This window comes from Nicotiana sylvestris, chromosome 6 (assembly GCF_000393655.2).
Source record: "Nicotiana sylvestris chromosome 6, ASM39365v2, whole genome shotgun sequence".
Taxonomy (NCBI): domain Eukaryota; kingdom Viridiplantae; phylum Streptophyta; class Magnoliopsida; order Solanales; family Solanaceae; genus Nicotiana; species Nicotiana sylvestris.
The window spans coordinates 191481413-191553501 of record NC_091062.1 but is presented as its reverse complement, the minus strand read 5'-3'; the positions used below and the strand labels follow the sequence as shown (position 1 = coordinate 191553501).

The 72089-nt window shown below is 35.9% G+C and overlaps 4 protein-coding genes across 4 annotated transcripts in view; 1 reads left to right on the top strand and 3 right to left on the bottom strand.

Annotated features, from left to right (window-relative positions):
• The window catches only part of LOC104241228 (MLO-like protein 1), an 11603-nt gene extending 11595 nt beyond the window's left edge, over nt 1-8 (top strand). Inside the window, exon 14 of the mRNA XM_009796148.2 lies at nt 1-8. This exon is cut by the window's left edge and continues 451 nt beyond it. The gene's annotated coding sequence lies outside the window, so the exon portion shown is untranslated.
• A 203-nt stretch (nt 9-211) lies between these two features.
• On the bottom strand, nt 212-4687 carry LOC104241230 (uncharacterized). The gene is made up of 6 exons (XM_009796150.2): nt 4476-4687; nt 4320-4354; nt 3116-3298; nt 1607-1657; nt 585-643; nt 212-498 (listed from the first exon to the last, which is right to left on the bottom strand). Exons 1-6 carry the CDS (start codon nt 4553-4555, stop codon nt 394-396), a joined length of 513 nt encoding a protein of 170 aa, XP_009794452.1. The 5' UTR covers nt 4556-4687; the 3' UTR covers nt 212-393.
• A 26402-nt stretch (nt 4688-31089) lies between these two features.
• On the bottom strand, nt 31090-40559 carry LOC104246575 (auxilin-related protein 2-like). Its single transcript, XM_009802388.2, has 8 exons — nt 39512-40559; nt 35011-36676; nt 34757-34904; nt 34250-34347; nt 34053-34118; nt 32947-33036; nt 32216-32392; nt 31090-31607 (listed from the first exon to the last, which is right to left on the bottom strand). The coding sequence occupies exons 1-8, from the start codon at nt 40102-40104 to the stop codon at nt 31569-31571; spliced, it is 2877 nt and encodes a 958-aa protein (XP_009800690.1). The 5' UTR covers nt 40105-40559; the 3' UTR covers nt 31090-31568.
• An 8313-nt stretch (nt 40560-48872) lies between these two features.
• On the bottom strand, nt 48873-55842 carry LOC104246576 (cytochrome b561 and DOMON domain-containing protein At3g07570-like). The gene is made up of 5 exons (XM_009802389.2): nt 55558-55842; nt 55076-55261; nt 54215-54431; nt 51872-52155; nt 48873-49309 (listed from the first exon to the last, which is right to left on the bottom strand). Exons 1-5 carry the CDS (start codon nt 55762-55764, stop codon nt 49079-49081), a joined length of 1125 nt encoding a protein of 374 aa, XP_009800691.1. The 5' UTR covers nt 55765-55842; the 3' UTR covers nt 48873-49078.
• Nucleotides 55843-72089: the final 16247 nt, after the last annotated feature.

The following is a 72089-nucleotide window of genomic DNA, read 5'->3' as shown; positions in this document are numbered from 1 at the left end:
AATGTCTACTATTTCTTGCACTTGTCATCAGTATGAAGTACCATTATTCCACAAACTGCATTTACCAACGAGTTGTATTTTTAAATGCTGTTGACGCAGTTGTAGGGTTCTTCTCATCTATTTAAACACATCTATACTAACATCAGAGGCATATTAGAAGTCGCATTCATCGGAGAATCACTAGTGCAGCATATAACGTGAAAGCCAGAAATGTGGAAGGGTGCAGAATTGCCAATGTAATGAATACACATTGTCTTTCTCAAACAGATTAAATATCAAGTAGTTATTCAGCATTGATGATAGCTTACTAGAGGTATCTAACACATTGCAGTGCAAAAATTCCTGAAAGACTGAAACTGCATAACTTAGTTTTGTACACTTGATGGGTAATAATTAGGCATCAGAAATGGCATTTGCACTGAGCATTGCCAGCCGAAGTTCGTTCAAAAAATCCTTGTGTGGCCCAGTAGAAGATCCAGCTCCTGCTTGTGACATTAACTGAAGGCAAAAGATGAATGTCAGTATTTATGGAGAGATGACACCGAGGAGGGGAAGGGGGAGAGAATCAGTAGACTGCTTCTTACTTGATGTGGAAGCATTGCGTGCCCCCAGGGTGATCTTTTCATGTACATGACTGGCCTTTCTGGGTAAACAGAAAGATAGCCAAATTAGTTGCGACTAGAGGAGAAGATGGAGAAATGATCTTTTTTGTTTTTCTTAATGATAATTGGAGAAATCATATAATTTCACAGCAACTAGAAGTGAGAGATTCACTTATGCTCGACGTCTCCTGGGAGTTCTTTCTGATCTACGCCCATTGACACAGTCATTAAATCTTAGTTAGCAATATACCATTGATCCAAAGTCAATCAACTCATAAACAGATTATTTTATTGATATTTAAACCCAAAAACAGATTATAGAAATTAAATAATTTCTGCACTCCTTCAACAATGAGAACTACCACAACAAAAGCATCACTTCCTGCAATTTCACAAGAATGTGCTGACAGTACAGAGAAGTAACTCAAATCAAAGTGGTAGAATGATATCCTTTGGGAAATGCAAATCCATCTAATTGCTCTCAAGATAGTTTAGACTCAAGGACATCAAAACTTGGCATTACTACTTACTATATTAGATGACAAAGGATAAAATCCAGGCCATTGAAACTGCGCGTTACTACCGGCATGAACTTTGTACACAAAAGGATTCAACTATCCTAGAGAAGACATTCATAGCCTTAGAAGTGTTTAACACTTTTATTTTTGTGGATGAATAAGGGTCAACTTTATTACTTTTAAACCACCCAGGAGGTGCATGGTATTTACAAAACAAAACTCAGACTCATTCCAGGCTTAAAAGTGTTCAACATACCATCCAGACTTGATTCAGAGTAAATAAAGTTTACTTTGAAAGAAGCACGAATGGATACATTATGTAGTGAATATAGATTTTACACAAAATATTCAGTTCTAACAACAATTCAAATTGCGAAAGGTGGCAAAAGGTATTCCTGAGTAAATTCCCATGTATATTAAAGAAAACCACTGAAAATCAAGGAAGAAATCAGATTGATTAGCATAAGGGAATTCTTTAACTCTTACCAAGAGAATCATCTGGTAAATTGTTGTGAGCATTCAGAGCAGCTGCCCAGCCTATCAAAAAAGAGGAAACTTCATTATCATTCTCACTTGTGACTTCTTGATCATAGTGACTAGAGGCATCATACCGATTTTAATGCACAAGCCTGAAAGCTGGTTAACAAATTACCAAAATTTCATTACAAAGAATATCACCAAAATATATAAACAGTTTCAGCTCTCCCCGTCATACCCCACGCTTAGTAGAGTTTTGAGCTGTCTTCTCCCCAGGGACTGCTGAAGTCAGCATGTTAGTATGACAGGTCGACCTCTTTCTTGGTGCACCTCCTCTGGCCCATCCAAAGCCTTTAAACAGTTACAGGTCTCCCCATCTACCTAGTTAATTTGAAGCTTTTCTGAACTAGGGAAGCCAAAGAATATATGGTTCAGAGCTCAATTTCATGCAGATCTGTAGGTCCAAGGGGAAAATGGAACATTTAGAATTTTCTTTTTTTGCGGTAAACACATCTAGAATTGTCTAATGCGCATGATGTTACTTTGGTGTTACACCGCCCGCGCTTGAAGTTTTGAAGCTTTTTGCAATTTCTTTTATCTTTCTTTTTTTGTGGCTATTGCTGACAGTTTCTTCAGACCAAGTCTCAGTGGAGCAAAATGACTAGTGAAGATTCATATAACTTACACAAACTAACATGGGATTGAGGTTTTGTTGTTGTTGTTTTATTTGTTGACAGTTTCTTATAGCCAGAAGCAGCAGTTAAACCTGATTAATTGGCCATTTCCTCAATATATACAAAGTAAATGAAAAAAATGGTTGTTTTCTTGATATACACAAAGTCAGGCTTCGTATTGTGAAACGAGGATGACAGGGACTGTGCATCAAAATGTTATATTACAAAACAACACATATGATAGTACTCTGCGCAATGACAACTTTCACTTCAAATCACCTCAAGTAAGTTGAAATGGTAAGCTTTTCATCAAAAGGATCATGCAAGATGAGATAATTCAATGGAAGAAGTGACACGCCAAAGACTGAACCGAGGGGATTCCACTATTTCAAATGTTATAAAGTCTACTACTCTTTGAGATGTACATTGTCTTTTTCAACTATTAGGTCCACAAGGATTGGTACGAAAAACAGGCTAAAGTAAAGAAAATAATTGGAAAAGCACCAGTACACACTCACAAATGATGGAAGAATCACATCAAAAGCCAAATCACCATTGATCTCCAATACTTCACTGAACGAATTCAGCATCCATAGGGAGCTCAACATTGGTGTTGATGACAGAGAGAATGAAAGAATATACAAAGCAAAATATTATACACACAAACAAGACTGAACAGTAAAAAAGAATTGAATCTGAATAACCAAATGGCACGAAAAGGCATCAGAGAAAGGGAACACTGAAAGAGATATTTAAGGTATGACAATGTAATTGAGATCAAAGTGATTAAATAGATAATAGAATTGATAAAAGTAGGAGTCATGGTTTGATCTAAGAAACATACGATCATTTAGTAGCTGAAAAGCTTCGCTTGTACCACATCCTTGTAGCGGTATTAACCTTGTTGGAGGATACTCATTCGCTCGATTGACACCACTTGCATCAGCTACAGTAGATACAGAACTAGAGGCACTGATTTGGTTCTTCTCTCCATCACTAGCATAGCTGTTAGCTCGTTCGAGTCGATCTATAAAATAAACAATCAGAAAAAGGTCGATCTAGATTTCTAGTTTAGAAAGACTAAATCCAGCCAACTATCCATCCGCAAAGAACACTAACCATCCTACTTTGTTAGTCCATTCATCACAAATAAAGCTAGTTAACCAGCTGAGAGTACCACACTCGTTTTAAGTTTTATTCTATGTCAATAGCTCAACTCAGATTTTAGGAGGTTATTCACCCTTCCATGTTCCCCCAGCGAACGGACATTGGCTCATCTTTTTGGTGTCCACTAATCTACCATGTATAACCTTAAAGAAGGTTCAGCTCTACTAGTTGATAATAGCTAAAGACATGCGATAACAGACAGTCCTTAGGAAAGCTTATAAAATCCAGTACGCTGGCTCCTGTAGCCAAAAGAAAAATGAAAACGGCTTCCTATTCTAAAGATCAATAGAACTATTGAGCTTCATGTTTTGCTGATGCTACAATAATAAGAAGAGAGCAACATTTGGAGTTAAGTTCAAGCAATCAACTTTAAAGTGCTAGAATAAAAGATTAGTTTCCACCAATTAGCAGCTGGTATCCAAACAACCTTATAATGCATCCTCACGTCACTAGTATTAGCCGATTTTATCGGAAACGAGCTGTTTTCCAGGACCCTGTATTCCTCCAGAGTAAATTCATCTAACACAATTGTTTCCAAACTTTCCAGTGTCAAACTTGTTGCTATCCACAGACAGTTTTTTATGTACCATCACCATTTAATCACACCATCAGATATTTCAAAAACACTGTTAAATGTTAATACATACTACATTGGAGAAAAAAGAAAGGATTAGCCATATAAGATGAACACGGTACTCATCATGAGAGCTACAACTAGCTTTCTAGTAGTTTATTTATAAATTTGTACATGATATTAGTCTTGATCATAACAGTATATTACATGTAAATTAACGCATTAAGCTTAACATAATCTCAATTAACAGAAAATAATACCTAAGTAGCTAAAAAATTCTACTTGTAGCTATATCAAAACTAGTTACCTCCTCCAGATTTTCGCCTACCGAGTGAACGATTCCTGGTAAAAAGGAAAAGATCAGACGATATCAATTCAATAAAAACACGTCCAAATTTAGCAAGTCAGTAAAGCAAGTCCGGAATTAGAAACAGGGAACATATATAGAAATCATTATGAATACCGCTGATTGGGAGGGGCATAACGTTTGACGGTTCCAATATTGTCGGTGGCTGATAAGTCAGTAGCAGGATGTTCCGGCATCTCCGCTTTGGTATTCAAACAATAGCCACGCGCCACCTCCGCCGCCACCTGTTTTTTGTGAGCTTCGGTGATATTCTCAGCTGAGCATGTCTTTTGTGCGTCTATAAACTCTGCAACTAGGAGAGATCCAACGAAGGGTTTTGATTGATTGATTGAATTGTGATACTTTGCTTGGTATCGTCACGCGCTCAAGGGAGAGTGAATATACTCTCCAGCTTCAACTTTCATCCCCAAACTTTTCAAGAATCCTCAAGGAAAGCCCGTCAAGTTTTATTATTTCTGTTTTGCGTCATCACTTTTTTTTGCCCTCTAATAAAGTGCATGTCAATATATCTTATTTGTTATAAAATAAAAGCAATGCAGTAAAATGTAAACAAGAAGAGATAGAGAGAATGGAGAAGTGTTTTCTTCTTTCACTTTGGTGTAATTTTTCAGTGCAATTACATGGCCTTTTATAGGCATAAAAAGTAAAGATGATGGACATAAAATAGGAAATTTAATCTTTAAGTTATTCACAACATGGGCATCCAATGTAGCATCCAACGTAGTATCCAATGTAGTATCCAAAGTAGTATCCAATGTACAAACTATTCATAACACTCCCCTTGGATGTTCATGTAAGATAATGTGTCTCATTAAAAACTTACAAAAAAAATATTGGGATGTACATAGTTATTTATAATATGCATTGCTTGCTGCCTCATTAAAAACCTTACCAGGAAAATTCAGTGGGACAAAATCTTGGTTAAGGAAAAGAGTGCAGCGTGTAGTTACTCCCCCTGATGAAAAATCACTTAATGTCTCGAAGACGACGCATTCCAATCTTATATATCAGCTTTTCAAATATTGAGGTTGGTAATGCCTTAGTGAACAGATCAGCCAAATTATCACTTGAACGAACTTGTTGTACATCTATTTCACCATTCTTCTGAAGATCATGAGTGAAAAAGAATTTCGGTGAAATGTGTTTTGTTCTATCTCCTTTGATATATCCTCCTTTCAATTGAGCTATGCATGCAGCATTGTCTTCATACAATATTGTTGGAATATTCTCTTTCGAAGAAAGACCACATGTTTGCTGAATGTGTTGAGTTATAGATCTTAACCAAACGCATTCTCGACTTGCTTCGTGAATGGCTATTATCTCTGCATGATTTGAAGAAGTAGCTGTCGCACCTCCTTTTTCCGCCCCCGCGAGGGTGCGTAGGGAGTTTTCTCCAATTAAAGGACAGTCGAAACGGGATTTGTTTGTTTGTTTCAGAGTCGCCACCTGGGAATTTTAAGGCGTCCCAAGTCACCAATTTTAATCCCTGAATCGAGGAGAATATGACTCTGTTTATTATTCTGCGAACCAGAAATCCGGATAAGGAATTCTGTTAACCCGGGAGAAGGTGTTAGGCATTCCCGAGTTCCGTGGTTCTAGCACGGTCGCTCAACTGTTATATTTGGCTTGATTATTTTGATTTGTTAAATACATTTTTATTGCATGATTTTATTATTACCGCTTCTATTTAGATAGTTTATAATTAAAGACCCTTCTTCGAATCGAATCATGCGTACGTGTATTCATTTTATAAATTATATTTTTTAAAACATGCGGAGTTGTGTCACGCGCACGTGTACACAATAATATAGATAATATTTTTATTAAAATAATTATTTTCGAAATTATGCTTTAAATAAAATCAAGAACATTCGCCCTTTTGGTATAATTAAGTAGTGAACCTCACATCTCGGGTTTTTATGAAATTAATAATGATATTCTCCGAGAAATCCCTTTTATTAAATATTCGATCGAAGTTGCGCGAACGCATAATCCGAATTGCCTTTAGAAATATAATTAGGTTACGCGAACGTATCCCTAATCACAAAAATATTCTTGATGGTAGTATAAATTTGTTTACAAATTGTTTATTATATCCACGTATTTTTATGTGAACATCATGAGAAATAAATATTCTTTTAGTCTCTAAATTCCTTAAAAAGAATTTACAATTTATTGGACGTTGATCGCAATTTATGTTTTTCGCGCATGAATTATATTCCTCAAACCGTTCGAATTTGTGGAGTAAAAATAAACGTGATTAATACTACCATTTAGTGAATACAATATTTGCCTACCCAAATAGACAACATGCAAATTACGTATAAAAATTGGGAAAGAATGGATGTAAGGAAGTGATATTTTTGAAGAATTTTCATTGTTCTATTTGAAGCGAATGCTAAAAAAATGTTATAATCTATAAACCTAATCACCTTCTACATTAATTGTTTTTAATCCAAAGTTATAATGGTTTGGTTAATGTTTGCAATAGAAGATAAGAGTCAAGTTGATAAGAAAGAGAACTATTATACAAATTGATTCAATAAAATTACATCACATGCAATATAGTTGTACGTTTGAACCATTCCTAATATTGTATCAACTCACCTTCCACATATGATTATATATATACTCATCATCATGCCATATATGAACATACAACTTATATTAATCTAAACAAAAATCAGATTTTTGTTAAAATATACTAATAATGTAATTTATTGATACTTCCATTCTACTTTACATTTAGCTAACAATATTACGGGATGTAATTAATGGCCCATTTTATGCCATGTTCCCTACCTTGATATTTTAATCATGACTTCACTTAATGAAAATTCGGAAATAGATGATATTATTACAACACTTAAACGAATTTTAAGAGGTAACAATTATCTTATATTCATTACGCCAAACGTACTACTATATTAATCAACTGAAACAAAAACCAAATTTTTAACTAATGAACTTGAACGAATGGAAAACAGAATTATAATTCCCGAACTTCATTAATTTGTCATGTTGAAGCTTTTCGTGACATGAATTTACAGATATGTACCTGATATTGGAAGCAAAAGAAAATGAAGATGAGAATCAGCAGCAGTAATAACAGTACAACAGCAACAACTACCCAGCAACAGTAACAACCCAGTACAGACTGGTGGAGTAGTAATCCCAAAAACAAAAGCTTTAAGCTTTAAATGAAACAACAACCATTAATACTAATTTCAAACAAAGAAAGAAAGCAGTAGATTTTTAGTTTTTATTTTTATTTTGAAAGCTTAAATATTTTTTCGGAATTTTTCTCTCTTTTATTCTCTGTCCGTTTTTTCTCTCTATCTGTGTTTCTGTTCTTCTCGTATCTCTCTCTGTTGTCTTGTGTTCAAGACTTCACATATATATAATCACATCCCATAAATCTTTTAATCAATTAAATCAATACTTTTTCTCTACCCAACTCATTATCTTTCCACTCATCCCCATTACATTAAATAAATATATCACACCACCCCATTATATTTTATCCCTCATGCTTTATTTAAAATAATGCAAGATTCCCCTTTAATTTAAATTTTGTCCCCCCTTTATATTAAATAATCATATCACAACCCACCCCATTTCATTTTGTCCCCCATGTTTCAAATAAACAATTTCAAAATGTACAATTCCTAAACTACCCCTTCCGACCTTACTGAAATTACCAAACTACCCCTGAACGTATTACAAATTTACCAAACTACCCATCAGCTATAACACATCAATTAATCAAACTTAACCAAAATATAGACAATATGATCAATTTCTAACAATGTTCAAACAACAATATGAACATGGATGAACATCATAACAACAATATCACATGAACACGATTTTAACAACATTTCAACAACAAATCACATGAACACGAATTGAACAACAAAGAACAACTAAAATTTGATTGAACAATATTTTAGCAACAAACAATCCTATTTTAAATTCAATCATATTGAACTTAACATCAACTCTAACAATATTACAACAAACAATTCTTATATTAAACTTTAAACAAGATTATGAGAACAATTCAAACAATAATCATAAATGGTAAACAAGAAATCAAACTATACAAAATTCGGATTCAAGATCATCCAAACAAAGTATGAACATGAATGAATCTATTTTAACACAAGCATGATGGATTTAAACGATTAAACCAACATATTTCTCTAACACAACTAAATTCTTTAAACAAATAACAAGATCGACGAAGAAACAATTATGAACTTAAACTTGAACTTAACAATATTAACAATTTCTAACAATACATAAACACATGAAACAAATTGAAGAAATAGTTAATTAAATTTCAATTTGAATCTAACAAACATCAAACTAACAAATTCTTACCTAAAATATAAAACAAACATGAAATAAACATGAAAAACCACTTAATTAATTTATCATTTGAAATCTGAAAATTAATTCAACAAAACATATGAACATGAGCAAAACTGAAAATCAAATATCTACTAACCGGATTGAACAAAATATGTACGGATTGTTTTGACGAACCTCGGCAAAAACTCGAGCGTAAACAAACCTTCCCGGAAACAATTATCGCATCAAAATCACTTGAATGTGCCCGGACGAACGACTGCTCCCATTAGTTTGATGTTCGAAGAATAATACAAATGAGCCCGGAAACAAACTCTCAAAACCCCGAACATTCAAACGAACAACCGCTGATTCGTCACCTTCCCCTCATTTGAGTTTTATCACTTCGAAACTTAAATAGAAATCAAAGAAAATCAAAAGAGATTGTGCGACAATTCTGTCCAGAACTCCCCCTTGACGTTAAGGTGCAATGATGCTGGAGCTGGGCATAGCAGAAACAACAGAAATGACGGGCTGGCCATGAGGCGTGCATGTGTGTTGCCGGCAATGGTGAGGGACGTTATTGCATCGTTCATGGCTTCGACTATGTTGACAAAGAAGAAGACGAAGCAGCTGATGCAGCTGAATGATGAGACAGAACATCTGGGTGCGTTTGGAAAGGTTTTCGCGAAGAAGATGAAGTGAAGAAGATGAAGGCGAGGTTGGGTCCGTTTGGACGATGAAGCAGTAGCAAAACTGGAAGTAACGTCGACGGGGTGGTAAGGTTGACGGGGATAGTGACAGCAGGAGGGTGTCGAGCTCATGGCGAGGAGGTCGACGGGCAATGGCGGACTGCTTGGTGGAGCTGGGCAGCCATGGATGTCGAGCTCAAACTCGAGCTTGACGAAGGACGAAGAAGATGAAGAGCTCAGGAAGCAGCTGTTTGGACGACGAGGGTATGTCGACTGTTATAGCATGGATGGTGGTTGACGACGACGAAGGGGACGACGGGGGCAGCCATGGTTGTGCCTTGGAGTTTTGAGGAGAAGAAGATGAAAAGAGAGAAAGAGAAGAAGGGGGGGCGGATAGCTTAGGATAGTTTTAGGGTTTTTTTTCATTTTCTTTTTTTGTTTTGTTTTTGTTTTATTGTTGGTAAGATAATAGAGGTATTGGGTTATGGACTGGGTCGACCCAGTTCGAAATGGACTGGGTCGTAGGGAAAATTGGGCCATTATTTGGGCCTGTGGCTTGAAATCGAAGAAGAGGCCCAATTCCGACTTTCTTTATATTTTCGCTCTCTTTTCTTCTTTTATTTCTTCTAAAACTAATTTATAAAAATACTTAAACTATTATTAAGAATTAAATTAAGTTATAAAAGCGCAAATTAACTCCCAATAACAATTAACGCACAATTAAGTAATAATTAAGCATAAAATTGTATATTTGGACATTAAATGCTAAAAATGCAAACAATGCCTATTTTTGTAATTTTTAATTTTTGTAAAACAAATTTAATTACTAACAATTGTAGAATTAAATCCTATATGCAAAATGCGACATATTTTTGTATTTTTTATTAATTTAGCAAATAAACATGCACAGATAAATACAAATAATTATTCAAAATATCACAAAATTGCACACCAAGAAAAATTACTTTATTTTTTGAATTTTTTGGGAGTAATTCTCATATAGGGCAAAAATCACGTGCTTACAGCTGCCCCTCTTTGCCCGAAGACACGAAGGGTTTTCGTGCAAAGATAAAGCGAGCGATTTTTGCCCATTCGAGTACTCCGTTGAAGCATTTTTTGAAAAAGATTTGACCGAACCTTTGCTTCAAAGGTTTCCTACATATCCTGGGCTAAACAGGAATCAGGCCAATGTAGTTCGGGAAATTTTGGTAGCTGGGACTACCGTTGGACTGCAATGTTACTGTTGTTGCATGTTATTACTACTGCTTACCGATCTCCTTGTTACACCGTGCTTAAAAGAAAACAAGAAGCTAAGCTATACTGCAATTTTTCTGTTGCCTTGCTTTCTTGTCTGCTTGCCTTTTTTCCGGTGTTTTTCTTCTTTTTGACACATGCACTTGAGTTTGTGCTGTGACCTCTTGTTGCAACCTTCTGTTTCCCGGTGCCGGGGAATTTTATTGTTTCCTGATGGGGATTCCTATTGTAACCCTCTGTTTTATTATCCTCTGACTTGATCTTGAAATGTATGCCTCTGTTATCTGGGCGGGCTCCCAACTTCAATACTTGAAAATTAAAGACTTGAAATGTATGCCTCTGTTATTTGGGCGGGCTCCCAACTTCAATGCTTGAAATATAAAGATTGAAATGTATGCCTCTGTTATTATGGGCGGGCTCCCAACTTCAACAACTGAAATGTAAAGACTTGAAATGTATGCCTCTATTATTTGGGCGGGCTCCCAACTTCAATGCTTGAAATATAAAGACTGAAATGTATGCCTCTGTTATTATGGGCGGGCTCCCAACTTCAACAACTGAAATGTAAAGACTTGAAATGTATGCCTCTATTATCTGGGCGGGCTCCCCACATCAACAACAACTTTTTAAAAAATAAACGTCATTCCTCTCTTCAGGCGGGCTTCTGACTTCAATCGATACATCGCCATTCCTTTCTTTAGGTTGGCAAGATTTCAACAATAAATCGCCATTCTATTCTTCAGGGGGGGGGGGCTCCTGACTTCAACAACTTCTTCTTCTTTTTTTTTTTCAAATTTAAACTTTTTTTTTTTTTTTGAAATTATCCTAGGAGAAAATTCATCAGACTAGGATTTGATATCTTATCTTAGGAGAAAGATTCATCGGACTAAGATTTGATATCTTATCTTGGGAGAAAAATTTCATCAGACCAAGATTTTGACTCTAGGAGATAAATCGTCAGACTAGGTCCATTTTGTTGTGATCTTAGGAGAAAGATTCATCCGACTAAGATTTTATCTTGGGAGAACAATTTCATCAGACCAAGATTTTGACTCTAGGAGATAAATCGTCAGACTAGGTCCATTTTGTTGTGATCTTAGGAGAAAGATTCATCCGACTAAGATTTTATCTTGGGAGAACAATTTCATCAGACCAAGATTTTGACTCTAGGAGATAAATCGTCAGACTAGGTCCATTTGTTGTGATCTTAGGAGAAAGATTCATCCGACTAAGATTTTATCTTGGGAGAACAATTTCATCAGACCAAGATTTTGACTCTAGGAGATAAATCGTCAGACTAGGTCCATTTGTTGTGATCTTAGGAGAAAGATTCATCCGACTAAGATTTTATCTTGGGAGAACAATTTCATCAGACCAAGATTTTGACTCTAGGAGATAAATCGTCAGACTAGGTCCATTTTGTTGTGATCTTAGGAGAAAGATTCATCCGACTAAGATTTGATATCTTATCTTGGGAGAAAAATTTCATCGGACCAAGATTGTATCGGGAGGTAAATTCATCAGACTAGGACTTTTTATCCTAGGAGAAAAATGTAGTAAAGATCAATGATTTGAGAAACTTACCTTCGTAATTTCTTCTTTTCTTTTCTCCTTCCTTTGCGCTGCTTTGTTCTTGCTTGCTGGGGATAATACCACTGTGGGAGTCTCCTTTCTTCCCCTCCTTCAAATTTGTTGTTTTTTTTTCTTTTTTTTTTTAACACTGCTGGGGATAAAAGTGTTATCTTCTTGGGATAACGTTGTTGAGGATAATGCTGCTGGGGAATTTTATCCCTTCAAATCGATGCTTCATTCTTGTGGAAGCTGCTGGGGATGATAATGGCTTTTTGCTTTTCTGAGCACAAGCGTCATCCCTTTATTCTGTCTGCTGGGGATAACTTCCTCCATTGAAACTTATTATGTTGGGGCAACACTGGTTCAAAGACCATTTCCTTGGTGTTATCTTTATTCTTCCCCAGATGGGTACCTAATTTCCAGAAAATTTTCTAATTGAAAAGAAAATTTTCTGCCCCAGTTTGATAATCTTCTTCTTCTTTTTTTTTTTTTTTATGGCATGCCTTTTCGTCATCAATGTCATCTCCTTTACCTGTTTCAAATCAAAAATTTGTTAGCTTAAAGCGTGGTAGTTGGCTGTGATACTCCACTCGGATGGCTTTTCCCTTTCTCCTTCCTTGCTCTGCATTCCACAACTTGCTGGGGGATGATATTATTTGCTGGGGATAATCCTTTTCTGCTGGGGATATCCCTCTTCTTTCGTGGCATGGCTCGGAGACTTGCATTTTCCCGACCTTTTAGTCTCGCATGAATTTCCCAAATCATGCTTATTGCTCTCCTTGTTTGTCCACGGGCCTTGGCCTTGAGGTTTTAATAACCTCTTATTTTGGCAAGGATATCCCTCTTGACACTCGTTGATCTTTTTGTCAATTCCCTTTTGCTGGGGATATCTTTTTTGATACTAGCCTCGCGCTTGTTCCTTGCTGACTATATCACTTGGATGTATTAGTCAGATCTTATCTTGGAAAGCTGATGGCTTATATTGAAGTCGTTTCCCACTGGTTCTGACCAAACAGACTCTACTGGGGAAATTTCTATGAAAGGAAAAGATAAAAGGGAACAGAATAAAAGACAACGGAAAAAGATGACTCTTTAACAAAATAAACTATAAATAAAAACCTATCAAACGCAAATACCGACTCTAATGGTCATGACATGCACATGTGGCCTATCCTCTGCTGTCAATCATCTTTCAAGATCTTCAATTGGCAATTCCTCATCTGATTTTCAATCCTATTCGACTTGTAGTGCCCGAAGGGTTTTCACTATCAAGTCTCTCTCATTTTTGGTTTGTCTCTCAGCTTTCATCGCCTTATGGTGCCTGTGAAGGTTTTTACCGATAAGACTCTCTCATTTATATCACTTTCCAGCTGGGGATTTGGAGTGTTGCCGGTATGACTCTCTCTGCTGGAGATTAGAGTCCTTTCTGTTGTGGAACAGAGTGTTATGTTCACCGGTAAGACTCTCATTTGTCTGACTTGGCATCTTTTGCAGACTGATCAGAAGGTCTTTCTTTGGACCGTAATGTGGGTTTTTGGATAGGCTAGAAAGAAAGGGTATTAAAGGCTCAAAAAATAAATTTGGGGTTAAAAATTACAACATTCGGAACCAATTTTGCTTACCACGAGCGCAACCCTTGCCCCAGTTTCTTGCTTGGGGATTATTTATTTATAATTTTTTTTTTTACTTTTGCACACCATGCACACTATGCATACTATGCACCCTATGACCGAGCCGTGAAGCGCCTACGTATCCTCTTTGAGGAATCAGGTCAAACGTAGTTCCCAATTCCTCTTTTTTCATTTGACTTTCTTTTGTTTTTTTTTTCATTTTTCTTTTTCTTTTTCGTTTTTTTTTTTGATTTTTTCTTTACCTTCCAGGCTCGTATTTCCTAGTCGTTGCTATTGATTCCGAACGAGGGGTATGAAAGAAAATAAATAAGGCTCAAAAGGGGTAACGAAGGATAAAGTGTTTAGGTAGCAGAATAAAATGCCTTCGTCATTCCAGTCTTCAAAACATGCCAAGTGCAAACAACACAATTGAACATAGATTTATAGTCTCTTCCGATGGTGCTGGACTTGACAATTATGTTAAACACTTGCTTTTTCATTTGTCATTTCTAAAGCACTGCTTGGGCGACACTCTCACTCTCATGCACGACCCTCATGCCAATTTGGCGAATCTTGCATTTAACGGTTTTCTTTATGTTTTACTTGCCCCAGTTCCACATGACTCGGGCTTCAAATAATCTCAAACCGTTCTTATTTCCTTTAAATGCTTTGATCACCTTCCCAGGGTTTTATGATTAACTTTATAGACTAGGCCCAAACTGTGTGCGCATGTCATGTCCCTAGAATCGGCATTGAACGAAAATGACAAAAGGACTAAATAAAAAGATAACTGGAAATAATAAAAGACCGGCCTTTTGTATTAGACTACTGGCGAAATGGTTTGAATAATAAAACAAACAAAACAAGCAGAATAAAATCCTAACACAGCCTTGACAAAACTTAAACAAACTGATATGACAAAATGGAAAGATAAGAAGGTTTGACACAAGACAATATTCGGATTACAACCCTAAGAATAATCCGGACAACAGAAATGACAACAAAATAAGCCACCACAAGCTTCTCTCTTGCTAACCAAGGAACGGAGCGTCCTCCCATTTTATCAAAGTTGGCATCTTTAGCCACTGAGCTTTGCAGTATTGTCCAGACCATTTCCAACTTCGATATCATTATCATCAGTTAGTGGCTTTCCGGGATGACTCTAAAATCCCATGTTACCAGGCATCCTCCCCATAAAGTGTGCATCATGATGTGCAGGTAAAGGATTCTGCGCGATATTCTGGGTGTCATTACCTTGGATCACAATCAGATTTTCCTGGATCATCCTTTCTATTTCTTTTTTCAAATCCCGACAACTTTCAACATTGTGCCCCTGGGCATTGGAATGGTATTCACACCTTTTAGAAGGGTCAAAGCTTCTTGCACGTGTGTCCAGATGATTTGGAGGAATAGATGCAATCATGTCGTGATGCTTTAACCTCTCAAATAAGCTTTCATAGGACTCTCCTATTGGTGTAAAATTATCTTTCAACCTTCGTTCCCCTTTATACTTCTGGCTTGGATGTGGGTTATAGGGCACCTGAAAGTTATGTGGAGGCTTCTGGAGATTTTGTGACGCTCGTGCTCGCCTTCTGGGGCGTTTTGGTGGTCGGGCAACATACTGAGGTGGAACAATAGAGTGGTGTGGGTTCTGAGGGGGATAATATTGCTCAGGGGATTCATAGATAACTTTAGGAGGTTGCTCATACCTTCGAGATGTTCTCCTAGGACCTCTTCTTGACCCTGATGTCATCATGATTTCTTCAATCTTCTCATTTATGTCGCAAAAATTATCAGACTCAACCCGGACAGCGTGAGTTGCAGCTTTAAAAACTGCTTGACTCATAATTTTTCCTGTCTTAAGACCATTCTCTATTATTTCTCCCATTTTGATTGCTTCCGAGAAGGATTTGCCAACTGCGGACATCATGTTCTGAAAGTAATCTGGCTCTTGCGCTTGAAGGAAGACAGTTATTAGCTCGTGGTCATCCATGGGTGGCTTAACTCGAGCTGCTTGCTCTCTCCATTTAATGGCATATTCCCTGAAACTTTCACTTGGTTTCTTCTTCAGGTTTGAAAGGGAAATGCGGTCTGGGGCAATGTCGATGCTGTATTGGAACTGTTTGACAAATGCTTGTGCCATGTCGTCCCAGACATACCAGCGAGACGTGTCTTGATCCATAAACCATTCGGAAGCTACTCCCGTAAGGCTTTCCACAAAATAAGCCATCAACAATTCTTCATTTCTTCCCGCACCTCTCATTTGATTGCAATACCTTTTCAGGTGGGCAATGGGATCTCCATGTCCATCGTACTTTTCAAATTTGGGAGTCTTGAAACCAGGCGGCAAGTGGACATCGGGGAACATACATAGATCTTTGAAGGCAACACTCTTTTGACCAGACAACCCTTGCTTGTTTTTCAACCATTGTTCTAAGTTTTTCACTCTTTGGGTCATTTCTTCTTGTACCATCTTTCGGGCAGGCTCTTCAATCTTTGCAGGAAGATCAAACGAGTACGGGTGGTACTTAGGAGAGTGGTACTGCTCTTGTTGTGTCGCAAATTGTGACTCATGACGAGGCTGTCCTTGCCCACTGGCCCATGCTTGACACCCTCCGGTCATTTGCTGTTTCAGTATTCTATTTTTTTCCCGGCACAGTAGACTCTTGTTGAACCCTCTGAACAAACCGACCAACTCAACTTTCTTCACAATTCAAAACAAAACATGTTAGAATGGACTCAGCCGGTTCTTATTACTAGCAACATCTTTTTCCCTTTTTTTTTTATTTTCTTTTTCATTTTTTGTTGTGGTCGAATCTTATGGAGATTGCCTACGTATCATGACCCCGCATGAATCAGACCTTGCGTAGTTCGGACCAATAAAAGATAAGCAATACTAATCATTTTTTTTTCAATTTTCATATTGGGTTTCAAAGGTTTAAAAATGACCTACAAACTTGAAAATCAAACGACCCACATATTATAATCAAAAGTTTTACAAACTCCAAAACAAACGGCCAGCTTCCTTTCTCCGTTTGACAAATGCAACCAAACGGTTATTTTTGCAAATGTGGCCCCGTCCAAATTTTGAGGCCGGAGAGGATTATTTTATGACACTTTACACACTTGTCCGTTCTTTTACGAAAATAGCCTTTCGACAACTGAAAGATACTCTGAGGCTATTTCGGCAAGAACGGTTTAAGACGCGGCCGAAGCTGGCTCGGCTTATTATGACAAAATTCAAACGGTATTCACCTGACCGCCGACTATTTTTTTTTTTTTTCAAATTACAATAAAAACTTGGTGTTGCAAACACGGCCCTTCAGCACCTCGGGGACGAAGATTTTTAAGGCTGTGTGAGTCAACTAGACCAAAATCCTAAACATGACCCAAAAGGTGGTTGTTTATGCAAAGTCGGCCTTCTGGCGTCCCATTCGGGAACATTCGGCTATGTCTTGATAAAATAACGTCACCCGACTTCTTTATGACTCTTAAAATTTGACATTTTTTTTGGCTATTTTGTTTTAGCAAAAAGTGGAGGCTGGACACTGCCCGACTTATTTATGAAAAAAAATTAAAATTTTGACATGTTTTTTATTTATTTATTGGTTTTTGGCTATTTTAGCAAAAATGGGGGTTGGACCCGATGAGGGTTGCCTACGTATCTCACATCCGGTGAGAATCAAACCCGCGTAGTTCGGGCAGGTCATGAATAAAGTAAGTAAACTAATTTTAAATTATTATTATTTTGAATTTGTAAAAGAACTGCTTTGAAAGAAGAAATGAAGTATATATATTTTTTTATTTCTTTTTGAAAGAAAAACTCGTAAAAATTCCTTTTCTTTTAATTTGAACTTTGAGAATTTCAAAAGTAAAAGGAATTTTTTTTTTCGAATTTCCATTTGTCTTTTTTTTTTATTCTAAAGAAAAAAAATATTTTTGGAATTTTACTTTTGATAAAAGAAATGCTTCTAAAAAATATTTTTTTGAATTTTGAATTTTCTTTTCAATTTTGAAAGAGGAATCAAAATATTTTCGGATTTTTTTTCTTAAAAGAAAACATTTTTATTATTTTTATTTTATCAACAATGGAAAATAAAGATATTTATATTATTTTGCAAGACATATTTTTTGGAATTTTAATTTGAATTTTCTTGGCAAGAAAAATAGTCTTTGCAACAAATAAATATATATATATCTTTTGGAAATAAAAAAACTTTTCGGATTTATATATATATATATTTGCGACAAATAATGAAAGACCCTTTTTTATTTATTTTTTTTTATTTTTTTTTATTTTTTGCATTTTCATAAGCAAATAAAATAAAATAAAACCATTTTAAAAATAAGACTCTTTTTTTTTATATTTTTATTTTCTATTTTTCCTTTGCTTTTAATAAAACAAACTAATAAAATATTTTTTTTTCATTTTCTCAAAATTTCGGCAGAGTTTTGACAGTTATTTGGGCATTGGTTTTTTTTTCAAAAATAAACAGTCAATTCCCTAACCGCTATTTTTTTTTCAATTTTAAAATATTATTCATGATATTTAAAAGTCAGTCAACACACAAATCCGGATCAAATAAATGCGCAAGTAGCAGCAAGTAAGATGCATCAGGATGGTCATTTTTTTGGTACACCTGTCCTAGACAGACCCAACCCCTGTGTTGAGTCTCCAAAGTCAAATGCACGTGATGCAAACAATCGCTCCTACTAGGGATCCGGCATGAAGCTGAGTTATTCTAAGTGAAAAAAACCTGAGGCATATTGATCTAGCCCTGGCTTACCCAAACGGACAGTTTGAGCCGAAGCGGGGGCAACGTACCGGGAGCACGAAAGTCTACCCGGCCTAGTTACTTGTCCCAACTTCGTCTTATTTGGTATGACTTTAACAGAAAGGTGGGCCACGCGCACGTGTGCACCATAAATTTAGAAGACTCAGAAAGAAGGGGGTTTCGTAGCAGTTGTATATATTCATAATTCAAATAATATTAAAGCGGTAAAAGTGTCATTTAGCACGTTGGGCATATATCATGTAAAAAAATCAGATAATAAATAAAGCCAACTATAACAATTATTTTAAGCTCGAATTCTTGAACCCTGAACCAGTGGTTCTGGGTCTATTCCCCAGCAAAGTCGCCAGAGCTGTCGCACCTCCTTTTTCCGCCCCGCGGGGGTGCGTAGGGAGTTTTCTCCAATTAAAGGACAGTCGAAACGGGATTTGTTTGTTTGTTTCAGAGTCGTCACCTGGGAATTTTAAGGCGTCCCAAGTCACCAATTTTAATCCCTGAATCGAGGAGAATATGACTCTGTTTATTATTCTGCGAACCAGAAATCCGGATAAGGAATTCTGTTAACCCGGGAGAAGGTGTTAGGCATTCCCGAGTTCCGTGGTTCTAGCACGGTCGCTCAACTGTTATATTTGGCTTGATTATTTTGATTTGTTAAATACATTTTTATTGCATGATTTTATTATTACCGCTTCTATTTAGATAGTTTATAATTAAAGACCCTTCTTCGAATCGAATCATGCGTACGTGTATTCATTTTATAAATTATATTTTTTAAAACATGCGGAGTTGTGTCACGCGCACGTGTACACAATAATATAGATAATATTTTTATTAAAATAATTATTTTCGAAATTATGCTTTAAATAAAATCAAGAACATTCGCCCTTTTGGTATAATTAAGTAGTGAACCTCACATCTCGGGTTTTTATGAAATTAATAATGATATTCTCCGAGAAATCCCTTTTATTAAATATTCGATCGAAGTTGCGCGAACGCATAATCCGAATTGCCTTTAGAAATATAATTAGGTTACGCGAACGTATCCCTAATCACAAAAATATTCTTGATGGTAGTATAAATTTGTTTACAAATTGTTTATTATATCCACGTATTTTTATGTGAACATCATGAGAAATAAATATTCTTTTAGTCTCTAAATTCCTTAAAAAGAATTTACAATTTATTGGACGTTGATCGCAATTTATGTTTTTCGCGCATGAATTATATTCCTCAAACCGTTCGAATTTGTGGAGTAAAAATAAACGTGATTAATACTACCATTTAGTGAATACAATATTTGCCTACCCAAATAGACAACATGCAAATTACGTATAAAAATTGGGAAAGAATGGATGTAAGGAAGTGATATTTTTGAAGAATTTTCATTGTTCTATTTGAAGCGAATGCTAAAAAAATGTTATAATCTATAAACCTAATCACCTTCTACATTAATTGTTTTTAATCCAAAGTTATAATGGTTTGGTTAATGTTTGCAATAGAAGATAAGAGTCAAGTTGATAAGAAAGAGAACTATTATACAAATTGATTCAATAAAATTACATCACATGCAATATAGTTGTACGTTTGAACCATTCCTAATATTGTATCAACTCACCTTCCACATATGATTATATATATACTCATCATCATGCCATATATGAACATACAACTTATATTAATCTAAACAAAAATCAGATTTTTGTTAAAATATACTAATAATGTAATTTATTGATACTTCCATTCTACTTTACATTTAGCTAACAATATTACGGGATGTAATTAATGGCCCATTTTATGCCATGTTCCCTACCTTGATATTTTAATCATGACTTCACTTAATGAAAATTCGGAAATAGATGATATTATTACAACACTTAAACGAATTTTAAGAGGTAACAATTATCTTATATTCATTACGCCAAACGTACTACTATATTAATCAACTGAAACAAAAACCAAATTTTTAACTAATGAACTTGAACGAATGGAAAACAGAATTATAATTCCCGAACTTCATTAATTTGTCATGTTGAAGCTTTTCGTGACATGAATTTACAGATATGTACCTGATATTGGAAGCAAAAGAAAATGAAGATGAGAATCAGCAGCAGTAATAACAGTACAACAGCAACAACTGCCCAGCAACAGTAACAACCCAGTACAGACCGGTGGAGTAGTAATCCCAAAAACAAAAGCTTTAAGCTTTAAATGAAACAACAACCATTAATACTAATTTCAAACAAAGAAAGAAAGCAGTAGATTTTTAGTTTTTATTTTTATTTTGAAAGCTTAAATATTTTTTCGGAATTTTTCTCTCTTCTATTCTCTGTCCGTTTTTTCTCTCTATCTGAGTTTCTGTTCTTCTCGTATCTCTCTCTGTTGTCTTGTGTTCAAGACTTCACCTATATATAATCCCATCCCATAAATCTTTTAATCAATTAAATCAATACTTTTTCTCTACCCAACTCATTATCTTTCCACTCATCCCCATTACATTAAATAAATATATCACACCACCCCATTATATTTTGTCCCCCATGCTTTATTTAAAATAATGCAAGATTCCCCTTTAATTTAAATTTTGTCCCCCCTTTATATTAAATAATCATATCACAACCCACCCCATTTCATTTTGTCCCCCATGCTTCAAATAAACAATTTCAAAATGTACAATTCCTAAACTACCCCTTCCGACCTTACTGAAATTACCAAACTACCCCTGAACGTATTACAAATTTACCAAACTACCCATCAGCTATAACACATCAATTAATCAAACTTAACCAAAATATAGACAATATGATCAATTTCTAACAATGTTCAAACAACAATATGAACATGGATGAACATCATAACAACAATATCACATGAACACGATTTTAACAACATTTCAACAACAAATCACATGAACACGAATTGAACAACAAAGAACAACTAAAATTTGATTGAACAATATTTTAGCAACAAACAATCCTATTTTAAATTCAATCATATTGAACTTAACATCAACTCTAACAACATTACAACAAACAATTCTTATATTAAACTTTAAACAAGATTATGAGAACAATTCAAACAATAATCATAAATGGTAAACAAGAAATCAAACTATACAAAATTCGGATTCAAGATCATCCAAACAAAGTATGAACATGAATGAATCTATTTTAACACAAGCATGATGGATTTAAACGATTAAACCAACATATTTCTCTAACACAACTAAATTCTTTAAACAAATAACAAGATCGACGAAGAAACAATTATGAACTTAAACTTGAACTTAACAATATTAACAATTTCTAACAATACATAAACACATGAAACAAATTGAAGAAATAGTTAATTAAATTTCAATTTGAATCTAACAAACATCAAACTAACAAATTCTTACCTAAAATATAAAACAAACATGAAATAAACATGAAAAACCACTTAATTAATTTATCATTTGAAATCTGAAAATTAATTCAACAAAACATATGAACATGAGCAAAACTGAAAATCAAATATCTACTAACCGGATTGAACGAAATATGTACGGATTGTTTTGACGAACCTCGGCAAAAACTCGAGCGTAAACAAACCTTCCCGGAAACAATTATCGCATCAAAATCACTTGAATGTGCCCGGACGAACGACTGCTCCCATTAGTTTGATGTTCGAAGAATAATACAAATGAGCCCGGAAACAAACTCTCAAAACCCCGAACATTCAAACGAACAACCGCTGATTCGTCACCTTCCCCTCATTTGAGTTTTATCACTTCGAAACTTAAATAGAAATCAAAGAAAATCAAAAGAGATTGTGCGACAATTCTGTCCAGAACTCCCCCTTGACGTTAAGGTGCAATGATGCTGGAGCTGGGCATAGCAGAAACAACAGAAATGATGGGCTGGCCATGAGGCGTGCATGTGTGTTGCCGGCGATGGTGAGGGACGTTATTGCATCGTTCATGGCTTCGACTATGTTGACAAAGAAGAAGACGAAGCAGCTGATGCAGCTGAATGATGAGACAGAACATCTGGGTGCGTTTGGAAAGGTTTTCGCGAAGAAGATGAAGGCGAGGTTGGGTCCGTTTGGACGATGAAGCAGTAGCAAAACTGGAAGTAACGTCGACGGGGTGGTAAGGTTGACGGGGATAGTGACAGAAGGAGGGTGTCGAGCTCATGGCAAGGAGGTCGACGGGCAATGGCGGACTGCTTGGTGGAGCTGGGCAGCCATGGATGTCGAGCTCAAACTCGAGCTTGACGAAGGACGAAGAAGATGAAGAGCTCGGGAAGCAGCTGTTTGGACGACGAGGGTATGTCGACTGTTATAGCATGGATGGTGGTTGACGACGACGAAGGGGACGACGGGGGCAGCCATGGTTGTGCCTTGGAGTTTTGAGGAGAAGAAGATGAAAAGAGAGAAAGAGAAGAAGGGGGGGATAGCTTAGGATAGTTTTAGGGTTTTTTTTCATTTTCTTTTTTTGTTTTGTTTTTGTTTTATTGTTGGTAAGATAATAGAGGTGTTGGGTTATGGACTGGGTCGACCCAGTTCGAAATGGACTGGGTCGTAGGGAAAATTGGGCCATTTTTTGGGCCTGTGGCTTGAAATCGAAGAAGAGGCCCAATTCCGACTTTCTTTATATTTTCGCTCTCTTTTCTTCTTTTATTTATTCTAAAACTAATTTATAAAAATACTTAAACTATTATTAAGAATTAAATTAAGTTATAAAAGCGCAAATTAACTCCCAATAACAATTAACGCACAATTAAGTAATAATTAAGCATAAAATTGTATATTTGGACATTAAATGCTAAAAATGCAAACGATGCCTATTTTTGTAATTTTTAATTTTTGTAAAACAAATTTAATTACTAACAATTGTAGAATTAAATCCTATATGCAAAATGCGACATATTTTTGTATTTTTTATTAATTTAGCAAATAAACATGCACAGATAAATACAAATAATTATTCAAAATATCACAAAACATCACAAAAAAATTACTTTATTTTTTGAATTTTTTGGGAGTAATTCTCATATAGGGCAAAAATCACGTGCTTACAGTAGCAACCATAGTTTGTTTTGTCGAACGTCATGATATGGCTGTACCTCCACTTGTAAATAAATAGCCTGTCTGAGATCGACCTTTGTGTGGATCAGACAAATATCCTGCATCTGCATAACCAATCAATGATGGCTTGGATTCATTTGAATAAAATAAACCCATATCAATGGTCCCTTGGAGGTATCTGAATATATGTTTAATACCATTCCAGTGTCTTTGTGTTGGCGAAGTACTAAATCTTGCCAATAAGCTTACTGAGAAAGCTATATCTGGTCGGGAATTATTGGCAAGATACATTAATGCCCCAATTGCACTAAGATATGGTACTTCGGCACCAAGAAGCTCTTCATCATTTTCATGAGGTCGGAATGGATCTTTCTTTATATCAAGTGATCTCACAACCATTGGGGTACTCAATGGATGTGCTTTATCCATATAGAATCGCTTTAAAATCTTTTCGGTGTATGTCGATTGATGGACAAATATTCCATCTTTCATATACTCAATTTGTAGACCAAGACAAAATTTTGTCTTTCCAAGATCTTTCATTTCAAATTCTTTCTTCAAACAGTCTACTGTTTTTGGAAGCTCCTCAGGAGTTCCAATGATATTTAAATCATCAACATACACAGCGATTATAACAAATTCAGATCCAGACCTTTTTATAAAGACACAAGGACAAATTGGATCATTCTTGTACCCTTCTTTCAACAGGTATTCACTCAGGCGATTGTACCACATACGACCTGATTGTTTCAATCCGTATAAAGATTTCTGAAGCTTTATTGAACAAGTTTCTCGAAAACTTTTATATGCTTCTGGCACTTTAAATCCCTCAGGTACTTTCATAAAAATTTCGTTGTCTAATGATCCATACAAATAGGCTGTAACAACATCCATTAGATGCATATCAAGTTTTTCTTGCACTGCCATATTTATGAGATACCTGAAGGTGATAGCATCCACTACAAGAGAATATGTCTCCATATAATCAATTCCAGGCCTTTGGGAAAACCCTTGTGCCATAAGTCGTGCTTTATATCTAACGACTTCATTTTTATCATTTCGTTTTCGCACAAAAACCCATTTATACCCTACTGGCTTTATGCCTTCAGGTGTTCGAACTATGGGTCCGAAGACTCTACGTTTTCCAAGTGAAGTTAACTCTGTCTGGATAGCGTCTTTCCATTTTGGCCAATCATTTCTCTTTCTACATTCATTGACAGATTTTGATTCAAGATCCTCATCTTGTTGCATTATTTCAACAACAACATTATAAGCAAAAATGTTATCGATAACAATATTATTTCGGTTCCATCTTTTCCCGGTTGAGATGTAACTTATTGATATCTCTTCATTTTCATTATTTTTAGGTAGTTGGACTTCCCCTAAGGTCTTATCATTTGTTACGTCTTGGGGCTCTTCTTGAGCCACTACCTCTGTGTTATGTTCACTTTGATCACTTGCTCCTTTTCTTCTTCGAGGATTTTTATCTTTAGAACTGATTGGTCTACCACGTTTCAAGCATGGCTTAGACTCATTTGCTTTAATTAATTGTTCTGTCGGTATATCAACTCGAATTGGAGCATTAGCAGCTGGAATATGTGACTTAGTCACCCTTGATAGGTTAGTGAATGCATCTGGCAATTGATTTACAATATTTTGTAATTGAATAATCTTTTGAACCTCTTGTTCACATTGATTTGTTCGAGGATCTAAATGACACAGTGATAATGCATTCCAATCTATCTTCTTTTTCAACTGCTTATTTTCTCCCCCTAATGTTGGATATACTGATTCATTAAAATGGCAATCAGAAAATCTTGCCGTAAATAAATCTCCAGTTATCGGCTCTAGATATTTTATAATAGAAGGAGATTCATATCTAACATATATCCTCAACCTTCTTTGAGGACCCATTTTTGTGCGTTGTGGTGGAGCAATTGGAACATATATCGCACAACCAAAGATCCTAAGATGGGAAATATTTGGCTCCTGACCAAAAGCCAATTGCAATGGGGAGACTTTATGATAACTTGTGGGCCTTATCCGCACAAGTGCTGCTGCGTGCAAAATAGCATGACCCCATACTGAAATGGGAAGTTTTGTTCTCATAAGCATTGGTCTAGCAATTAATTGGAGGCGTTTGATCAATGATTCTGCTAGACCATTTTGTGTATGAACATGAGCAACCGGATGCTCAATTGTTATCTCAGTTGAAATCAATAATCATTAAAGGCTTGGGATGTAAACTCACCGACATTATCAAGACGAATTGTCTTAATTGCATAATCTGGAAATTGTGCTCTTAGCTTTATTATTTGAGCCAACAATCTCGCAAATGTCATATTGCGAGTTGATAGTAAGCACACATGTGACCATCTTGTAGATGCATCTACCAAAACCATATAATATTTGAATGATCCACATGGAGGGTGAATGGGCCCACATATATCACCCTGTATACGTTCCAGAAATGCAGGGGATTCCATCCTAACTTTAATAGTTGATGGTCTAATAATTAATTTTCCTTGAGAACACGCAGCACAAGAGAATTCCTTAAATTGAAGAATCTTCTGATTCTTCATTGCATGTCCATGTGAATTCTCAATTATTTTACGCATCATATTAGAACCAGGATGGCCCAACCGGTCATGCCAAATAATAAAATTATCTTGATTAGTAAACTTCTCGTTTACTACGACATGTGTTTCAATCCTGCTAATACTTGTGTAGTATAAGCCGGAGGAAAGAGCAGGTAACATTTCAAGCACATATTTCTTACCGGACATTATTGTAGTAATATAAAGATATTCAATCTTTTCATCATTTGTAGTCTCAATATGATAGCCATTTTGGCGAATATCTTTGAAACTTAATAAGTTTCTTTGAGATTTACTACAATATAGTGCTTCATCAATAGCCAAATTTGTTCCTCCTGGTAGTAATAAATTGGCTCTTCCAGAACCTTCAATTAATCTTGTACTACCGGATATTGTATTAACATTCGCTTCTTTCATTACCAAATAAGAGAAATATCTCTTATCTTTTAAAATAGTGTGTGTTGTAGCACTATCCAGAAGACATATATCATCTTTATTAATCTTGAGTCCAACTGAAGACTGGGGAATTTTCATATTCTTCATAAAAAAGACAAATAATACATCATAAGAAATATGAAAGACAAGCAGGAAAAAAACATTAAGAAATACATTAGAAATGTAGAAACTAGCAACACATGATGCATTAGGAAAATACACTCAAGAAAAATAAACTAGTTGCAAACATAAACATAACAACTTTTATAGCTTCATTCCCCAGTAAGATGATTAGTTCTTCAGTCAATATCCTCAAAGAAGTCCCCAACTTCTAAATGAGTAATATTTGTTAGGCCTTCAAAATCATCATCTTTATATGCAAGATGTGTCTTAGAATCATATTTATTTGAGGGACCTGCTTCATCATCATTATTTTGAAAGGTCAAGTGTGCCTCCACATTATTTTCTTTTTTCTTGAGGGAGGCTTGATAAAGTTTGACAAAATGTTCTGGCGTACGACAAATGCGTGCCCAATGACCTCTCATACCACATCGGTGACACATACTAGCTTTACCTTTTGAATGATTAATTTGAGAACCCTTATTGTTCTCCAATTTATTTCCACCATAATGACGATAATTGTTTCGCCCCCTGCCACGTCCACGTTTACGACCATGTCCACGACCACGGTAATTATTTTGTTTTCTTTCAAACTTATCATATGTTGCTACATCATTCACTTCCGGAAATGGAGCTGACCCAGTGGGACGGGCTTCATGATTTTTCATTAATAGAGTATTATTCTGCTCAGCCACAAGTAGGCATGTGATTAACTCAGAATATTTCTTAAAACCTTTTTCACGGTATTGTTGTTGTAGCACCACATTTGAAGCGTGAAAAGTAGAAAATATTTTTTCCAATAAGTCCTCATCTGTGATAGTGTCTCCACATAATTTTAATAGAGAACTTACTTTAAAGATAGCAGAATTATACTCACTTACGGTTTTAAAGTCTTGCAACCTTAAATGTATCCACTCATACCGAGCTTTCGGTAATACCGTAAGTTTTAGGTGGTCATATCGATCCTTCAAATTAATCCATAATTCAAGTGGATCTTTTACGGTTAAATATTCAGTTTTTAACCCTTCATGTAGATGATGACGAAGGAAAATCATGGCCTTCGCTTTATCCTGATTTGATGCTTCATTTCCTTGTATAATAGTATTTCCAAGACCTTTAGCGTCAAGGTGAATTTCAGCATCAAGAACCCATGATAAATAGTTCCTCCCGGTGATGTCAAGTGCCACAAATTCAAGTTTTGATAAATTTGACATAGTGAAAACTATCATAAAAGATGAATAAGTTAGAGAAATAATTATAATAATAAACAATTAATGAAAACAAAACGATTAAGGTAAAAGAAATAAAAATAGAGCTATATCATGTTAACAATCTACTATTTCATTTTATTCTTGCCATAAAGTAGAAATTACATACTTGTTTCATTTCACTTTATATTATTGATATATATGTGTTAATAGAACTGAACGTGACTAACATTATTTATATGTTCCAATAAATATAAAGTAATTAAACTATAAAATTATTGCTTGTCAATTTATTTCTCACAGTTCTTCAAAATGCCTTAAAGATATGTTTTGATCTAGGGAGTCCATGAATATTATAAGTATGACATTAGTGCATAGCTAGTTTGATGACTTTGAGGTCCTCTAAGAGTTGAGCACGGAAGGAAATAGTTATTTTATCACTGCAATGTACTTAAACTATTTAAAATGCTCAAGCGCACAAGTAATCTGCAAACAATGAGCATATGATATGTACTGCCATAAATAAAATGATTATAATGATACATACCTTAATAAAATATGGCTCAACTTAGCGGGAGTTAAGAATAAAATTAGAGCTTCGTGCTGATAACGTGTTATAAAATAAAAGCAATGCAGTAAAATGTAAACAAGAAGAGATAGAGAGAATGGAGAAGTGTTTTCTTCTTTCACTTTGGTGTAATTTTTCATTGCAATTACATGGCCTTTTATAGGCATAAAAAGTAAAGATGATGGACATAAAATAGGAAATTTAATCTTTAAGTTATTCACAACATGGGCATCCAATGTAGCATCCAATGTAGTATCCAACGTAGTATCCAAAGTAGTATCAAATGTACAAACTATTCATAACATTATTGCATATTTGATATAATCCTTATTTGTATTTAAAATGATATGAAAACTTTAACGTTGTGTTGTCCTAATAGGCAGACGTAAATCAATGAAAATTTTTATCAAATTTTGTTTTGATTGAGAGTACCGTCATACTTATCAGCACTTCACTACAATGGTTAAACTTTCTTTGGAATCAATTTTTCATGTTGTATTATAATATATACGAAAAATGATCATATATGCTAATGAACTATGCGAATTAGGACAGATATGTCCGTCGTTAATAGTTTGGCACAGATATGCTTAATCCGTCCAATACTTGCTCATTCATGCCCTTAGTTTAACGGAACCACTATTTTGTCTTTCTTAAATAATTAATAATCGGATCCAACCAAAATCCGATGACCCGATACGTTAGGACTCGACCCACCCTTATTTCAAAGATATTTTTTGATATATTATTTTTGTTTGATTGAGAAATTGTGTGATAATCATATTTATTTATTTGAGTAATTTGATAATCGATTTTTTTTGTTATACATCATTTCGGGAAGTAATCTTACTAAAAGTAGTAATTGATATTATTTATTATTTAAATAATATAATATTCGAACTAGTTTGTGCTTTCTTCGATCATTTTACCATCTATTTTTATTTTTCTCACAATCTATTTATATTTTTCACTAATACAAATATAAATAACTCCATGTTCACTATAACTTAACCTGATGGATCCCTTTTTTTGGTTTGTTTAGATAAGTGATCATTATATGATTGATTATTAGTTTATTAGATTATTTTCTGCATTACAAATTTGTTATGAAATAAGCAATAAATTGTTAAAACAGTGGTGCTTCTTTTCTATTTTTATTAATTAATTATTTCATAACAAATATTATTTCATAACAAGCACCACTGTTAAAACAGTGGTACTTCTTTTCTATTTTTACTAATTAATTATTTTATAACAAATATTATTTCATAGCAAGCACCACTGAGAAAAATAAAAATAGATGATAAAATGATTGAAGAAAGCACAAATTAATTCGAATATTATATTATTAAAATAATAGATAAATATCAATTATAACTTTTAGTAGGATTACTTCCCGAAATGATGTATAACAAAAAAAATCGATTATCAAATTACTCGATAAATAAATATAATTATCACACAATTTCTCAATCAAACAAAAATAATATATCAAAAAATATCTTTAAAATAAGGTGGGTCGGGTCCTAACATATCGGGTCAACGAATTTGGTTGGGTCCGATTATTAATTATTTAAGAAAGACAAAATAGTGGTTCCGTTAAACTAAGGGCATGAATGAGCAAGTATTGGACGGATTGGGCATATATGTGTCAAACTATTAACAGACGGGCATATTTGTCCTAATTTGCATAGTTCACTAGCATATATGACCCTTTTCCGTAATATATATTTATTATAACAATACTTCACTATAGCAACTAAAAAATATCGAAATCAATAAAGTTGTTACAGACAAATTTGACAATACGTTAATATGCTTGAGAGGTAATGAGTTCACATTTGATTCTGGTTTGAGAGAAAAATCATTGCGAGCTGTAAAATCAGAATATTGATATCTGTCATATCTTAATAGGAATAATAGTCATTTGCCTTTTGGATTGAACTTTTAGTGTTGATCAAGCTTGAAAGTTGAATCTAGTAAGTGATACTAATAACTTTTCGGGTGAAAAGTTAAATCATTATTTCACTTTTGGCTTCACATGCTCCCCCATTTGACGGTGCCTCCTCTTTAACTGGAACCATTGTCACTTTATTTGTAAAAGCCTAACTTTATATCCAGATTATCGCTGGACAAACATACTAGCATGAAACAAAAATCTGTAAAACCAAAAAAAGCAAATTTATCGTTATGTATACTCATTACACACATCCAAGATTATAGGCCATCAGAAATCTAAGATAACATTGCCAAATGTTAAGTAGATTTCATCGAACAGTAAATCTTTCAACAGTAGCATGTATTATCAAGAGATCATTTGGAAAGCTACCTTAGAATTGGATTAATTGTAATTACAAAAATCAGTGTCAAACTCAACGACTGGTGTAAAAACACTTGCATCCCATCGTCCGTGGAACTGCAAAATTTGGCTCCGAAGACTAGAGTTCACATTTAAACTTCACCTTTCACACCATGCAAAAATATCATTCTGATACTCAATACAGGCAAACTCGTTCTCAGTCCAAAAATGATGGAAGAGAGATTTTTTCTCCTCAAAAAGATACAAAAACTTGACATAAATGAATGGTGAAAATACATTTTGTATAACTTTTCAATTCAATGATAAATTGCTCCTTTCTTGCTGCACATAATGAACAATGGTGATATTTTATCCCCGAAACCAGTCGATTCAAGTGCCATTCACCATAAATGTCTTTGGCACTGACATCAATTTACAGCGACATATTATACATTACAGTTTAACATCACTGCTACGAAGGCCTCTTTCATCGGCCCAATAATGCCACGTGATGGGGAGACAAGATAATAATGCACAGGGCACCACGAGCATGCTTTGAAACAGTTCCTACCTCTTCTATCAAAAATTCAAAGGTAGCTCAAAGCTAATGAATGAGTGCAGCATCTAGAAAAGCTCCTCTGAGTTGAATTTGTTCCATGCTTCCTATTGAAAGGTATAGAACCTTAATAAATATCTTAAGAGAGGTAAAAATGAATGTACTAAAAACAGTAATCTGGCACTAAGTTGGTGCCAGGATGTAACATAATTTGGAACTTTTCTGTACAAAAACAAAAAAGAAAAGACCCATATGTACAAACGACCTATTGCTGCAGAGAATTTACAAAGTCAAGCATTGAGATCTCAAGGGACTTGAGAGTAACAGAAATAACAAGCAGTGACAAGGAGAGGACCTTTCAATTATGATTTTAAAAAGGCAAAAGGAAAAACCCCAAAAAATGAAACTTGCCATCAGCCTGCATAAGAACCCTTTCCTATAAAAACCAAAAGACATCTGTTTTTAACAGGCTTCATAAGTTCAGAACCCTTGACCCACTACTGAAAAGCAGCATACCAGGGAAGAAAAAGTGCGGTTGTTTGGAATAAGGAGTCAATGGATCTACCCCGACAAATAACCACGGACTAATTGGTTATTAACATATCGTGATAAAGGAGTAAAACCTCTGATTAACAAGAAATGTGGAGGAGATGTTAATGAAAAACCAAATTCGTGTTGCATTGATGAAACAATGTGTTGACCAGTGATAAAATACCTTGAGCATGTCAAACACCTTCTCCGCAATATATTTCTGTTGAAGGGTGGCGCCTTTCTGCTGCACCTTATCGGGATGGATACACAATGTCGCTTTTCTATATACCTTCTTCACAGAAGCACCAGTAATCAAATCCGTCAAAGAAACCGGCTGCCAACCGCATTCAGGCCAAAGCACCTAAGCAATAAACACAAGTCAATTTGATATCTTCATCAAGGCCATTCTATTAGAAGCACAGACAATCATATTTGTCAGCAATTATAGGCTTTTCCATTCATACATAGCTAATTTATGAATGTCAATCAGAAAAATCATGATTTTCCATAGATCCAATGTATTTTGGTCTCTGTAGATGTTCCATATATTTGTATATTTTTTGGTGAATTTCTATAGTTGAACGTAAAATTCGTTATCTGATATGAAGGCTTTGTTTTTGTCTGTGGTGTTTTTCTTTAACACCAGTGTTTTTCTTCTAGCTATCCGCACCGGACAGGTAGAAGTCAACAATCCCCACCCAAAAAACAAAACGTGACAGTGATTAGCAAGTAAATACATAGACGGAAAAATATATCGAATGTGTGTATCAGTTATTCGGTAATTTTTTACTATAGAAAGAAACATGCCCTTGGATTTCTCCTTTCTCTTGTTAACTAGGTGATGTGTTAAGTGGAGTGAGCAGTTCAGGTGTGCAACTGATCTCCTAAAATACATGGACATAAGACGGAATGTACATATTGCAGAGTTGATAGCAGTGCACGCAGATTTCCTTCTTTCCCAGCAGCCCACCGCTTGATTTCAAAATCTAGGGTCTCACCGATTCTCTGTACAGAAAAAGTAAGCAATTATAACCGGTGATAAAATAATAAAATTCACAGCAAAGACATATCATAGAAGTCGGAGCAGAAAGATGAAGGATGAAAGGCACACAAATGCCAATAGAGAAAAATAAGAAGCAAGCTCATCCCAGAAATATGGATGCACCCAAGCTCTGCCAGCACATAGTTTAGTAAGGAATACTCAACGCATTTAGATATACACTGAATAGCCAAATGTGTATAAATAAAAGGACTTGAGGAGTATTTTTCTTAGTTTAACTTGATTCATTCAGCAATAAAAAGAAGAAAGTGATCCTACTGATATAGGACATAGCTAGCTCAAATTGCATATTTAAGCAAGATCCAAAAATTTAGGCAGCATTTGAAGGAAGAAAACCTTTCCAATCAAAGTTCTAAATTATGATTTACAAATGATGGGGCGTCTAAACAAGCACCGCAACAAAATGATTGTTTTTTACTCTGTAATGCAATCCAGGCATGTAGCAGTGCGCATAGAAAACAAAGAATTGTGCGGTTCTATTCAGCTATTACATAATAGTTGCACACCACTCAAATTTTACAGAGGTCAGCCTAAACATCCTTAGACAAACAATTTACTTATTTGGAACAATACGGTCAAGGGACCTTGTTTAACCATAGACATCAACATAACTTGTATATGCCATTATCTGCGAAGATTTTAAGCATCATCTGTAACAAGATATGAAATACAGGTTTAGTCCCTATCCCTTGATCGAACTTTAGAAAGTGAAATTTTCTATTGCATGACGAACAAGGAACATATTCATTAATTATAAAAAATCGCCAGATTCAAATTTGTGATTCAAGTGTCTCAATTAAAATGATAAAGAGAGGCAGGTGTAGCAGTATACTCTCAAACGAGGGGAGAAAGAAAAAAGTTACGGCCAACAGCATCTACCATCGGTCATCATTATATGCGAAATTGAGGGAGTGTAGTAACACAAGTACTTTTGCATGTTATTTATTAAAACAGTACTCACATGTCTTTCTTCCTGCTCCCTCTGAACTTGAAGGTCACGCTGATTCTTTTCCGCCAAAGCTTTGGCCTGAGCAAATATATATCATAAATTATATACAAAGCCAAACTATGCCATACATGCTCAAAGGCTGGCTGTAAATAGAAATTTGCCCCGACTGTTGAAACATGAAGAGAAAAGACACGTGTTAGGGGGCATACCGCACGCTCCTGAGTTCGTTGATGGCGTTCTAGTCTAGCTCTTCTTCTTTCTTCTGTTTCCCCTTCAACATCTTGGAAATCTCCAGATGATGTGGCAGCTGGTTAAGAAAAATATTCAGTAATCACAAATCGATAAGCCAGAGTTAAAATCGACAACGGGACACGCAGTGCATATGCCATTAGTTTGTCAATAAGCATATAATTGCCTAAATGACTTCTTAAAGTTTAAATACAACATAATAACAAATGGTAAGAAATTGAGGAAGGATTTTTTTTTAAAAAGCATCTTGTGTACAATTGAGGGAGTTAGGGAGTTATTCAAGAAAAAAAACTGCTACTAGCTGATGAGTTGAATTAGGTTGTAATTAAGTAAGATAAATTCAAATGAGGATAAAAATTGGAGAAAGTAAATAGATGTCAGGTAGTTACTCCAGCCTGCGAGACTTTATTAGTAGTACAGACTAGCCCCCATGAATTTTGCCAGTGAAGCCACAAAAAAGTAAGTACCTCCAAAAATTGAAGAGAGATCATCAACAATACTCGTAGTTGATGAAGATGCCTTTGTCCTGTTGGAGGAGGTTGTAGTAGATGAGAATGTTGCCTTTGGCCCTTCCGGACCTGCCTTGTTCTGGAACTGTGAAGCAAATGAAGTCTCCTAAAATGGCAGGTGAAGAAAGAAGTGGTTACCAAAATGAGAAACAAAATATTGAGCGCTGCAAAAGGCTTAACTAGATATCTTGTGTTGTTTAGTTTACACTTACAGAAGAACTTGTTCTTGTCTTTGGTGCACTGTTGGCTCTAGAACCCATATTAAAAAAGGATTCAAGATCATCGTCATTCTTTTGCTGGTTCATCCTTGCAGCAGCAGCAGCCCTTTCTCGAGCCTCTGCAGCTGCCCTTTCCCGAGCCTCTGCAGCAGCCCTTTCTACAGCAGCTCGTTCTGCTCGACGTCTTGCCTCAGCCTCAACTTTTGCAGCTGAAGCTTTTTCACGTGCTTCTTTTTCCCTTGCTTCAGCAGCTGCCTTTTGTGCTCTGTCTCTAGCTTCTGCTGCAGCTCTTTCACGTGCTTCTGCTTGTGCTCGCTGAACCGCAGCCCTTTCAGCCCGTTCTCGAGCTTCAGCTGCAGCCTTCTCCACAGCAGCTCTTTCGGTTTTCAAACGAGCATCAGCAGAAGCTCTTTCTCTAGCTTCTGCTGCTGCTCTTTCACGTGCTTCCCTAGTAGCCCTTTCTACAGCTTGCCTACCCCTATCTCTTTCCATCTCCCTAGCTCTCTCCCTCTCCCTCTCCCTCTCCAGTTTCTGCTGTGCTCTCTCTTCCTCTTCTTTTTCCCTCTGTTGATGTTCACGTTCTAACCTCTCCTTGTTTTCTCTCAGTTCTTTTTCTTCCATCTCATGCACGGCTTGTTCTTCCCTGTCCAGGTTTACGGCCTCCATACTCTTAGCTGCCTTTGCATATTCTCTTTCTCGAACTTCCTTAGCATGTCTAAATTTGGCCTGAGCTCTATCCATAGCCTCCTTCATCGCAGCTGCAGATGCAGCAGCTACTGAGTTTGCACTCACATCTTCACCAGAATGAATATCTGCACCTTCATCCACACTATGGGGAGACCTACCCATGGCAAATTCATCAAGTTCATCCAACGGTGAAATTGGAGCGCTCTTGGCTGCAGGACGAGCAAGTTTAGGACTTTCAGAGTGTTGATTGTAACTTGGAGAAGACGAATATCTGTCACCCTTCTTTCTTGCATTTGAATCTGACTTTATATTTCGCCGTGGAATTGGAGGTGGCGGTCGTGATGGAGGTGGAGCTCTTGTAGGTTGTGTAAAAAGAGGAATCTCTGATACAGAAAGCCATACATCATCAGAAGGTTCCTCTGATCTTGGGGATGTATCTGATTCAAAGTTTCTTTCATGAATATTGCTACTTGCATATGGAGGGGAAGCAGCTTGACCAAAAGATCTCCGAGGATCAGCTGAAGGCATGTCAAAAAGAGGAGAGTCCTGAAAACTATCCCCAGGCACCTTTTTCTGTGAGCGGCTACCAGAAGATCTAGAAGATGATTTGCCAATGTTTTCTCTAGAAGTAGAGGTTTGTGTGTCGCTCCTTCCCGATCCTGCACTTTGAGGGCTCCCTTCCGTCCCTCTATTATTCCTAGCAGGGTAGAACGGAGGGACAGACTTACTAAAACCATTCAATGGATCTAAATCATCAAGTCCTCCTCCACTAACCGATGAAGCTTCAGATTTTGCATTTCCAGATTTACCAAGCTGATGACCAATCTCTTCAAGTGGATCCATGAACTCCCCTGGGGAAGACGAAGCCGCCATTGAAGTTGACCCTAAGCCTGCAAAAGGGTCATCCATCACACTAGAACTTTGATTTGGATTTCCAGCGGGTTTGGAGTATTGACTAGACTCTGTAAATGACCTGTACAAAACAACATTTCCCTCATTAGACAATCAATTTCAGGACAACAAAGATAAGCTAACAATTTCACAGTATATTCAGTACATTAATTTATTTGAATCCACATCACTAATTACCAACTGATATGCCAAGGAAAAATGTACCCACATGTCAAACACAGTCTAATGATGCAATCCCGTTGAGACACCCCTGTTCGATCTTTTCTTCTTCTTTTAGTATTTACTAGTTTTTGGATATGTGCATTGCACGTGTAATCCATCTCAATCAATACTAATTTTACAAACCGGCATAAATATGAGTTTTATAATGTTTAGCACAAAATTTAAAGGGAAAAAACAGATGTATGAAACAATCATTAGAAATAACCTGTAAAACAACTATATTTAATTGGATAGATACACCATATAAACTTTATTACTGTTATGATACTACATTGTCTAAAAGTCAAGTCCAGTAAAAGAGGAGCGGGTGGTGCAAGTACTGTTCCCTAACCAAAGTTTACAGAAACAATATAGCTATCGACATATGTTTAAGATCCAAGAAGAGGAGCAACTACAGAATCAGTAAAACACTCATAGTAGTGAATTTTGAATTTAAATAATCAGATAACAAGCCGGGAGGAAGAATGGAGTATAGCATTACCTCTAGAGTACAACCCGGAGCCTTCTATAAATGACTTTACCGGATTTGACACTTGCACATGGCAATGTATTTTGCAAATGGTGGAAAGGTAGGTCTAAAAGAACAATATTTTTAAGGAGAGAAGAATAATCCAAACAAGAATTTTCCAATTGACAAAAGTTTAACTATCAAAAGAAGAATTACTCAATGGATTTCATGTCTACTTTTTTCAAGGGATGTTTGGGCATCATTTAATAACAAATAAAGGATGAGAAAACTGCTTAAGCTGACTCATGGTTTTATGCAATAATACTGATGAAAGCGAAAGCTTTGCAAAAGACTTACATTACAACTAAAAAAAAAAATCCTTCAACTCCCACGAAACAAACTCCAAGACATTAAATAGAGATACTAAAAGAAAAAAGTAACTCATTGACATTGAATACACTGTAATAAGTGTTGATAGATGCATGAAACTTCACGTTCTCATCAAGCCGATTGATCGTAAGCTACTAAGCTATGTATTGGTCTAATAGTATTTAATGAAATGTAAGTTTACTTTTTGTTATAAAAATATCATAAAAGTAGTGTTAGATTGAAGGGTAAAAAGGTCGTTCAGTTTTATATGGATATTTCGGTCTTTTAACTTTACAGTTTTGGCTTCCCACTTATAATATAGTATGATATGATGATTTACTTTAAATCCAATCTAATATTCTCTAGTCACTCTGATAATCTAGAAGGAAATTTGTGAGTAGTGAAAGGTTCAATGGAGAAATGAACTGATTTCATTTTACTATAAAACACGCAAACTACCAGGTACTTAAATTTACCACAGCTTTGAATAAACTAACAGGAATTATATCTATTCCACTACAACAATTACATATTCTCTTCTCTTTTTTTTTTTGGTTGATGAAGACATATTCTGTGTGGCTGTGTGCTATCTGTTAGAGTTAATACACTGCTTTCCACCTAATTATAGAGTATTTTGCCTATCAGCAATATGGGAAGTAATTCCATATATTAACAACAATAAGAAATACGGAGTTTCAAAAAGCTAAAAGATACATTTCATATGGCTAACCAATTCGACGTGCAAGAGGGCACAGTTGTGACACGTTATCCCTTTCAAGCTGTATCAAAATAACCTAGACAGTAGTAATGTATGTCCCTCAATGAGAAGATGGCCTTCTGCAGTATCCAAACACTTTCCTGACCCCATTATCACATTAATGTTTGTATGGTCCTAAAAAAGTAAATGTTCTCTCTTCGCTAGATCATAACCCCCTTGCTCCCAACCACCAAGAGGAAATCAAAGAAAAAAAAGTCACACAAGCACATAGAAGAACAGTTTCAAATGCAAATCATGATAACTAAACTGCTTTATATACAGTCAGCGATTCAAGGTTGACTCGCAACAGAAGTTATTTCGGTGCCACTGAATTTCTTTTTTCTTTGATCATTTTCAATGTCACTGACCTTTGTTGAAAAGAGATAATACACCGGCTCTAATATAAGGGCATATATGTTTGCACTGTTACAGATAGTGAACTTTTTTTCTGACCCTGTGTATGCTTTAATCCAGAACGAATGTCATGCTAATACCATTTCAATAGCTCTAGAAATTCAACAACACATCTAGTATCCCTCAAGTTGGGATTAAGGCTTGGATATGAACGGTAGGAGTCATTTATTTTGTTCAAAGATTTGCATGCGAACTTCCAACCTTGACAAGTATTGGAATGTGGGGTCCAAATTTAACAAAATGAATATTCAGGACTCCTACAGCTGATTCCAGCTAGTTTGGATTGAAGCCTAGTTGTCTCTAACATCTTCAAGATCTTGCTCATTCATGCCAATCCACAGAACGGCTTACTCCAAGTTCAGACTCTAACATATCTAACCGAATTACCTAAACCAATTAAATATGATCTCCAGCCCAAATAAAATTTTACCCACAGGTGCTTGCAAATGTTTTTCTGCTCGTGCAATAAAACGATGGAAACTTACTCATACTGCCATTAGTTGCAAATGAGACACATCCAATCCAACTATGTCACACATTAATCACACACTAATTAGGATCAGTTCTAAGCCTTAATTTTGTATCCACTCCGGGCCATTACTTGATCTCACTAAAAAAAGCTTAAAGTATTTAATCTATTATGATTAGAGAACAAACTGGAGCTTTCAGAACTATGACAAAAGTACCTCTTATTAGTGGTGGAAGTGCTGCTACTCCCAAAACCAGCTAACAAATCATCAAACCCTCTGGCACTCGAGCTGCTCGTACTATTCTTCGGCTCTGTCACCTTCTTCTCATTCCCCTTCAAATTACCCAGCAGATCACCAAAGTGATCGTCTTTATGCTTTGGTTGCGGAGGCGAAGTCATTTTAGCAAAAACGTCGTCGTCAAATCCCACGGCGGATGCAGATTTTTCGGTTACCGATTTGCTCTTCAGTCCTGGCAATCCATCGAAAATATCCTCGTCGTACACTGGCTTGTCGTACACCGGCAACGACGACGTTTTGTTGTTGTTATTGTGGTTCTTGTTGCTATTCGAATCGGATTTGAAAATGGAATCGTAATTGAAATCGCTCATTGAAGAGTATTTACTGTTGTTATTACTAGATTTTGTGAAGACATCTTTGTATAATAGACTATCAGGATCATCGAACAATGGTGAAGAGTTTGATGATCGGACGGAAGAGGAGCGGCGATCTCCACCGTCGGATCTCATGGGAGCTGATTTTCCGGCGGGTTTGAACCCGAAGTCTCGAGCCAGCACATCGAGATCGTCCATTGCAGATATATTTTACGGTCAGTAACGAGTCCTTTCAGATCTGGACCGAATTGCCCTCGAAAACACTGCAATTGCTTCTGGTATGATCTGGAAATTCGGATAAAGCGGAAGGGCAATACGGGAAACTGAATTATGAAGCAGAAATGTGAATGATCAGAAATTACAAGAACATGAATATATCAATTAAAATATATGTACGTATAGGTAGAGAGAGAAAATTGGTGGATTAGGGTTTGAAGAGGGGAGGACTGAGTTTTGGTGACTGTTTCTCTCTCTTCTTTTTCTTAATCTCTCTTTCTTCTTCCTCCACCTCCGTCGTCCTTTCTTTTTCTTGTTTCTCGCCGGTATTTTATCTCAGTTGTAATTGTTTGGATTCATTTTCATGGAAGAACCTTACTTTTTTCGGGAAATCTCGATTCTTTTTTTTTTTTCACGCTAAATTTTGATTCTAGCCTAGGAGTCGAATTAGCGGGTCTGGTCGGATATATAAATTATCTGACCTGATTAATATTAAAGGAATAGAAAATAAGTTAATGGGTAGATAATATAGATATTTCATATTATCTTGATTTTTTGAATATGATTATTTAGTAAAAAAAATTCGACTCTTCCAAACATAAAAAATTTTTAATTTGAGTTTTTGCAAATCTAGAAGAAACTCGTTATCCATCGGTTAGGTGGATAATATGAATCTTATTCATATTTACTTTGAATAAATTTTTAAAAAGTTCATTATTCAATCAATATTCAATAGATAATATAGATGGATAGTTGTTTTTTATCTATTTTGTTTTATTTATCTTTATATAACTATATGCTATCCAGAATTTATTGGTTCAATTAAATTTAACTTTCGATCGCATAAGCGCATCAATTAGATTTTTCCAATTCTAAATTTGAATGTGAAACCTCTAATTATACAGACTACGGTAGATATGTCATCTTGGTGCAAATTTTAATTGATTTTTTGGTGCGAATAAGTATAAAGATAAATAAGTAATTCAGTAACCAAGTATTGTTAGGCGCTACATTTTATTAGATTGCATTGTTATTGTAAAAAAATATTTATATTAAGCATTTCTCCCCTATTATTATTGTACCTTAATTTGTTCTTTTGTATAAAGCGGTACAATATTGTCCAGCAAATACACAGGTGACAGGACAAAGTAATATAAATGAATTCAAAAATAGTTTGCTAGCTGTTGCCGTTCTTTTTAGTTGTTTGAAAAATATAATTGTCCATTTATTTATATTTAGTATCATATTTTGCGCAAGGTTGTCTGGTTAATTTGTTGACTATAATAACAACATATCTTTGTATTAAGATAGAACAAATTAAATGCTTAAATGACAGTGAGGTAATGATCAAAATCAATATCTCTAAAGTTAAGTAATTTGATTTATTGAAATTGAAATGAAATTAATTTGTTTTAAGTTTTGTAAGACAAATGTACAATCAAAAGAAAAGCTCTTCATGAATTTTTTTATTTATTCGATATGTACATTTATAGTTGGGAAAAAAAATAAGATATTTATATTAAGTAGTTACCGTACGTACTCCACTAAATTTAGTAATTTGATTGAGACTCTAACATATTTGATTGAGACTTGATTTTTATACAACTGGATCAAAAATAAATTACACCTAACCATCATTTCTTAGTTTTTCCTTTAGTTTTTTATTGCATATTGGAACTGAAAAAGGAAAAAAATAAGAGAAACGTAAAAATTGAATTCACACTTATTATGTGATAAACTATAATGCCATTAGCATATAAGTCTTGACAGTATTCTTCCAGTTTTTTTTCTTTTTCTTTTGAAGGTTGTAGTTTGATTATTACGGGAATGCTACCTCTTATATAGCTAAAAGATAATATAATTGAAACAGAAAAATAAATTGTTTATTGTTTCTCAAATCAAGTGGTGCCCCAGCTGTAATAGCTAATTATTCAAATCTAATGAAATGATCCTCTTATTCTGGAATCAAATGGTGGCCCACCATGATCTTCAGTTTTGATTAAAAAAATTAATGTTTTATTTTCTTTATTACACATGTCAAAGTTATTTTTCCTTTTTCCTCATTTTTAATAAAATTTCGGCTAGAAGCATACAAGTATTGTAATGTGCTTTCAAATGAAAGTGAAAGCAATCGAATTTCACACCTTTTTTCTTTTATGACGAACCATCATTCTCTACAAAAATCCTACTCTTCCTTATTATTTCTATTTTTTGTATACTGGATGAATTTATTTTATTCTAATTCGATTTAAGAAGAAAAAAATCACGCTCCGTAGGATTTGAACCTAAGACGTCGGGTTTTGGAGACTCATTTCTATCGAACTAAATTAAGAGCGCTTTCTTATTAAAGTAGATAAGACCATAAACAACGCACACCTCAACTATTCCATCAGATAGTTCCTATTAATAATCTTGGGCACTAAGATTTAGATTGACTAAAATAATTACTTGGTGTTTTATAGTTCCACCATAGTTGTTCACCAATTTTCTTCTGAATTTTTATATGCATGACATGATTGTACTTTGAATATTGCATTGTCGCCGAAACGACTTGTACCGATAGATAGCAAGTTTCTAAAAGCCTAAGTTAGCTCTCAAATAGTACCATTATTTAAAAAGGAAAAAACGAGGAACTAAACACAACAATAGAATTATAGATAATTTTATTGATGGTCATTGAACTTTTGTGTGGGTTACCCAAAAGTTACTTTTTTTTTGGTTACGTAAAAATTATTTAACTTTGTGTTCATTACTTAAAAGTCACTTTTTTTTCTTTTGTTACAAAAAATCATTTTACTTTGCTCTAGTTATCACAAAAGTCATATTTGCAAGATTTTATAATATTTTTGGTTGAAAAGTCTATTATGCCCTTGATATTATATAAATCTTCATATTTATGTAATATCTTCTATATTATATACTATATAATATATTGTTACCAAGGTATTTTATTTATAACTAAAATAACTTAATATTATTTTATTTATTATTTTTATAATATGTTCGTACATTCAATTTTTTCTTAACATTAATTTTTAAAATATATTGGTACCGTTATTAAATTTGTCAGTAACTTTACTATGAACAAATCTCAAGTAAACATTCTTAACCACTCCTAATGAAATATTTTTAATAAGAATTATAAAATAAAAGCTCACAGATTAACCGATCAAGCTATATTCATTAATACAATAAATAAAATACCAACATTTAGTAAACTCACACATCAGATTAACGGTTTCAAATAAATAATATCAACAGATAAAGCATAAAATTTAATATTAAACTCAAATATATTTTAAAAATATTAAGAGTTTTACTAACTATAAAAAACTATAATTTGTTAAGCAAATCTGTTTTTGTTATTTTAAATAAATATTTTTTTGTTGTTTTCATATTTGAAAATATATTCATGCTCGAATATGATTAAACAAAATCAGTATCATGGGAAAAATAAACGTACTAATATATTATAAAAATAATAAATAAAATAATATAAAATTATTTTAATTACAAGTAAAATTCCTTGGTAAAAATATATTATATATTACATGATATAAAATTGTAACGACCCGGCCGGTCGTTTTTGAGTAATAGTCCTGATCCCCTAATTACTACTTTCCCCATATTTTTTCTAGTTATGTGATTTGCCGGGAGATTTTGTTTGTGGTTTCGGAGTGATTTGAGACACTTAGTCCCTAAAACGGAAGCTTAAGTTCTAGGATTTTGGCCGTAGTTGGAACTGTGTGAATATGACTTCGAAATAGAGTTTCGTCGGTTCTGTTAGCTCCATTGGGTGATTTTGGACTTAGGAGCGCGTCCGGATTGGGTTTTGGAGGTCTGCAGCTGAATTAGGCTTGAAATGTCGAAAATTAATTTTTTGGAGATTTTAACTGGAAGTGGACTTTTTGATTTCTGGGTCGGATTCTGATTTCAGAAGTTGGAGTAGGTCTGTAATGTCAATTATGACTTGTATGCAAAATTTGGGGTCAACCGGACGTGATTTGATAGGTTTCAACATCGGTTGTAGAAGTTTGAAGTTTCAAAGTTCATTAAGTTTGAATTGGAGGGTGATTCGTGTTTTTAGCGTTGTTTGATGTGATTTGAGGGCTCGACTAAGCTCGTATAGTGTTTTAGGACTTGTTGGTATATTTGGTTGAGGTCCCGGGGGAGTCGGGTGTGTTTCGGATCATTTTCGGATTCATTTTGGACTTGAGAGTGTAGACATGTGATTTTTGACCCTCCCCAAGATTTTATATATTTTAGCATGTAAATATTTAATTTAGGTCTAATATTGTTATTTCAACTAATTTTGACTTTTTTACTTTATTTTATTACAAGAAAATGAAAATTACAAAAATATTTTATTTTATGTACCTTTCATAAAGTAAAAAAAAATACAAATAATGTACCTTATTTTTATCTTTATATAATCTTGAAAAATACAAAAAATATATAATAGTTTCATGTTTTAATATAGTTTAGTTTAATTAATTAGAATTTGCTTTTGCATCATGTAGTATAGTTATCTTATATTAAAGGAATTTAGCTATAGTTTTGAATAATAATTTTGGAGTCTTCTTAGCCCAAAATTGAGACATAAAAAAGACATGATCCAACCCAATTACCCTTAGCCCATTCTTCCCAACCCATTAGCCCATTTAAGTGCAAGATTTAATACTAGCCATCTATTTTTTTCTAATCCAATGGTCATCATCCCTTCTCACTTCCATATAAAATACCCAATTATAAAAACTCTACCCTAAATTTTCAATTCCTAGATCTAGACTAAAAAAAAAAAACGGCACATCAACCATAAAAGACGATTGGTCTGTTGGTTTTGTTGATTGTTAGTAAATGAACTCCAAATTGAAATCGAAGCTGATTGGTTGCGGATGTTAGTAGTTTTCCGAAGTGAATGTGTTCAAGGTCCTTGAAGAGAGTAAGTTGATTGAGCCTCTCAAAACTTGTCTTGAAATTGCCTGCATGTACAAATCAATTACTGGAGCCAAATTGCAACCACCAATCTTGTCCAATTGTAGCTTCTAAAATTGAGCTCTAACTTCGAAATTATCAGTGAACTAAGGTACTTTCCGACCACGCTCATTACCAGTAAGAAGAATCAATTTTGACGTGCCTGGTTAAGGGGAAAGCTAGTCATCCCATAGAGGATTTCCATGTTGCTAAGTTCGTCCAGTTGCAAGGACGTGAACTAGGACTTTTTGCTATTTATGATGGGTATTTGGGAGATAGCGTTCCTGCCTATTTACGGAGGCATTTGTTTTCCAATATCTTAAATGAGATCTTAAAGGGTGTGCTTTGTCACTTAGTTGGAGGTCCTAGTTTAACTGAGAAAGATTGGGGTTTCGAGTTCTCCGGTATAGATTCGAGGTTCCTGTTTGTAATTTCGATATTTCAGCTAGTCCTTGGCCCCAATAATATCTTGTTCATAAATTTGGCCTTATAACAATCTTAAAGATTAGGAAAATAATTCAAATGCGTGGCTTGCTTTAGGCGCGCTAGTTAATAATTTACCTTCCTAAACTCGGGTGTGCATTTCATGTGACCCAAATCCAAATCTCAACAACGTTAAATAAAATGTGTCGGGGACCGCGGGTGCATTTCATGTGGCGTGGTTCAAGATGTGTTTTAGATAACGTTGAATCTTCCTAAAATTAATTAAAAGAGGCTAATAAGTTAAAAATGTATCATATGCTAAAACATGTATTAAAATCAGATAATAGGCAAATTATAACAGTTGAGCGACCGTGCTAGAACCACGGAACTCGGGAATGCCTAACACCTTCTCCCTGGTTAACAGAATTCCTTACCCGGATTTCTGTGTTCGCGGACTGTAAAATAGAGTCAATCTTTTCCTCGATTCGGGATTCTAAACCGGTGACTTGGGACACCATAAATTATCCCAAGTGGCGACTCTGAATTTTTAATAAAATGATCTCGTTTCGATTGTCACTTTAAGTTGGAAAAAACTCCCTTATATACTCTCTTCCGGGGTGTAGTGAAAAAAGAGGTGTGACAGGGAGGACTACTAAAGTTTTTCAACTTCTCGTGTTTTCGCACTTGCGGCGGGATGACGGCAGGTGCGGGCACGTACATGCGTGAGGTAAAGCGCAGAAGCGGATTTGGAGCAAATGGTCAACGGTCGCAGGTGCGAGGGAAATACCGCAGATGCGATGCCCGCAAGTGCGCTTAATGACCCGCAGGTGCGGAGAAGACCTCAGACGCTGACAAACGTCCGCAGGCGCGCACTCACATGTGCGGCCCTTTTGTCGCAGAAGCGGACCCAGCCCTCTTAAGTTATTTCCGCCCCTGCTATGGAATTTACATAGGTGCAGCGTCGCATGTGCGACTAAAGGACGCAGGTGCGAAGATCGGTTGGCAGGAAAGAGGGATTTCGAGAGTTTGATCTCATTTTTATTTTGGGACCTTGAGAGCTCGTATTTGGGCGATTATTTGAAGGATTTTCAGAGAAGGTTTTTGGATAACGATTCTTACCTCATTTATGGTTATATTCCACTAATCTATAGTTGATTTCATCATTCAATTAAGGAATTTGCTTGAGAAATTTAGGAAAAATGGGAGAAGTTTTTCAACTAAGTTTTTTAGCTTTGATTCGGATTTTAATATTGGATTTGGATAATTTTGGTATGAGTGAACTCGTGAGTGAATGGGTGTTTATATTTTGTGACTTTTACCCGATTCCGAGACGTGGGTTCGGATTGACTTTTTGGGGCGATTTTCTAATTTCTTGCATAAGCCTTGATTTCATTAATTAGATTAGTTTCTTATAGTTGTATTTATGGTATGTAATTGCTTTTGGCTAGATTTGGGCCACTCGGGTTTGGAAAATCATGGAAAAGGCATTATTACCGATTGATTGAGCTTGGTTCGAGGTAGGTGGCTTGCCTAACCTTGTGGAGGGAGGGGGGAGAGGGGGAGAACTCCCCTTAGGATTTGGTGCCGATGTGATATGTGATCATCATGTACGTGAGGTGACGAGTGCGTACACGGGTTTTTTGTTGTAAAACCCGATTTTTACTGAGTAATAACTTGTTTCATCTTACTTGAGTTATACTAGCATGTGTAGTTACCATGTTTAGCCTAAAATCACATGTCTACCTGTTTTAAATGCTTATCTGAACTCTGTGCAGCATACTTAGTGGATTTTTCTGTTCTTCCTTAACGTGTACTTAGTCTAAATTGTAGGATTTTCTTGTTGTACCTATTATTTCCATTGTTTTGAGCTGCATATTTACTTTGGGACTACGAGACGGTATCACAGGAGATCCTCCTGCGTATTTACTTTGGGACTATAGGACGGTATCCTAGGAGATCCCCTACATATTTACTTTTGGGACTACGAGACGGTATCTCGAGAGATCCCCTGTTGTTTTACCCCTGTGTACTGTACTGTTATTCTTCTGTATTTTCCTATTTGTTAAATTCCAGTCTCTTATTACACTGCGATATTTTTATTCTGCCTTATTTAATTTATATATACCAGTAAGGCTCTGACCTAACCTCATCATTACTCGACCGAGGTTAGGTTTGACACTTACTGGGTACAGTTGTGGTGTACTCATTCTACAATTCTGCACTTGTTTCGTGTGCAGATCCAGCTACCTCTTATCAGCCCTGCTATTAGTTACGTACTTGTTGCTGCTCCGGAGACTTCAAGGTATATCTGCCTGTGTCCGCAGATCTCGAAGTCCCCATCCATCCATTTTATGTTGTTCCTCATTTACTTCTTCTAGTTATTGATGTATAGAAAACAGTTAGACAAATTCTTAGAAGCTTGTGACTTATGATGTTCCGGATCTTGGGGAAATTTTGTGTATATTCTAGAGTTGGTTATTGTACTTGCCGAGCGACACTTATATCAATTATTAAATTGTCTGTTGCAGTTAGTTGTTAAATTTATGCTTTCATTTTTATTATTCCACAGGTGTTAGGTTTACCTAGTCGTAGAGACTAAGTGTCGTCACGATATTTCACTGAGGGAGGATTTGTGTCGTGACAATAATATAGAATGTATTACATAAATTGGAAAATTTATAATATTAAGGGCATAATAGACTTTTCAGGTTAAAGTTTAAAGTGATATTGTGATAACTAGAGCATAGCAAAATAATTTTTGTGTAACAAAATAAAGATTTTACTTTGACACGATAATCACTTTGACAAGATAATCACTTTGCCAAGATTTTATAAACACAAGTAAAATTTAAAAACAAAATCAGTTAAGAAAAAATTAAATGTACGAATATATTATAAAAATAATACACAAAATAATATTAAGTTATTTTAGTTATAAATAAATTACCTAGGTAAAAATATATGATATAGTATATAATATAGAAGGTATTAAATAAATATGAAGATTTATATAATATCAAGAGCATAATAGACTTTTCAAATAAAAATATTATAAACTCTGGCAAATGTGGTTTTTGTAATAATTAGAGCAAAGTAAAATGATTTTTGTGTAACAAAAGAAAGAAAAGTTATTTTGAGTAATGAACACAAAGTTAAATAATTTTTATGTAACAAAAAAAGTAACTTTTAGGTAACAAACACAAAAGTTTAATGACCATCAATAAAATTAATTATCAACAATCATTAAACTTTCTTAGAAATCCGAACACATGGAAAAACTCTTATAAAATAAGTGAAATATATGCAACTAATAATGTAGAGATTAATACACGTTTTCTTTGGATTCTCATAAATCGGGTCTGATTTTCTGTAATTGAGAAAAAAGTAATCAAATTACATCGATCGTGTAAATATTGAATATATAAAACTTAAATTCTTAAAAATTGGGTTGGGGGGGAGGGGGGTTGGTTTTATGCAATGCAGTGTAGAGAAAATACAAAGGAAAATCATCAAAACAAGAAAAATAAACAAAAATATTACATGAATGAAGCATAAATTTCTATTTTCTCTTCCACATCCTGATCTCAAACAAAGCAGCAGTGATGAGAAATATAACCAAAACAACAGCAAAACCAGCCTTCCAAGAACTTCCTGCATTTCCTAAATGGATACCATAGAAAACATTTACTGTTGCCAACATTATCAAAACTCTCCCTGTAATATAGTGATACCAATTCCAATATTTTCTTACTTTTGATGACTTGTCTGGTCTAGCCAAAAGTGCAATAACCTACATAATAAAAGAAGAAACCAAAATGAATACCAATTAACATGTTTATAGTAAGTCGTCTGCTTCGTATTATAGTAAGTTGTCCGCTACTAGTTGACTTTATAGTGAGCAGGGGTAAGGGTGTATTGTGGGCCGGGCCCGCGTGCCAATCGGGTCAAACGGGCCAAATGGGCTGGTTCAAACGGGCCGGTCTCGAGTGGTGCAAAATCTCATAGCGGGCTGGTCCTTCCCAAAAAGCCCATGAGCGCGGGACCGTTTAGCCCGGGACCGGCAGGTGGGCCTGAGCCGGTTCAACCGGGCCCAACGGCTATTTTAAAAAAAAAATTAAAAAAATAGGCAACTGTTAGATTTTTAAAATCTAGCCGTTGGCATTCATTTTTAGCCGTTTGACACTTTAAAAAATAGTCATTTGGTCCCCAAACTTTGTTTTAACCCCAAATTTTTTATAATTACACTTTTTCCCTATTCTCAACTATAAATACCCCTCATTTTTTCATTTTTACTCACAAATTCATCAATCTATCTCTAATTTTCTTCTATAATTGCTTATTTTATAATTGTAATTTCGTGAAAAATTGTGAAGTTGGTGATTTGTTAGAGATAATACATAGACTAATATGTAACTAGTATTTTGGCACATCTTCCTTAGTTTTTTTTTTCCTTTTAATGATTGGTATTAGTACCTTGTTGTGCTCATTCCATTGGGGGAGGAAGACTAAGAAAGATATTGTCATTTTTTGTTAATGTCGAAATAATAAAAATTATAAGACATTCCCTTGAATATTTCTTTGCAATTTATTCTGTGTTTAAATTGATATAGTATATATATTATATATCTAATACATATAAACTATATATATATGTATAAGGCAATATATATATATATATGATATATAAGCTATATATTATATAAAAGGTAATAAGTGCCACCGTTACTAAGAGGTAAGTTTTATAGAGCAGTGGTTAGGCCTGCCATGTTGTATGGAACTGAATGTTGGCCGGTAAAGAACTCACACACCCAGAAGATGAAAGTAGCAGAGATGAGGATGTTGAGGTGGATGTGCGGGCATACAAGGATGGATAAGATTAGGAATGCAGATATTCGAGAGAAGGTGGGTGTGGCCCCCATGGAGGACAAGATGCGGGAAGTAAGACTCAGATGGTTTGGGCACATTCAGAGGAGGAGCACTGATGCACCGGTGAGGAGGTGTGAGCGACTGGCTGTAGTGGGCACGCGGAGAGGTAGAGGGAGACCTAAGAAGTATTGGGGAGAGGTGATCAGACAGGACATGGCGCGACTTAGGATTACTGAGGACATGGCCCTTGATAGGGAATTATGGAGGTCGAGCATTAAGGTTGTAGGTTAGGGGAGAGTGTGAATATTTCTACAGCACAAGTGATAGAGACTATCTAGTTAGGAGTTAGACTAGGAATGTCAGTGGTCGTCTATTGATGCAGGGCTTTACCTTCTAGTTGTACTATACCAGCCATCTATTTCGTATTTCGTATTTCGTGTCCTGTATTTCATATTTCGTATCTCTTATATATTGTTGTTATTTTTATTACGCATTTTTATGGTACTAATATATCATCTCCTATTGCTTTTTTGAGCCGAGGGTCTCCTGGAAACAGCCTCTCTACCCTTCGGGGTAGGGGTAAGGTCTGCGTACATATTACCCTCCCAGACCCCACTTGTGGGATTATACTGGGTCGTTGTTGTTGTTGTTGTTGTTTAAGCTATATATATATATATATATATATAAACAATTTATATTAGTATATACATATATAGTTTACAAGAAATTGCCTTAGATAAAAAAAATTAAAAAAAATAGCCCGGAATGAAAAAGCCTGTTTAGGCCCGTGGGCCCTGACCATTTAGCTCGAGACCATGTGGACTTAGGACCGCAGTGGGCCGATTCCACTCATTTGGTCCGGACCACAATACAGCCTTAAGTAGGGGTATCAAATGGGTGGGCTGACCCAATTTTGGATGGGTCAAAATGGGCTGAGTTTTCTAAGTGACTTTGTAGTGAGTAGGGGTGTCAAATTGTGGGTTGGCCTATTTTGGGCTGATCAAAATAGGTGGGTCATTAATTTGCTCTAAAGTTGCTTGGGCTGAGATAAGCTGAGTCAAAATGAGCTAAATTTTGGGTCATAGCCCAATCTGCCAAATTCTTACTGAGCTTTAATTAATATGTGTTATCTTCTATGAATTGTATAATTACAAAATTAAGACTTTTATTTTTCTTTTGTTATGGACATATATAACATATCAAACAAAAAAAAATTATTTCTAAAATATTTTGGCAAAGTTATTCATTGATCAAATTGGGCTAAGAATCAGTAAGATGGATTGAGTCAAGATGAGCTGAGTTTAATAAATTGACGGATCATATCAATAACCATCCCAACCTTAGGCGGGTCAATAACCATTCCAACCTTGGACGGGTTGGACAGATCATTTAGTCTTGGACCAAATTTGACAGCCCTAATAGTGAGTGACAGTACATAGAAGTTTAACTATTTCACTAAAATATATATAGTATAGAAGTGACAAACCTGCAAACAACCAAGAACAAGAATGAAGATGCCAATGCCTTTGTGTCTATTGACATTGTTCTGCAGACGATTATTGAGAACGAGCCCACTGATAACACCAGCAAATCCGAGGATGAACCCTAATGATTGAATGGTGGTGTGAGCATAAAACCAGATTGGATCATATTGTCTCAAGTATCTTGCTACCATGACTCCAATTGGCATGAAAATAGCCCAGCCAAACATGTTTAAAAGTCCATGGCTTCTTCTCAGATTTGCATAAGGTGTACTTTTTTCACTTTGACCTGTTTTGCAACAGCACAAGCAGAGGCGAATTCAGAATTTGAAACTTATAGGTTCCTAAGTAAATTTACAATAATAATTGGTTTATGTCAAGTATTTATAAATATTTAGTGAAAATTTTAACACAAATACATTTTGGTAAAAGTTACTAGGTTCACGTGAACCTGCATTTCGTACGGTAGATCCGCCCCTGAGCACAAGCACACAAAATGTCAAGAACACCTTCAATTGACATACTTTAGACGATTTTATTAATATCTGAAATTAGTAAAAAACATAAAGTAATAGATCTAGCGGGTGAAAATGACAGGAGAACAAGGTGCAAAACTCAATAGAGACGAAAACGCTAGGTAATTTCTTCTTATTTGTGTAAAATTTGGTTGACGGAGTTAATTACCTGATACTTGTGTTGGTTTGAGGTAGCAAGTACCTAATAGAATATATAGTCGAAGTACAAACAAATTGATAGGAACATCATCGCGTATCATTTATATCTTAACCTAGTATCAAATGCACTATATAGGCGGAATTCAACCTAAGATATTGTTATTTATACCTGGGCAGGGCCTAGCATTTTCTTGTTTTGGTATCAATAAGAACATTGCGTCTGTTATGGAAATCATGTGAACTTTGGACACTTAAAACAAGTTGGATTACTGCTACATAATGTATTGTGGGTAGTACGGATTTTTCTTCTTTCCAAATTAAGATTTGCTTTGTCTTAAAGAAATTAAAATACAAATTTAGTTTAGTAGTGAGATCTCAACTATTTTTTTGGTTTCAAGAAATACTTGATTGAATGATATTATGTAAATTGCAAGCGTTGGCAAATACATATAAAAGCAATTAGCCATTTATTACCATTTTTCTTAAGAAAACTTAACGAACATCATTGGCCTGACTTTCCAATTCAATGGCGTAAAAACTACTAAAAGCTACGTATGTTTAGTTTAATAGTACTTTATTTATATTTTATAGTATAAAGTAGTTGATACATTCGTTGGTGCGTAGCGACTATCTTCTTACTCTTTGATAATATTATGGTTGCCTTCATTAGAAGCTGCCATACGTGGAACCCACCCGCCATTACGTTGGATATAGTCTAGGGCGGTGCGCGGATCAGATCGGATTTCGCACATTTCAGATTCGGATTTCGGATTTCGGATTCTAGAAAATGCAATTTGAATCCGATCCGAATTATATCGGATCAGATCGGATTTCAAAGTTTGGATCGGATCAGATTTTAGATCGTATTATTATGCCTCAAAATTGCAAACTAATATGTATATTTTCTTTAAAAATTCATGTTTATGCAATTGTGAGAGTACTATGGTGACAATATAGCTAAATCTAGCAATTGTAAAGGTAATAACTTGGAGGAAGATGTAAAGGAAGTACTGATTAACCGAAATTAAAGTGTAGTATTTATACATGCCCTAATAATTTCGGATTTCGGATTTCGGATCGGATTAAAATATACCAATCCGAAATCCAAAATTTTAATAAACATAATCTGAAATCCGATCCAATCCGAAATCCGAAATTGAATGGATCGGTTCGGATTTCGGATATCCGATCCGAATGAACAACCCTAATATAATCTGTCGTACCGAATTTAATTGAATCCAGTATTTCTAACACAATACATAAATTTATGTATAAAAAATTACTAAATCCTACGAGAGTTCGCAATAAACATGCAATACCAGCTAACACTAACCAACTTATGAAGGTGTGGCTTTTAAATTTTTTACAAGTTTTAAATATGGAATTACATATCAAATATTGGAAGAAAACTAACCACTTACGGACGTATCAATCCCTTCTAAATTCATATAGTTGAATTTATTTTGGTCATTTCAATATTTAACACGAATTCTCTTAAAATTTTAAATTTTAGCGCATAATTATATTTGTGTGGTTATATTCAGTTGATAAATCAAGTTAAATTATTCGAATATTTTCATATTTTCTCTTTTTAAATTCTCAACTCTCTTATGATTTTAAATAACAATAACAAACCTAGTAGTTTTTCTACAAGAGTAATAATTTTTCACTGACCTGAATTGTAATTCAAGGAAGTGGAGATTTGATCCTGGTGTTCCGTCAGTCGGAAATCGGCGGCGGACGGCAGCATTCCCGTCGGTCCGACGGAGTAGATGAGCCGATTGCTGGGCATTTCAGTATTCAACTGAAAAGCCATATAGATTCTGGAATCCTCTGCTACGACGGAGGATGTAAAGTTGACTAGCTGGAGGTTTCCCTCATCAGGTAAAACCTGCTCGGAAAATTTTATTTTCTTATTAAAATTGATCAAAATTTACTATTAATAGATAAAAGTAACATGGACAAATTCAGGATCTAAATTAATAAATGATCTTATTGCATGTATATATTCTAAAATTTTGGAACGCTTAAAATTATCTCTCTACTATATGAAACACTCATCTTAATCATACCATCCATTATATTTTAGGTCATTCATATTATAGTAATTAGCAAATCGTCTTATATTTACCTTTGACTTTAGCAGAGCTTCAGCATGTACTTTGTGAATTCTACGTATCAAAATTTAAAATACTTCAGGAAAAAAAATTCAATTTTACATCTCTGCTTTTGATTATGGTTTGAACTTACCCTATATTATAGTTCCAATTGGAATTCCAATATGATCGAGGACAAATAGGAGACGATTTACTATGAATAATCATGAAGTATAATATAATATGAATGAAATTTTGAATTACTATAGCTGACGCATATGTTTGATGTTTCACCCTTTTCCCTTGCATAAGCAATCTTTATTTTTTTTGCATATGTATGCATTGTTTGAATCGAAATTAATTGAACTCACAAAACTCGTCCTAAATCTGTCTATTAATAAAAATAATTAAACAAGGATGAGTGAGATAGGACATTAACCTCATCTGGCGATTGTCCGCCGAGGAAATACTTCTTCATAGTGGCAGTTCCGTCATTACTAACCCACCCAACAACTGCAGTGGAGCCAACCATTTTGCCATTTTTGGAAAATCCCATGGCTATGTATGCATTTGTGTTTGGTGCTGAGAGAACAAAGCTCCATACATTTGTATCTGTTCTCATATACTTCAAAAAATAAAAAATAAAAGAGATTAATGTTAATGTAATTGAAGGAATAAAGAACAAAGAGATTAAGGAAAATGCAAGGAGAAGGGCAAAGGGCACAAAGTATTCCGTGTTCACGTAGGTCCGAGGAAAGGTCATACCCCAAGAGGGTATGATCCAGGCAACCTACTATGATGCTTGCATCAATGGCTGATTCCACGGCTCGAACCTGTTAACTATAAGTCACACGGAGACAACTAGACCGTTGCTCCTAGATTCCTTCAAAATGCAAGGAGAAGGGAATTTAAAGTAATTACTCTGAGGATGTAGCCTTGTTGATCCCATACTGAAAGACAATGGAAAGAAGTTGTATCGAAAAGAAGTTCGCCTTTGAGGTTGAGATTGGAGTTGCATGAATCTGTGCTGCCTTGAGAATTTACTGTAAAAATTTGGAAACTGAATATTTGGAATATCAAGAAAATGGAGAAGTAGAAGAAGGCAGAGAATTTGAAAGATGTCTTCATCTTTCAATATTTTTGCTCTATTTCTTTGTGGCAAACAATTGAATAGATGGTGAAATGATTGTAAAGGGTGGAAGTAGTAGTGGCCTAGTTGTTCCGTGGTTATTATAATGTGCATGTTGGAGAGAAGTTTTTTGAGTAAAATATTGGGAAACTAAAAACATGGTATGGTTGGTGTCTGTGTTAAAAAAAATAGATGGTCCAAAAATGGAATAAAAAATGGGAATTGTAATTTGTTGATGTCAAAGTGTAAAAATATTTGGACTACTGTATAATGAATCGTCTGAATATCTGGAGAGGAAAAAAAAAATCGTCTGAATATCTGAAATAGATACAGATTATATTAGAGATTATAATATTAATTCATTTTTTAGTAACACGTTAAACTTGTCCAAGTTTAAAAGGATTGACTTTGTAATCTGTTTGTAGACATGACCTAACCGGTTCAATATGAAATGACTCGTGGAACTGTTTCATCAAAACGAGTGAAATTCAAAAATAGTTAGATTTATATGTGGTAATTGAAATCGAAATTTAACCACTTTTCATGTAAATATAAATCTGAACGAAAATACTTTTCAAAATTCGGAAAATATTCTAACATAATATACCGGTCAGCATATTATGCTAGAAGTTCATACACAAGTGCTCCAATCTCCAGTACAATATGCTGGAACTTTTCGTGTGTTGGAGTTCCAGCATAATATGCTAGAAGTTCATACACAGGTGCACCAATCTCCAGTATATTATGCTGGAACTTTCTGTGTTGCAGCAAAATAGTAACTATTTTTAATGACTTTGCAAACGCTAATTATTTTTCAATTACCAGTCGAAAAACTGACTAGCTTGTGCCATTTTCACAACAGGTCAAAATGTATACGAGTTCCAACATACAAAATCAAATTTGGAGTTTGGGAATTATGTAAATTTGAAAGAACTTAAGCAAATAATTTAAAAATAAACAAATTATATAACCATAAAAAAAGGCAAAATACATAAACCGTCCCTTTAAGTTGTCCCCAACGATCAGTTGAACACCTCCACTTTCCAATTAACCAACTAGACCCCCTTACTTATCAGAAGTGTATCTTCTGGACACCTTCATTCAACAGATGCAATCGTTTCTTACGTGGCAAATGAACCAATAAAATGTTAACAAGTGTAACTTAGAATTAAAAATTACAATAAAAAATTAAAAGAAAGAAATCCATTAAGTTAAATAAATAAAAATAAAAAAGCAAAACTCAGAACCACTTTCCATCCAAACAAATCCATCGTCTCTCCTTACAAACCCCTCCCCCTTTTCCGTCCAATTTCCACTTTTCCAAACCACCATCGTTAACCATTCCTTCCCCCACCATTTTCTTTGACATACCCCCCTGTAAGCACGTGATTTTTGCTTCACGGAAATTACTCCAAAAGAAAAAAAAAGGAAAATCAAAAAATATATGCATGAGTGTTGTTACATATTACCCTCCCCAGACCCCACTTGTGGGATTATAACAGGTCGTTGTTGTTGTTGTTGTTGTTGTTGTATTATAGGTGTTAAAATAATATGTGTATAATTTTAATTTTATTTTGATTTATTTAGGAGTTTTGTTAATTTTGTCAATTAAAGTGGAAAGGAAAAGGAAAAAATGAGAATACTCGGTTTTGGGCTAAGAAATTAAAACAAAAAATAGGCCCAAAACGAGCTGGCCCAATGAGCAAAATGGTCTGTCTCCTTAGAGGTGTCCAAACAACACCGTTTTGTCCCAGTTAAGCTGGGCCGTTGATCTCAAATGGATCAACGGCCAGGATCACACCCCCAGATCCGTTAACATGACCCGGTCCATCCCTCTACCCGGTCTCACCCACCATCACACCCAAACGACGTCGTCCCTCTTTAATGAATAGATCCTGGCCATTGATCTCACTTGATCCAACGACTAGGATCTAAACCCCTAATTCATATATAAAGCCCAACCCTGTTACCCCGCCCCCTATCCAAACACCCCCCGGCTTTGTCGCACCTCCTTTTTACCGCGCCCGCGGGGCGCGCGAGGAGTTTTCTCCAATTTAAGGACAGTCGAAACGGGATTTATTTAATTATTTCAGAGTCGCCACCTGAGAATTTTAAGGCGTCCCAAGTCACCAATTTTTAATCCCTGAATCGAGGAGAATATGACTCTGTTTATTATTCTGCGAACCAGAAATCCTGAGTAAGAAATTCTGTTAATCCGGAAGAAGGTGTTAGGCATTTCCGAATTCCGTGGTTCTAGCACGGTCGCTCAACTGTTTTTACTATTGGCTTAATTATCTTGACTTTTACTAAATGCGTCCTTATTGCATGATTTTTACTACCGCTTTTATTTATACTGCTTGTGATTAAGGGCCCTTCTTTGAATCGAATCACGCGTACGTATATTCGTGTTATAAATAAAAAAAATGCGGAATTGTGTCACGCGCACGTGTACACAATAATCTTGATAATATATTTATTAAAAACCAATGATTTTTCGAAATTGTGTCGAATCAAGAATATTCGTCTTTCTTAAATAGTGAACCGCACATCTCGGATTTTATGAAATAAATTTAATATTTTCCAAAGAAATTCGTTTTTTTATTAAATATTCGCTCGAAATTGCGCGTACGCATAATCCGAATTTTTGTTTTTAAAAATATAATCAAGGTGCGCGAACGCATCCCTGATTGCGCAAAATCTTTGTTAATAATATTATGGACTTTCCCCAAATTGTTTATTATATCATGAGAAATATCCATTTAAGATACCCTTGAACTCTTGAAAAGAATTCACAATTTATTAAATGTTGCCCGTCGATTATAATTCCCGCGTATAAATTATATTTATCCAGACTATTCAAACTCAAAGAAAAGAATAAAAATATGATTAACACTATTTTCGGCAAATACAACATTATATATCTACCAAAGAGTGAATTGCATATGAAACAAAAAAAAATGATTCATAAAGGGAAGAAATATTTTCCAAGAATTTTTCATTATTTTTATTTAGTGCAAATTCTATTTTTTACTTACCATTGATTTAAAATGTTGCAATCTGTGCATGTACATCTCAACTTATTCTCATATACTCGTTTTTAATCTAATAGGCGAAATTATTTTTATTAATTATGCTTATGATTAAATGTAAGATATATATATAAACAAACCGATCGGATTCTCAATTTATGTGAACCCTTGTTACTAACTTTCACATTATAACATTCCTAGGCCATTTGTTATTTTAAGAAGAAGAACAAATCTACCTAATTGACTTAATAAAGTGATATTGCATCCAACATTATTCGCCCTATTTTTGACGTTTGCAAACATAGCGGAAGATACTAATGCAACTTCCGACTATTGATGTTAACCATAATTATTATTACGCCCTATATGAATAAAATGCAACCAATCATCATCTAGCCTTAATCTACAACCAAACAATCGAAATACACTAACCACGCATTTTCTTGATATTCCCAGAATACTTTATACCTGTCTAACAATGTCGTAAGACTTAATTAATAGCCAACTTCATGCCATATTCTCTATCTTAACAATTCAACCGTAACTATGCTTTAATGAAATTCTGGAATAGGTAATATTATTACAACACTTATATGAATTTCAAAAGAGAATGATCAACTGATAATTAACATGTCAAGCATACTTCTATATGAAATAACATGAAACAAAAACTGAAATTTATAATAACAAACTTAGATAAATGGAAAAATAAAACTGCAAATCAAATTTCATTGATTTGTCATGCTGAATCTCTTTCCAACATAGAATTTAGAAGATAAGTACCTGGAAATGAAGGTAGAAGAAGTAAGTTTTCAGCAGTTGCAGCAGTAACAAAAATACTGGCAGAATATCAGTATTTCCACAGATTTGAAGCAATAATAAGACCCGAGAAACCCAGATTCACAAGAGCAAAGCTTTTTAAAGAATTTCAGATTTTAAAACCAAATAGTATCAATACACAGACCCGGACAGATTCCAAAAGAACAACAAGGTTTCGGATTTTTCTTTTCTTTTCTATTTTTCTGTTTCAGCTTCACTGTGTGTGTGTGTGTGTGCGAATACTCTCTTTTGGTTTCTTTTCTGTTTCTTCTTCCTCTTCAGATTCCAAGAGGAATCTGATTTTTCTGCTTGATTTTTTCTTTTATCTCACTCTAGGTGTATTTTTCTTAAATTCTCTCTTAAAATCTGCTTTAAAATCTGATCCTCAAATCTCTCAATCTCTTCCTATTTTTTCTTCTGAACTCTCCTCTTAAAATCTGATTTTTTCTTCCTTTAATCCCTGTCCAGCTCCCTCTATTTATACAGGGCTGTCCTATACCCTTCTAGTGCTTCTTGGACCCCTTTCTTCTTTTAAAATCAGAAAGTTCCATTACAAACTACTTTTTAATACTTTAAATGATCCTATCCTGATTTTAAGCAGCCCATTACCCTTTGTTTCCCATTATCCCATTAAATTAAAAGCCATTAACAATCCACTTTCAGCCCACTATTATATCATATTACCCTTACTGTTTTATCCCAGAAAAGCCCCCTGAATCCTACTGTGATTACTATTATTACTGCTGTCAAACTTAAAATCTAACAATACAGATTTTTAAAATCTGTTCAAACCTGATTATTAATCTGATTTAAGACAGCTACAACCAATCCTAAAGTTTTGGACTGAATCCTAACTAAGAATGTAACCTTCTAACACAATTACATCTAATCAACATTTGTAAAATCACACTGAATTCAGAACTAACATCATAACAACATATCAATGAAATCATTATAACAATTCAGACTGGACTTAAACATTGAATCAAGATCAAACATACACAGGAGCATTGTCAATATACTGACAATGCCCTGTTCAGAAAACAATATATACACATCATACATTTGAATTTACTGATTTGCAAACAAACATGATTTAATTGACAAGTATTAATCAGTAGACTATTTACAACATTTGTCCATAATCAGTCTAAAACAATAGAAGCAGACTGTTTCCATTAGCATTATCATAAATGAGAATTCACAATATAACTAATCGACGAACTTAATCGAGTCGATTACTCACATTGTAAATAATCACGAACAACAGAAACAATTTCATATTTTGAGCATATAGACGGGTATGAGACAAAAAATGACAGAATTAATCAAAACAAAAATGTGAAAAATTAACAGGCTATTAAAACAAATAAAAATACATGTAGAATATACAAAAGAAATAGAAAAATACCTCTGAACCTTCAAATTTATTCAAATTAGAACTCCACTTGGATTCAGACTTTGTTTGAAATCAAACAGACCTTAGTCGAAGTATTTTCCATTGAAAATACTTCGACTAAGGTCGATTAAACCTCAATCTTTATTTAATTTGGGCAGAATCCAAAAGTCTGGTATTTCTAGGGTTCCTGAAGGTTCGATTTGGGATTTAACCATTTCTGGTCAGATTCGAGGGGAACCAAATACGACACAAGGGTGAGGGTAGCCTAGGGGTCATTTGGTGTCAGTTTAGAACAGATATGAGTTTGTTCTTGTTTGGTCTTCAAAAGAAGATTCGAGAAGCTCTGAAATGATTCGAGCCAAACAAACACCAGATCCATAACGAGGCATACTAGGGGGTACTATGGTGTTAACTAGGGGTTGTTTGGTTTAGATCTAAGCTCGGCTCGAATCTTCAAATGAAGATTCGAGAACCTTCAGGAAGATTCGAGCCAAGTGGCTAGCATATCTGGATAGAGGATGTTCAGGGGGTTCTAGGGTGTTATTTTGGTGACCGGCGGCGTTGATGCCGCAGGGTTTCAGGCGGTGGGATGCTAGGGCGGCTAGGGTTAGAGGTGGGTTTGGGAAGACGATGAACAGGAGAGGATGGGGGGTGTTTAGTTAGGGGGGGGCCGGGGTAGGGGTTTGGCCTTATATAGGGGATTGGTGGGTTGATTCTGACCGTTAGATTTAGTAGAATGGAAGGCCAAGATTTATCCACTTAACCAAACAGTGTCATTTGGCTTAAGCTGGGGGGACGGGTTGAACCGGGTATCAGATCGGGTAAAGGCTATGAGTTAAGGTTCGTGGGATCTCAGCCGTTGGTTGGCTTTGATCCAACGACCCTTGATGAGGGACGACCAAACGTTGTCGTTTTGGTTCGTTTGAATTTGGACCGGACATGGGAGTGTTGGGATTGGCTATGGAGGTTTAAAATTATTTGGTCCTGATTTTTTTGTTTAGGATTTTTGGCCCAGATCCGTTTTACCCACTTAATTTCCACTTCTTTTAATTTCCAATTTAATTATTAAAATCCTAATTAAGATTATAAACACAAGAATTAACTTTACAACATTAATCAACCTTTAACAATTATTAACACATAGATAAAAAATATTAATCACATAGTGAAACATTAAAATTAGAACAAATGCATATTTTGTAATTTTATTTTAAACCAATTATTAAATGCATAATTAAACCCTAGATATGCATGCAACATATATATATATTTTTTATTTTTATTTTCATTTTGTTACGACAAAGTAAACATTTACAGATATAAGACAACTATTTAACAAACAACACGCAAATTGAAAAATTGCACAGTAAAAGAAATTTATTTTATTTTTGATTTATTTTGGAATAGTTTTCGTAAGGCAAAAATCACGTGCTCACAGCTGCCCCTCTTTATGCGGAAACTCGAAGAGTTTTCGTGCAAAGATAAAGTGAACGGATACGAGCGATTTTTGCCCGTTCAAATACTCCGTGGGAAGCATTTTTGAAAGATTTGACCGAACCTCTGCTTCAAAGGTTTCCTACATATCTTTGGCTATAAAGGAATCAGGTCAATGTAGTTCGGGAAGTTTTGGGTAGCTGGGACTACCGTGGGACTGTGATATTACTGCTGTTTTGTGCTGCTTTTACTGCTTGTTGACCTCCTTATTACACCTTACTTCAAAGGTAATACAAAAAGCTAAACTAGACTATGGTACATGAATTATAAAAATCTTATCTAGATCATGCCCTTGCGTTTCTTGTTGTCTTGATATCTAGGTGACTCTTGGCCATTTGGCTTATTCCGTTTTCCTTTTCATCGTGTCCCGTATTTTCTTCATCTGTTTGGGACTCTTGTTGTTTCTTGCTGGGGATCTTGTTGGACTCCTCTACTTTATTGATTCTAAGTGTGCTCCTTTCTCATATGAGCGGGCTTTTGACTTCAATACTTCAATTGTATTCCCTAGTTCTCCAGGTGGGTGCCTGACTGCGGATTCATCCTCATTCTCTAGGTGGACGCCTGAATTCTTAAATTCTTCATCCTCATTCTCCAGGTGGACGCCTGATTTCTTCAATTCTTATCCTCATTCTCCAGGTGGACGCCTGATTTCTTTAATTCTCATCCTCGTTCTCCAGGTGGACTCCTGATTTCTTCAATTCTTCATCCTCATTCTCCAGGTGGACGCCTGACTTCTCTAATTCTTCATCCTTATTCTCCAGGTGGACGCCTGATTCCTTCTTTTCTCATCCTCATTCTCCAGGTGGACGCCTGACTTCTTTAATTCTTATCCTCATTCTCCAGGTGGACGCCTGACTTCTTCAATTCTTATCCTCATTCTCCAGGTGGATGCCTGACTTCTTCTTTAATTCTTATCCTCATTCTCCAGGTGGACGCCTGACTTCTTTAATTCTTATCCTCATTCTCCAGGTGGACGCCTGACTTCTTTAATTCTTATCCTCATTCTCCAGGTGGACGCCTGATTTCTTCAATTCTTCATCCTCATTCTCCAGGTGGACGCCTGACTTCTTTAATTCTCATCCTCATTCTCCAGGTGGACGCCTGATTTCTTCAATTCTTCATCCTCATTCTCCGGGTGGATGCCTGACTTCTTTAATTCTTATCCGCATTCTCCAGGTGGACGCCTGACTTCTTCAATTCTTCATCCTCATTCTCTAGGTGGACGCCTGATTTCTTCCTTTCTCATCCTCATTCTCCAGGTGGACGCCTGACTTCTTCAATTCTTTTCCTCATTCTCCAGGTGGACGCCTGACTTCTTCAATTCTCATCCTCATTATCCAGGTGGACGCCTGACTTCTTTAATTCTCATCCTCATTCTCCAGGTGGACGCCTGACTTCTTCAATTCCTATCCTCATTCTCCAGGTGGACGCCTGACTTCTTCAATTCTTATCCTCATTCTCCAGGTGGACGCCTGACTTCTTCAATTTTCATCCTCATTATCCAGGTGGACGTCTGACTTCTTCAATTCTTATCCTCATTCTCCAGGTGGATGCCTGACTTCTTCTTTTCTTATCCTCATTCTCCAGGTGGACTCCTGATTTCTTCGATTCTTCATCCTCATTCTCCAGGTGGACGCCTGATTCCTTCTTTTCTCTGTCCTCATTCTCCAGGTGGACGCCTGACTTCTTCTTTTCTCATCCTCATTCTCCAGGTGGACGCCTGATTTCTTTAATTCTCATCCTCATTCTCCAGGTGGACGCCTGACTTCTTTAATTCTTCATCCTCATTCTCCAGGCGGACGCCTGACTTCTTTAATTCTCATCCTCATTTTCCAGGTGGATGCCTGATTTCTTTAACTTTCATCCTCATTCTCCAGGTGGACGCCTGATTTCTTTTCTTTTCATCCTCATTCTCCAGGTGGACGCCTGACTTCTTTAACTCTTATCCTCATTCTCCAGGTGGACGCCTGACTTCTTCACTTTTCTTTGTCCTCATTCTCCAGGTGGACGCCTGATTTCTTTAATTATCATCCTCATTCTCCAGGTGGATGCCTGACTTCTTCAATTCTCATCCTCATTCTCCAGGTGGACGCCTGATTCCTTCTTTAACTCTCATCCTCGTTCTCCAGGTGGACGCCTGATTTCTTTAATTCTCATCCTCATTCTCCAGGTGGACGCCTGACTTCTTCAATTCTCATCCTCATTCTCCAGGTGGACGCCTGATTTCTTTAATTCTCATCCTCATTCTCCAGGTGGACGCCTGACTTCTTCTTTTCTCATCCTCATTCTCCAGGTGGACGCCTGACTTCTTCTTTTCTCATCCTCATTCTCCAGGTGGACGCCTGACTTCTTCAATTTTTATCCTCATTCTCCAGGTGGACGCCTGATTTATTCTTTATATCTTCATCCTCGTTCTCCAAGTGGACGCCTAATTTCTTTAATTCTCATCCTCATTCTCCAGGTGGACGCCTGACTTCTTTTCTTTTCATCCTCATTCTCCAGGTGGACGCCTGACTTCTTTAACTCTTATCCTCATTCTCCAGGTGGACGCCTGACTTCTTTAATTCTTCATCCTCATTCTCCGGGTGGACGCCTGATTTCTTCTTCAATTCTCATCCTCATTTTCCAGGTGGACGCCCGATTTCTTTAATTCTTATCCTCATTCTCCAGGTGGACGCCTGACTTCTTTAATTCTTCATCCTCATTCTCCAGGTGGACGCCTGACTTCTTTAATTCTCATCCTCATTCTCCAGGTGGATGCCTGATTTCTTTAACTTTCATCCTCATTCTCCAGGTGGACGCCTGATTTCTTTTCTTTTCATCCTCATTCTCCAGGTGGACGCCTGACTTCTTTAACTCTTATCCTCATTCTCCAGGTGGACGCCTGACTTCTTCACTTTTCTTTGTCCTCATTCTCCAGGTGGACGCCTGACACAAATGTTGTTTTTGCCCCTGTTTTAAATCAAAGAAAACTTCGTTAGTTCAAAGCAGGGTGGTTAACTGGGGTATTCTTGCCGATGGTGGGGCTTCTTCTTCGTCTTGTTTTATTGCCTTGGAATGGTTGAAAAAGACTGTTTTGTCTTTGTAGTTGATCCTTGACTATAGGATTCCCCTCTGTATGTTTTCCTTCAAACCCTTTTAACTGTAATCATATGTCCCTCCTGACATTGCTGATCTACTTTTGATTTCACTTTTCTTCCTCCCATATCTTATTATTTTTATCTCCCGCCTTTCATGGCCGTATTTTGCATCATGTAATCCTGAATCTTGGTAGTGTACCCTGACATTCCTTCTTATTTGTTTGGAATAAAACTTATCTCAAAGCTTTAGAAAAGTAAGATTATTAGTGACGAAATGTGCTAATTTCGATAATTATAGAATGAAAAGAAGAATCCAAGTTTGGATGACTATTGGAGAAAGAATAAAAACTTATCTGATTGGAGTTACTGGCGCCAATGATCAGGGTATGCATTTTGGATTAATCAACCCAGTCTTTTAATCAATCTCCTTTCATTTGTCTCATTTTTGTTTTCCCCCAAAATTTCCGTAATCCAACTTCATTTTTCATTTCACAGACCTGTTGGACTTGCAATATCTCAAAGAGTTTTCACCGATAAACCTTCCTCATTTGTTCATTTCTTACTTCTTTTTTGCCTTATGGTGCCTACGAAGGTTTTCACCAATAAGACTCTCTCATTTTACTTTCTCTCAACTTCCATCGCCTTATGGTGCCCGGGTGGGTTTTCACCTATAAGACTCTCTCATTTTTACTTTCTTTTCTTGTTTGTACCAGAGTGTTATGAACCATCTTCATTTGTTTGACTCAGCATTTTTCTAAGATTGATCGAAAGGTCTTTTTGATATGTGGTTGGAAATGGAAAGGTATCAAAAGCTAAACAGTTTTGGTATGGGTTTAAAATTACGACTCTTGGAATCTTTTCTTATTTCCAATACAATTCTTGCCCCAGTTTCTTGATTGGGGTCTTTTGAATTTCTTTTTGTGCACATTATGTATATTGTGCACCCTATGACCGAGCCGTAAGGCGCCTACGTATCCTTCTTTGAGGAATCAGGTCAAACGTAGTTCACCAAATAATAGTGATTTTTTTTTATTATTATTAATCAGGTCAAACGTAGTTCACTAAATAATAGTGATTTTTTTTTCATTGATTCCAAGAGAGGGTAGGAAAGAAACAAGTATGGCTCAAAGGGGAAACAAAGGGTATAGTGTTTGGATAGCAGAATAAATTGCCTTTGTCATTCCAATCTTCGAAATAATGCTAAATACAAACATTCAAAAAGTTATGCATAATATCTCTTTACCGCGTCAGAATTGATCGCCATGTCTATGCATTTGCCTTCAATATCTGTTAAGCATAGTGCACCATTCGATAATACTCTGGTCACAATGAATGGTCCTTGCCAATTCGGGGCAAATTTGCCTTTTGCCTCAACCTGATGTGGAAGAATACGTTTCAGCACATGTTGACCCACTTCGAACTTCCGTGGACGCACTTTTTTGTTGTATGCTCTTGCTATTCTTCTTTGATATAATTGACCATGACATACTGCGGCCAATCGTTTTTCATCAATCAAGTTTAACTGTTCTAGACAGGTTTTGACCCATTCATCATCATCAATCTTTGCTTCGGCGATGATCCGAAGGGAAGGAATCTCAACTTCTGCAGGAATTACTGCTTCAGTGCCATATACCAACAAATAAGGAGTTGCTCCTACTGAAGTGCGAACAGTAGTGCGGTATCCCAATAATGCAAATGGTAATTTTTCATGCCATTGTCTTGAACCTTCTACCATTTTCCGAAGTATCTTCTTTATGTTTTTGTTGGCTGCCTCGACTGCTCCATTCGCCTTGGGCCGATATGGGGTAGAGTTGCGATGTGTAATCTTAAACTGTTGACATACTTCCTTCATTAAGTTGCTGTTAAGATTAGCACCGTTATCTGTGATGATCACCTTTGGGATTCCGAATCGACATATGATATTTGAGTGGACAAAATCGACCACAGCTTTCTTGGTCACCGATTTGAATGTCTTGGCCTCAACCCATTTGGTAAAATAATCAATGGCTACCAGAATGAACCTGTGCCCATTGGATGCTGCCGGCTCAATTGGTCCAATCACATCCATGCCCCAGGCAACGAAGGGCCATGGTGCCGACATTGTGTGCAACTCGGATGGTGGAGAATGAATCAAATCTCCGTGTATCTGGCATTGATGACACTTGCGCACAAAACTGATACAATCTCGCTCCATGGTAAGCCAATAGTAACCAGCTCGGAGGATTTTCTTTGCCAACACATATCCGCTCATGTGGGGTCCGCAAACTCCCGAATGTACTTCAGACATGACAGTTGTAGCTTGTCTGGCATCTATGCATCTTAATAATCCAAGATCTGGTGTTCTTTTATACAAAACTCCTCCGCTTAAGAAGAATCCATTTGCCAATCGCCTAATGGTCCTCTTTTGATCTCCTGTGGCTTGTGCGGGATATATCCCCATCCTGATATACTCCTTGATGTCGTGGAACCATGGTTCACCATCAAATTCTTCTTCAACCATATTGCAATAAGCGTGCTGATCGTGGACTTGAATATGTATTGGATCTACATAAGCTTTGTCCGGATGGTGCAACATTGATGCCAGGGTAGCCAATGCATCGGCAACCTCATTATGGATTCTTGGAATATGTTGGAATTCCACTGATTGAAACCGCTGACAAAGATCATGTAGACATTGTCGGTATGGTATGAGCTTCAAGTCTCGGGTTTCCCATTCTCCTTGAATTTGATGTACCAAAAGATCCGAATCTCCCATGACTAAGATTTCTCGGATACCCATGTCTGCGGCTAGCCTTAACCCCAAAATGCAAGCTTCATATTCAGCCATATTATTGGTGCAATAAAATCGCAATTGAGCCGTAACAGGATAGTGATGCCCTGTTTCAGAAATGATTACGGCTCCTATCCCGACTCCTTTCATGTTAGCGGCTCCATCAAAGAAAAGTTTCCAGCCAGGTTTTTCAATTCGCTCCACCTCGTCGATATGCATTGTTTCTTCATCAGGAAAATAGGTTTTTAATGGCTCGTATTCCTCATCGACCGGGTTTTCAGCTAAATGATCAGCCAGTGCTTGGGGTTTCATTGCAGTCCGAGTCACATAGATGATGTCAAATTCTGTGAGAAATATCTGCCACTTTGCAAGTCTTCCCGTTGGCATAGGCTTTTGAAAAATATATTTCAATGGATCCAGACGAGAAATGAGGTAAGTAGTGTAGGACGACAAATAGTGTTTCAACTTCTGAGCTACCCATGTTAGGGCGCAACATGTCTTTTCCAGATGAGTATACTTAACCTCATAGGCTGTGAATTTCTTGCTAAGGTAGTAGATGGCCTGTTCTTTTCTGCCGGTGAGGTCATGTTGCCCCAATACACAACCAAATGAATTTTCCAAAACTGTCAAGTAAAGAATCAAAGGTCTTCCTGGCTCTGGCGGGACCAACACGGGTGGGTTTGACAAATACCCTTTTATCTTATCGAATGCTTCTTGACACTTATCGGTCCATTTGACCGCATCATCCTTTTTCAACAATTTGAAAATTGGCTCACAGGTTGTTGTGAGCTGAGCAATAAACCTGCTGATGTAATTTAACCTTCCCAGCAAACTCATTACTTCAGTTTTGTTCCTTGGAGGTGGCAATTCTTGGATGGCTTTGATTTTTGATGGGTCTAGCTCGATGCCTCGTCGACTGACTATGAATCCCAGCAACTTTCCAGATGGAACTCCAAATGCGCATTTGGCAGGGTTAAGCTTGAGGTTGTACCTGCGAAGTCTTAAGAAGAACTTCCTCAAATCCCCAACGTGGTCGGCCTGATGCTTTGATTTTATGATCACATCGTCCACGTATACCTCAATCTCCTTGTGTATCATATCATGAAACACTGTGGTCATCGCTCTCATGTAGGTTGCTCCGGCGTTCTTCAAACCGAATGGCATTACCCGGTAGCAATAAGTTCCCCATGGTGTGATGAATGCCGTCTTTTCTGCATCTTCTTCATCCATTAGAATTTGATGATACCCGGCATAACAATCCACGAAAGATCCTATATCATGCTTGGCACAATTATCGATCAAAATATGGATATTGGGTAATGGGAAATTATCCTTCGGACTTGCTTTGTTGAGATTGCGGTAGTCGACGCATACTCTAATTTTGCCGTCTTTCTTTGGTACAGGAACGATATTAGCTAACCAAACAGGATATCGAGTGACTCGAATGACCTTTGCTTCCAATTGTTTGGTGATTTCTTCCTTAATTCTCACACTCATATCAGGCTTGAATTTTCTCAGCCTCTGCTTGACAGGAGGCACCGTTGGATCGGTGGGCAATTTGTGAACCACTAAATCAGTGCTCAGGCCCGGCATGTCGTCATATGACCATGCAAAAACATCTTTGAATTCTATGAGTGCTTTAATTAACTCTTCTCGGATCTTTGGTTCGAGATGGACACTTATTTTAGTTTCCCGGATATTACTCGTGTCCCCTATATTGATGTCCTCGGTATCACTCAAGTTAGGTTTGATTTTTTCCTCAAAGTGAATTAACTCTTTACTAATCTCTTCAAAAACCTCATCTTCATCATATTCTGATTCATAATCACAATATATTTCTTGAATTAATATTTCGGAACCAGATTGATTTTTAAGACTGGGCTGAGGATTCCTCATGCATGCCATATCACTAGAGCCAGCGTAAAAAGAACTGTACAGGAAAGAAGAAAAAGAAAAGAAAACTATCAGGAATGATAATAAAAAGGAAACTGCTTTTTATTGGATGATGAAAGATAACAAGGTTTTGCACACTTCAAACAAACTGTAAGATAAGCTTTGGGATTACAACCCTGAAGTAACCCAAACAAACTGAAAGAAAATCAAAATAAACTACCAAGACTCCTTTCGAATGGGGAGAGGAGTGGCTTTCCAATTATTAAGCTTTGTTTCTGGCCCAACGAATTGAACTTCTGCGTTGCTACACCCTTCTCCGCTTTCCAACATATTCACATCATCAAACAATTTCTCGAATCTTTCAATTAATTCCTCCTCAGGATTGACCCGGGATTTAGGAATTGTTGTTATCGGGCGATTTTTAGCACCGGTCTTGACAAAAGACTTTGATAGAGGTGGGACTGGTTTTGGAAGATCCCATGCCTTATGTTTCAGCTTTCTGGCCTTTTTCGCATCGGTGATAGTGGGTATGAATCCCAAACCAAATGTTCCCCAGTTCTCGGGGAGAGATACTGGTTGTATAATTCCTTGCAAAGATAAGCCCAGACCTTTGCCGGGTATAAAACCATTCTTTAACATTTCATAAGCTACCATGACTGAAGCAGAGGTTATCTTTGGATTCGGAAGGTACTTCCCTTCTGGAATTTTCTCTACCGACACTGTATCGGACACTTGGTATACCCATGGTCCCTGGTCATTTTCTATTCCCTCGACCGGTACAATGGCACTGCTGCGAGCATTTAAACTTTCTTCCCCATGTACAACTATTTCTTGATGATCCCATTCAAACTTGACAACCTGATGTAGTGTTGACGGGACTGCTTTAGCAGCATGGATCCATGGTCGACCCAACAACAAGTTGTAAGAAACAGTTATGTTCAACACTTGAAATTCCATTGTGAATTCAACTGGCCCAATTGTTAGTTCCAACACTATGTCGCCAAATGAATCTCTGCTTCCACCGTCAAACCCCCGTACACAGATACTATTCTTCTGGATCCTCTCCTCTTTAATTTTTAATTTGCTTAAAGTGGAGAGAGGGCAGATGTTTGCACTTGACCCATTGTCAACCAATACCCGGGTTACTACGGAGTTTTCACATTTCACGGTGAGGTAAAGAGCTCTGTTGTGCTCGGTACCTTCCACAGGCAATTCATCATCAGCAAATGTAATTCTGTTTGTCTCAAAGATTCTGTTGGCTATTCTTCCCAAATGATTTACAGAGATTTTTTCAGGAACATGAGCCTCATTCAGGATTTTCATCAAAGCCAGACGGTGCTCCTCTGAATGGATCAGTAATGACAACAATGAAATTTGAGCGGGCGTCTTCTTCAATTGATCCACAACAGAATAATCATGGAGTTTCATTTTTCTTAAAAACTCTTCCGCCTCTTCTTCCGTCACAGCTCTCTTTATTGGTGTTGGATTATTTTTAGTTTTTCTTAACTCTTCGGGCGTAAAACATCTTCCCGAACGAGTCAAGCCTTGCACCTCACACACTTCTTCCTTGACTTCTTTTCCCTTGTACATTACAGTTACCCGTTCATAGTTCCATGGGATGGCTTTGTTGTTGATGACTGGCAGCTGTGTTGCAGGTGTGATAATAACCCGATCTGTACGAGCTCCTTCCACGAATACAATGGGTTTGTTGGCAACCCTTGGTACTATCACTTTCGGCCTTTCTTGTTTTGTGGCAACTTTGCTCGATGATCCCTCCTCGACTATCGTAGATGGTTCATCACCATTTCTGTTCTGCTTAGGTATCGGCTTCTCCTCTGTT

What these genes read in the sequence shown, in the direction of transcription:
- LOC104241230 (XM_009796150.2), bottom strand. Translation starts at nt 4,555, where the DNA reads ATGCCGGAACATCCTGCTACTGACTTATCAGCCACCGACAATATTGGA. An exon ending in TAGGCGAAAATCTGGAGGAG is followed by an intron (nt 3,299 to 4,319) that starts GTAACTAGTTTT and finishes TTTATTTTATAG; the next exon opens with ATCGACTCGAACGAGCTAAC. An exon ending in TTTTCAGCTACTAAATGATC is followed by an intron (nt 1,658 to 3,115) that starts GTATGTTTCTTA and finishes CTTTTTTGATAG; the next exon opens with GCTGGGCAGCTGCTCTGAAT.
- LOC104246575 (XM_009802388.2), bottom strand. Translation starts at nt 40,104, where the DNA reads ATGGACGATCTCGATGTGCTGGCTCGAGACTTCGGGTTCAAACCCGCC. An exon ending in TCTCTCTTCAATTTTTGGAG is followed by an intron (nt 34,348 to 34,756) that starts GTACTTACTTTT and finishes TTTCTTAACCAG; the next exon opens with CTGCCACATCATCTGGAGAT. An exon ending in TGCTATCAACTCTGCAATAT is followed by an intron (nt 32,393 to 32,946) that starts GTACATTCCGTC and finishes TTTATTGCTTAG; the next exon opens with GTGCTTTGGCCTGAATGCGG.
- LOC104246576 (XM_009802389.2), bottom strand. Translation starts at nt 55,764, where the DNA reads ATGAAGACATCTTTCAAATTCTCTGCCTTCTTCTACTTCTCCATTTTC. An exon ending in GCGGACAATCGCCAGATGAG is followed by an intron (nt 54,432 to 55,075) that starts GTTAATGTCCTA and finishes TTTTCCGAGCAG; the next exon opens with GTTTTACCTGATGAGGGAAA. An exon ending in TTGTTCTTGGTTGTTTGCAG is followed by an intron (nt 49,310 to 51,871) that starts GTTTGTCACTTC and finishes TTTATTATGTAG; the next exon opens with GTTATTGCACTTTTGGCTAG.